At 41.0% G+C, this 72089-nt stretch overlaps 2 pseudogenes; both read right to left on the bottom strand.

Moving 5' to 3' along the window:
* Positions 1-36124: 36124 nt before the first annotated feature.
* LOC109261386 (putative vomeronasal receptor-like protein 4) lies at positions 36125-37032 on the bottom strand (annotated as a pseudogene).
* Positions 37033-48256: 11224 nt separating this feature from the next.
* Positions 48257-59679, bottom strand: LOC128778891 (vomeronasal type-1 receptor 90-like; annotated as a pseudogene).
* Between the last annotated feature and the right edge of the window lie 12410 nt (positions 59680-72089).

Below are 72089 nucleotides of genomic sequence, written 5' to 3'. Positions count from 1 at the left end.
TTAGGCTGTCTTTGCTGTTCTGCTTCTATTTCCTTTAGGTGTGCTGTTAGATTTTGTATTTGGGATTTTTCTTGTTTCTAGAGATAGGCCTGGATTGCAATGTATTTTCCTCTCAGGACTGCCTTCGCTGCATCCCAAAGCGTTTGGATTGTTGTATTTTCATTTCCGTTTGTTTCCATATATGTTTTAATTTCTTCTCTAATTGCCTGGTTGACCCACTCATTCGTTAGTAGGGTGTTCTTTAACCTCCATGCTTTTGGAGGTTTTCCAGACTTTTTCCTGTGGTTGATTTCAAGCTTCATAGCATTGTGGTCTGAAAGTATGCATGGTATAATTTCAATTCTTGTGAACTTATGAAGGGCTGTTTTGTGACCCAGTATATGATCTATCTTGGAGAATGTTCCATGTGCACTCAAGAAGAAAGTATATTCTGTTGCTTTGGGATGCAGAGTTCTAAATATATCTGTCAAGTCCATCGGATGCAATGTATCATTCAGGGCCCTTGTTTCTTTATTGACCGTGTGTCTAGATGATCTATCCATTTCTGTAAGTGGAGTGTTAAAGTCCCCTGCAGTTACCACATTTTTATCAATAAGGTTGCTTATGTTTGTGAGTAATTGTTTTATATATTTGGGGGCTCTGGTTTTCGGCACGTAGATATTTATAATTGTTAGCTCTTCCTGATGGATAGACCCTGTAATTATTATATAATGCCCTTCTTCATCTCTTGTTACAGCCTTTAATTTAAAGTCTAGTTTGTCTGATATAAGTATGGCTACTCCAGCTTTCTTTTGGCTTCCAGTAGCATGATAAATAGTTCTCCATCCCCTCACTCTCAATCTAAAGGTGTCCTCGGGTCTAAAATGACTCTCTTGTAGACAGCAAATCGATGAGTCTTGTTTTTCTTATCCATCCTGATACCCTATGTCTTTTGGTTGGCACATTTAATCCATTTACATTCAGTGTTATTATAGAAAGATACGGGTTTTGAGTCATTGTGATGTCTGTATGTTTTATGTTTGCAGCAATGTCTCTGGTACTTTGTCTCACAGGATCCCCCTTAGGATCTTTTGTAGGGTTGGTTTAGTGGTGACGAATTCCTTCAGTTTTTGTTTGTTTGGGAAGACCTTTATATCTCCTTCTATTCTAAATGACAGGCTTGCTGGATAAAGGATTCTCGGCTGCATAGTTTTTTCTGTTCAACACATTGAAGATCTCGTGCCAATCCTTTCTGGCCTGCCAAGTTTCAAAAGAGAGATCAGTCACGAGTCTTATGGGTCTCCCTTTTTATGTTAGAGCATGTTTATCCCTAGCTGCTTTCTTAATTTTCTCTTTATCCTTGTATTTTGCCAGTTTCACTATGATATGTCATGCAGAAGATCGATTCAAGTTACGTCTGAAGGGAGTTCTCTGTGCCTCTTGGATTTCAATGCCTTTTTCCTTCCACAGTTCAGGGAAGTTCTCAGCTATTATTTCTTCAAGTACACCTTCAGCACTTTCCCTCTCTCTTCCTCCTCTGGGATACCAATTATGCGTATATTATTTCTTTTTAGTGTATCACTTAGTTCTCTAATTTTCCCCTCATACTCCTGGATTTTTTCTCTCCTTTTCTCAGCTTCCTCTTTTTCCATAATTTTATCTTCTAGTTCACCTATTATCTCCTCTGCTTCTACAATCCGAGCCTTGGTTGTTTCCATTTTATTTTGCATGTCGTTTAAAGCGTTTTTCAGCTCCTCCGGACTGTTCCTTAATCCCTTGATCTCTGTATCAAGAGATTCTCTGCTGTCCTCTATACTGTTTTCAAGTGCAGAGATTAATTTTATGACTATTATACTAAATTCACTTTCTGTTATATTATCTAAATCCTTTTTGATCGTTCATTAGCTGTTGTTATTTCCCGAAGATTCTTTTTAGGGGAATTCTCCCGTTTGGTCATTTTGGATAGTCCCTGGAGTGGTGCGGACCTGCAAGGCACTTCCCCTGTGTTGTTTGAATAACTGGAGTTGGTGGGCGGGCCACAGTCAGACCTGATGTCTGTCCCCAGCCCACCACTGGGGCCACAGTCAGCCAGGTGTGTGCCTTCTCTTCCCCCCTCCTAGGGGCGGGATTCACTGTGGGGTGGCGTGGCCCACCTGGGCTACTTGCACACTGCTAGGCTTGTGGTGCTGCGGATCTGGAGTATTAGTTGGGGTGGGTAGGCAAGGTGCACGGGGGCAGAAGGGGCAGGCTTAACTCACTTCTCCTTAGGTGATCCACTTCAGGAGGGGCCCTGTGGCAGTGGGAGGGAGTCAGACCCACTGCCAGAGGGGTGGCTCCGCAGAAGCACAGCATTGGGTGTTTGCACAGAGTGAGCAAGTTCCCTGGCAGGAACTGGTTCCCTTTGGGATTTTGGCTTGGGGATGGGCGAGGGAGATGGCGCTGGCGAGCGCCTTTGTTCCCCGTCAAACTGAGCTCTGTCCTCCTGGGGCTCAGCAACTCTCCCTCCCTTTGTCCTCCAGCCTCCCCGCTTTCTGAGCAGAGCTGTTAACTTATGACCTCCCAGATGCTAAGTCCCGCTTGCTGTCAGAACACACTCCTTCTGGCCTCTCCGCTTTTGCAAGCTAGACTCGGGGGCTCTGCTTGGCCGGCGGGCCGCCCCTCCGCCCCGGCTCCCTCCCACCAGTCTGTGGAGTGCGCACCACCTCACCGCCCTTCCTACCCTCTTCCGTGGGCCTCTGGTCTGTGCTTGGCTATGGAGACTCCAGTCTGCTAGTCTTCTGGCGGTTTTCTGGGTTATTTAGGCAGGTGTAGGTGGAATCTAGGTGATCAGCAGGATGCGCAGTGAGCCCAGCATCCTCCTACGCTGCCATCTTCTTAAAACATTTTTTTTCAGAATTTTTAAAATTTTAATTGGGCTTATCACACCCTCACAGGTTCAAGACACATGATGGTGAATGATTTTTAGGATTTATGTTACAATGAAAAAGAAATAATCTTAGCTGGATGATAGGAAGGTATTCTCATGTGAAAATAAATATAAATATACAATTTCAGTCACTGTAAATCTGTGCTCTCTGAGAATAAACTTTTGTCATCCATTTCTTGCTGTTTCTAGAGGTTTTTTTCCTGTATGCAATTAGAAGTAAGGGAATATACATTTTATTTTTACATTTTCAACATTAATCACAAAATATTTCAAATGCCAAAAATGTTCAAGATATGTATATATATATTTATCATCCCCATCACCCATTTCACTCAATCTCCCACTCACCTATTCTCTGGTGTCCAACAGTTTGTTTCTGAGTTTGTTGGATTGCTTCTCCTTTCCTCTAATATTGATTTGCTTAGGTTCCAAATTGTGCATATGAGTGAAATAAAATGGAATTTTCAATTTATGAGTTATTTTGCTTAGCATTATACTGTTTAAAGAAGAAGGAAATCTTGCCATTTGCAATAACAGGATGGATGTGGAGAATATACTGCATATATCCCATCCGAGGACAATGCTTCTACTCCCTCAAGGTCATGAACAGAGGAAAACCTGGGACTTGGAGGACTGAGGACCTTTGTTTGTGGAACGCAGCAGAGCAATGGATGCCATTGTGGGGACCAAGGTCAAGAGCTTCCTTGCTGGAGTCTCAGGTCCTCCCTAGGAAGTGGTTCCAGAGGCAGTCCTGGATGCGGGAGGATGCCTCAGGAGGGATATGAATACCAAGACATGTGTGGGAAACAGGGCACCAGGGAGGATTCTGAGGATTCTCATCTGGAATCTGAATTCCACCCGCTCTGGTCATGTGGAGACACAGAGACAGACAGTGTGAGGCAGAAACAGAATGGTCAAAGGAGAGAGGAAACCAGGAGAAACCACAGACTTGCACAAAGCAGCTTGGAAATGACACACCATCATTCTCTTCTATCCCTTAGAACAAAGTCAGATGGGCCACCCACCCGGGAGTGGAGGGATGTGTGACCAGGATTCAGAAACACTGGGAGACATTATGGGGCCTGCTCAGCACTTTGGCCCAGAGGAGACACTGGGACCTGAGCCCAAATATCATGGGAGCCCCTGTAAGTGTGTGTCAGGTGGGACAAGATCTGAATGAGTTCATTTAAAATTTCCCACTGGGCCTGGGAACCAGGCAGGAAGGGGTGGCTCTTTCTGGACCCCAGAGTCAACTCAGGCCCTTTAGAGTGTGTTATATGCCATGGTCACCTTTTTATCACCCTTCCCTGGCCTTGTGTATTCATAAGCCTCATGTGATAGCAAGTACGGGCGTTTCTATAGGCCACTCCCTTGATGGTGTGCCTAGAAGTAGATGCCAGAATGACCACACAGTGCAGATGGGGAGACTTGGGAGGCCCTGAGCAGGCCAGGATTTGTGCAGGGTCACACTTATGGTCAGGGGTAGGAGTCTGGCTTCAACCCAGCTCTATGTCCTCAACACTGGGGCTCTGGATGCACCCAGGACTCCTGGGGTCTTTGGGTGAGGTGTGTTGGTGTCACTGTATGGACAGGGCATGGGGTGGAGTGGAGCCCGTCTCAACTGAGGCCTGATGGACTGGCTCTTGGATGAGGAAGAAGCCTGGCAAGGAGCCACCAGGCAGTGACCTCACTTCCTTGACAACAGAGCACAACAGAATTCAGAACTCGGGTAACCAGGCACCCACATTCTGGAAACAGCGTCCTGCTGGGCTTATTTGTTTGGAAACCTGCACATAAGCAACATGCTCTCCTGCTGTGTGCCCATGTCACCAGGCTTTCGGCTCAGGAGAGCCAAAAGTGACACTGCTTCACGATCCTGGAGACAGTGCTATGTCTCACACTGGCACCTCTGGATTCTAGCTTGGAAAGAACCAAAGGTAACATAGAGAGTCCCATATCTGGCCAGTCAAGCCCAATACCTCTCTTACTGACCTGTGTGGCCCCACTTACCCACCCTCCCCCATGTGTATGTGTCTATGTGTGGAAGGAAGGGTCATGTGGAGAGCCTGCTGAGAAGGTGCAGTCTGATGAGCATTCAGAGGCCTGGTGGGAGGTCATGCTCACAACCCTGGTAAAGGCTGTCGGAGAGGGACTGGGTGTTCTGAGGCTTTCCTCTTGTCCCCAAAGTTCATCCTGAGCACTGAAGTTGTATGTCATTGTGTCATTGGTGCAGGGTTGTACACAAGTCAGTGTCCAATCTAGAAACATCAGTGGGAGAAGGCAGAAGGACCCTGAGGATGTTTGGGCATGGTTGTGATACCTCTGGGATGGCTCCTATTCAATGTCTTTACAGAAAACTACATATGGGATCAGGAAGCGGCTGGCAGACCCATGCTTTGTCTACCTTGTTGAGATGCCCATGTGTCCAACGACCCAGATGGGCCAGCCTGGACACAGGGAGAAAGTGACCAGTGGGAAGTCTCCAGAAACAGGGAGTGGAGATTGCTTGGAGGGGTCACAGTCCAGAACAATGTACAGGACAATGGTCAGCCAGTCACTGGTCCAGGAGCTATAGCCTGCGGAGGTAGATCCAGAGGGTGAGAAGGCTAAGGATGGGTGATGTGGGTGTATGGGGCCAATCAGTAATTTTCACCCAGGGAGGAGCCCCAGGTCATGGTGGGGGACAGGAGCAAACTCTGGCCTCAGAGTACCCAGCTGTGGTTTGCAGAAGGGAACAGGTCCTGGTGTGGGTTCCTGGCTGTGGCTTGTCTGGGATGCTCAGGGGTGTGTTCTCTCTATGCCAAGGCACCTGGAGAGGCAGGCATGGGGGTGATCTTTCTCATCTCACAGCTTAGGACTTAGACTTGCTCCAAATATCACTCTGTATTATTCTTAAGAGTCAGGTGCAGGAGCAGAAGCCACTGTGTCTCCAGGCCACATGATCACTGGCATCAACCGCTCTGCAGGGAAGGTGCTGTCTGGAGGGACTCCTGCAGGAGTCCAGGAGCCAGAAGGTGATCTGGCACATGTGCAGGACAGCCAGCACCTGTGCAGAGTGAACCAGCTCCTGCTCCAATTCTTGCCCCTGCTCCTGCCTCAGCTCCTGACACTATTCCTGCTTCTATTCCAGCTCCTTCTCCTGACACGTTTCCTGCTCCTGCCTCTGTGGCTTCCACTGTTCCTACTCCTGCCCCTGCCACTGCCTCTGCCCCTGTCCCTATTCCTACCTCTGCCATTGTTCTGCCCCTGCCCCTGCCCCTGCCCCTGGCCCTGTTCCTGCTCCTGCCCCCGGCCCTGTTCCTGCTCCTGCCCCCAGCCCTCCCGCAGTTCCTGCCCCTGGCCTTACTCCTGCCCATGTTGGTGCCCCTGCCCCTGCCCTTGGTCTTGTTCTTGCCTTGTATCTGCCCCTGCTCCTTCCCCTGTCCCTGTTCTTGCTCCTGCTCTGCCCCTGTCACTGTCACTGCCCGCACCAGGATCCCAGAGACATTGAGAGCCCACACAGCCCCGTGGGGACACCTAGTTGTAGGATGACCCTAATTTCAATCACCCAACCCCAACACCCCAGCAGAATACTTCTTCCTCTCCCCATTTGTGCTCTCTTCCTGCTATAGTTCAACTATTATTTTATAATTTTGTGTTTTGTATAGTATTTATTATTAATTTTTTAAGAAATGTGTATATGATTGAAATTGTACGATTCCTGGGCATTCAGTACACTCACAATGCTCTGAAAACACGCCACAGAATATTGTTGCAGAATATCTCAGTCCCCAAGGGACACCATGTACCTGAAGCCCTCACTTCCCATTTGTCCCCTCACCCAGCCTCTGTGAACCATGAGTCTGCTTTCTCCCTGCTCTTAACCTACTATGGATGTTTCCTATAACTGGAACCTTGCAATAGATGCTTTTGTGTCTGCCCACGTTTTCTAAGATGGTACAGATTACTTTTTGTATTTTGTGTTTATTTGAAATAGAATTTTTCTCATTTGATACTGAAATTCACAATGGGTTAAAAATTGGATGTGAAAAAATAAGACCACTTTGGTAAGAAAGGGCACGTCTTGGGGTTGAGACCCCTGTTCCTCCTGTGACACCACAGCCTGACTCACAAAAAGACATGGATGTTCATCCTGTGGCCAAAACAGAAAGAGGCAAATGCAGGAAGCTGGACGATGACACCACAAAGGGGGAAAAGTGTTCCTCACGACCTAAGTCCAGAGAAGGGTTTCCAGGCCTCTGTTCCCAAAATACTCCAAAGCCAATGTATTCCTGGGATGAAGAGCAAACACATGGAAGTCCAAGGAGAGGTGAACTCCATGGGGAGCAGGTGTCAGAGATGTGGGATGTTTCTGGAAGGAATTCAGGCAAATGAAACCCTATGGGGGCAGTGCTGATCACCCTAAGATGGTGGTTTATGGTCTGGGGACCAGCAGGCGAGTTGACAGCATAAGGAAACCAAGCCCCAGGATATCCACTGTGAGAAGTCCTGACCTGAAGGGGAGTGGCTGTCCAGTACCAGAAGAGTCCATGGAGCCCAGCTGGTCTGTTACTGGGAGAGACAACAGAGCCCAGATGGTCCAGTACTGGGAGAACCTATAGAGCCCAGGGTCTTCCTTCCCCAGCCACCATGTCTGGTCCCAAGCAGATGGGTCAGCTCAGCTCCCTTGAGTTCAGAGGGACCTCATGGCAGGAGGGTGGGGTGCTCCGGAGGCAGGACCTGATTTCCAGAATGCTGAGATGCAGGTCTGAGGTTAGGACAATCAAAAGTCAAAGGGACTGCGATCCTTACCTAGCTTGTCTTACTAGTGACCCAAGGCTGTGCTATTAGCCTCAGTTTCCACATCTGTGACTGGGGGACATAACTGGGCCATCATGATGGGTTGTTTGTTGGATTCTCTAAGAGATGAGGTGGAATCATTGCCTGGTGCCTACAAGACATAAAGGGCCACCTGGCAGGTTGCCACATGATCCTCTAGGGCAGCGCACTCCTGGAAGACCCTGCTCAGGCCTCTTCTTGGTGCCCAGCTCCTGGGAACATTCATATATTCTGAGGAGATGGAGATGATCTCGGATGTCAGCAGGTGCCACACGAAGGAAGGTCAGCCATGGGAGGAGAGCAGGACGCATCCTGTGCCACCTTCCAGGGCCCAGGCTATTACACCCTCTGATCTCAGCCCAAACAAATTCCCTTGCTGTGTGGTCTTGACCCTCCCTCATTCACTTCCTGAATCCCTCTCTCATTCACTCCCTCATTCACTCACTCCTTCCTTATTCAGCAGGTGATCTCTGGTCCCTGATATGTGCCCAGCACACTGACTCCATCCGTGAACATGACCCCAAGGGGTCACCACATGAGGTATCTTCCTTTGCAGAGTCTGCACCTTCCTGTGCTGTGTCCCCTTTGATGAGGCTCAGGTCTGCTGTGTGACCGTGTCCCCCTGACCCGCTCTGTCCCAAGGGCTTGAGGTCCTTGGGATATCTGTGCTCCCAGACTGCGAGAAGAGGATGTGACTGTGACTGTGGGGAAGGACCGAGTCCTCTGGCAGAGTGCAGGGTCACATTTGCGACTCTCATATAGGGGCAGGTGGATTCTGGGGGCATGAGGTGTCATCAGGACTGCAGTGCATTGCCAGCTTCAGTTTCCCACATCCAAGACCAAGATCCTAACAGCACCTGCCACACACACTTGTGCTGTCAAAGTGACAGTCCCCATACTGTGTCCCTGCTTGCAGTCTGCTCTGTTTGCATTTGATCATGTTCTGTCCTGAGTTGGGGAGGTGGGGGCCACATTCTGTGTGACAAAATTATAAACAAGGAACAGGGAGGGTCTTGCTCTTGTGCAGACTTGGATTCTTGGGGTTTCTCTTGTCCAGAAATAGAGTGGATTCAGAACTGAATACAAGAGTGGCTACTGTCAGGGAGGAGAAAAGAGTCCTGAATAAAGGCCCTTGCTCTGTATTTTTAGCATCAGAAGGCTTACAAACAAGATGGACATGTAGAAAGAGAGAATAAAAGGGTGATTATTAACTCGTGTGTGAGAGAAAGAGGGTTTTGATGTTATGTGGTGTTGGGGGTTTGGGTCAATATTAAAAAGAAAAAAAGAAAAGAAAATCCTGGCACCTAGCAGATGGCTGTTTATAGCAGCATGTGACACATTGTCTGTTTATCTTAACTTGTCTAGCAGATAAGACAGAGAATCCTACCTCAGGGATAAGAAGGCAGGTTTCTGTTGCTAGTTAGCTCTGCTCCAGGTGATTTCACCCTGTTGAGGCTGTCTTTAGCCCTTTTTACCTGTATAACTATTCTGGACCTTCTATCCTGTGAAAGCAGCTTTCTGCTTTTGTACTATGCTAGGGGTGCTTTCACCCTGTTTACTTAATCTTAGATGCTTTCATCTGTGGCTTCCTATTCCTGTGTCTTTGTTCTATGCTGGGGGTGCTTTCACCCTCTTTACCTCTTCTGGATACTTTCATCCTGCGGCTTCCTATTCCTCTATTTCCATGCTCAGGGCGGTTTTGCCCTGCTTACCTAATCATGGATGCTTTCGTCCTTAGCCTTGTTAACCCATTGGTACAAGCTCAGGGATTCCTATACTCAATTCCCACAATCCCACCTTTTTTTTTTCTTGTTTTTTTTTCTAGTTTTTTTTTGTTCACAGACCGTCATGACAAGCTCCTGGTCCTTCTTTTGTTTTTGTGTGGCTTGGCGGGTGACTCTGCAAAGTTATAAAAAGAGACACGGTATAAGTATTCTGCTTCCCAGAGTTATCCAGAATTTGATATGTGTGCTGGCTATAAGTGAGAAAAGATTTAAGTCATGCCACACTGCCCAGGAATCAGGCCATTCATTTCTAATTTTGTCGTTTGTAATATTGTAGCTGTTAGCTCAATATCACATCCAAATTTCCTATATTCTTAGAGACAGAAAGAAAAACAAAACACTGCAAAGGTGTGTCTGGAAAGCATCTCAGGCTTGGGAGTGACTATAAGGAATAGCAGTTATGGAAATATGCTGGTATTTAGGGTCACAGGGCAGTTTAGAGTGGAGGAACAAGGTTTCCTGTCTTTTTCCAATAAATTCCACTGCAGCACAAAAGCTTCAAGGCAGGCCAAAACTTGTATATCAATAGAAATTTGGTTTATTAATTCTTTGGTACTGTTGACCATAAATTTATTGAGGACATGGGCTGTTTGGTGCAGGCTGATTCCAGTGACGGTGGCAGAGGTGATAATGTTTACTGCTGCTAAGGCACCCATGATTAACAGGCCAACAAATCATTTTTGCCTTACAGCTGAATACGAGTGTTGAACAAGCTTGGAAAGTGAGCCTCGTCCTGATGGATGCATATAGGGCTCAGAGCTATTAACAGAAACCCAGGCTGAGACACACTAAGTACTAACAAAGAGGAGAGATTTAATTGGTTGATGTTATATTTATTTACTCAGGACATAAACCAGTCCATGATGGTAGAAATGTTATACTTATTTCTATTTGTTGGGTTTGTAAAGTGGAGGTAATAAAGAGAATGTAGGGAGAAGGAATGCAAATAGTGGCCCATGTAAATTGGTCAGGGAGACCCATGTTTTGTTAATATGTGTATTTATATAAATTTCATCATGGCTAACACTATGAGTCAAGAAGGGAAGGCCTAGGTCTCAAAGATTAACAACCATTTTACATTTTCCTTTATGAGTAGAAATATAGGGCCAGACCAACCTCTGTCTTTCCAAAAAAATATTATTCTTACTAGATTGGTCGAAGGATATGGTCTTATTCAAATATTTTGTTTCAAGGTGGCCTCTGGGACCCCAGTCAATTAAAGTCCAAGTGACCTAGCGAATATTATGCTCAGTTTCTCCATACCAGTTTGTCTAAGGAATATTATTCCAGCGGTGGTATTAATACTTGAGGCTAGAGCAAGCTAGAACATTAGGAGTGTGAGATAAGTTTGTTTTTGAGGTATATCAAAATTTGTGGCTGAGAAAAATTTTAAATTGTCTGGCCTTGTAGAGGTTTTGAGCTGTACATGTAAATGCCAGTTATTCTTCATTTGAGACAAGCACATAAGTTACTAAGTTTAGTAACACACCAAAGGAGGTTCTGAAGTAAGCCACCATTGTGGTCTGGTCATATAAAGCCAATGCTCTTGTTCAGCTTGGAAGGGTGAGTTAAGATTGGCTCCTCCCATGATCTCCTAGTGATTATTGCTTATAGGTATATCCCCATCTAGGAGTGTTGAGCTTGTCACATATAAGTGTGTTATGTAGATGAGCATAACCTAAATATTGAGCTTGGCCTGGACAAATGAGGGCAAGGATAAGAATCAGGGTTACCTGTATCGAATTCCTGTCAGTGATTGAGATCATGGCTATCAGATGCATTTCAGAAGTATATGCAATACCATTGTGTTGTAAGAGGATGCTTGCCTGGTTAGACAGACATTTGAGGCTTCCCAATGTTATATCAGGGACAAAAACTTGCATTTGTGGAGTGGCTTCAGGGTGAAGGGTCAATGAAGAGGGATCTTCCAAAAAGGGGAGGGTGGTTGCCCATTGAGTCATTATCTGTAAGTCCTGGTCATTTGGAAGATATCATGGTGGTCTCCACCATGCCATGGTACAGCTTTATCAACTGAGAGGGGACCACAGAAGTCCAGAATATGAAAACACAAACATATCCTCAACCCAGGTGGAAGTTTAGTGGGCGGAGTCTGTGTGGGCCCCATATCAGGGGTTTTGTATAGCACCATAGGATGAGAGGGTTTATCTGATTTTGAAGAATGTGGCTTAGCTCTGGTCAGTCCTTGAGGATTAAGACATTAAAAGTTAAGAATAATCATAGCAGGATCAAGAAGGAGCTGAGGTTGTTATGCAGACAGTCAGGGTATCCCCCATTTTTTAACATATATTTGAGCGTATTATGTGCTCATTTTACAATTGCTTCACTTTGTAGATTAAACGGAATGCATAATTCCAACCAAGGCTTAAGTAAACAATTCAAAAGGGCAGGCTACTCTTTTTTTACCCTATTTGTTAAGATCATGTTTGTTTTTTTGTTTATTACCTTTAAAAATATATTTTTACTTTCATACATTTTTTACATGTCTCTTATTCTTTTAAACACAGAATTATTTTCCTGATTTACATTAGCCTAATTACATTTAACAGATTTTTAACTCTTAGAAACCTTAGTCTATAGTGAAAACTAAGTAGTAACATTTGTGAACTCTGCTATATCAGAAATTTTGTAGGTGGCAGACTTATGAATCCATTATGCACAAAGCATTTTTTAACAGATATAAATATCCTTTTTTTCCCCATAGAAACCCGTAGTACAAAATCTATGTTTACTAAGCCATAGTTCAGCATTCTATTTGATATGGAAGAGGCCACAATGTATAATGGATTTCACTTTATTTATCATTTACATAAAAACTTAAATTGTAAGGGTACCAAAGTCCCTGAAGGGTATTTAAACAATTACCTATGAAAAGTATGAGATAGACAAAGTTAACCATTACCTTAAATTATCTTTTTGCTAACAAATTGCAACACAGATAACATGAGCTACTTTGACCTTCAGTAAACCTTAGTATAATGAATATTTATTATTCAATTATGATAATTTAAAAGACATGAGTACTGGGCGTTGAATGGAAGTCAATTTGTCAATAAGTTATATTAAAAATAAATGAAATGCATATCTATCTTAATTCTATTTCATTTGTGTCATGCCCAGAATTCGTGATCCACAAAGACCACCAGGGAGCTGAGTCTGATGCAAATGCAAAAGAGCCTTTACTCGAGCATCTCTAGCTCAATCCCCTACCTGCACCAACGTAGAGGTGAGATACCAGGCGGAGAGAGAGAACGAGTTACAAAAGCACAAAGGTTTCATTGGGGTCTAGGGGCAGTTGGTGAGGTATTGGCTGTGGCCTCAGCCTATTGCCTGGGGAAGGGTCAGAGTCCTGTTACACAGGTCGCCGGGTGTGTTATGATCAGGAAATTTGAAGGGGTGAGTGAGAGTTTACTCAAGGGGAGGAGGCGTGGTCAAGGTGAAGGACACAGAACAAGATGGAGTCAGCCGGCGTAGGCCTTTCAATTTGTATCCTCTTGAAAGTTTACCTTTGTCATTTTTCTCCTGTGGAACCAGTGAGGAAATCTGAAGTGGGTGGTGAAAGTCAAAGGGTGGGGGGGGGGTATTTACTGCTCTGGTACAATGTGGGGTGTAGGAGGTGATGCTGCTTGAGGCACTGAAGAGCTAGATATGCAGACCTCACCTCAGATGGTGCAGAAACTGGAGGAGAGGGAAAGGAAGGCAGAAAAAGTGAGGTGTCACCACACAGCCTGGAGGCAGACAAAGGCACAGAGGGTAGAGAAAGAGTTCCTGTGGTCCCAAAGCATGTCAGCTCAGATAGATGAGCAGATACAGATTTTTGTTTTGTTTTGTTTATTTGGTTTTCCGCTTGTGGATTGGGCAGTCCATGTCAGACCAGAGAAGACAGGGACTTTCGCCAAAACAAAAAAAGTTTCAGCGGCTGCTTGGGAATATACCTTAAAGTCTCCATCCCGAGGTAGCCTAATCAGAGACAATTGGCTCTAATCATCATAGTCATTGGCCCAGGAAATGAATGAGAGAGAAGCTTCCACATAAGTTAGAGTAAACAGAGTGTATTGGCAGAAACAGAGAGAGAGTTAGAGTGTAGGGATAGTCTGTGTAAAATGTTAGTGCATTGTGGTTTGAGAATTATTGGAAGATGGGCTAACTGCCTTAGTTGGGAATAGTGTTCTGGGCCAGATGATTGTTCAAAAGACACCAGGATAGCAACATCAAAGTTATGCATGGCATGAGTCACATTAGCATTATAAAACTCTTGAGCATACACAGCATAGATGCTTGGGGTCAAAATTATTTTCGTAAGAGTGCCCCCATCCCAGCCGACATAGAATAAGTGCCACAAATAGGTTCTAAACTGTGTAATGCCCCCGATTTCGAATCCGAGAGACCACCAAGGAGCAGATACCGATGCAAACGCATGAGGGTTTATTTGCAAGCTCGAGCTTGGGCCCAAGTATACCCGATACAGCGGAGCAGGGACTTGGACCCCTAAGTTAAGAGGTGTAGCAGTTTTATAGGGGCCTGTGGCCAATGAGATTGTAACACACACAGAAAGTTGCATAGTCATGTCAGTCCACACGCAGGTGGCCAATTGAATTACAATTTACCTATAGTAACTGTTTGAACTAGCCTATCACTCTGGTCAGAATTGGCGTGCAAGTTTGGCGGGCAAAAGGCGGGGTTTACATTCTTTGGCGGTTAGGGGTTCCACTTTCCTATATGAGCCAGTTTCCAGTAAGGATGCGCTCAGCAGCTTGACTAGGGTGGGGGAGTGTCTTAAGCAATAAGTAGGTCATGTGGGGGTTATACATGAGATGGTGGGTGTAGCACAAAATGGAGTTAGTCTTGATCTGCTTGTCCAGGGGTAGGGGATTTTTGTTAAATTCCTTGGGTCCCATAAACTGCTGGTTTTAAAAGGGTTATGGAGACCATTCAACTGAACTGATTTCTGCAATTCTTTTACTATTTTGCAGAGCAGGACTTCATGGACATATTGCCCACTTTGCCTGACAGTGTGAAATGGCTGGAAGTCACCGGCCTTATGGGCTTCCTTAATGTACTTTTGCATTAGGGTGAGGATTATATCAGAACTAGTCAGTGAGGTTTGTAGAGGCTCAATATTGTCCAACCCTTTGAATGGGATGAGGGAAGTATCTTTTGGCTATAAAGGTACCAAAGGCACAGGCTAACTATAAAAAGCTTAGTTTTTTTTCTTCTATTTTGGTAATTCTAGCTCTTCATATACATTGTCTGAACTGAATGGGAGAAGGGCAGAATGGACAAGAGACTGAGTGAGGATTACCTCGTGGGGGAGGGGGCATTAGCCCCCTCAGAATGTTGAGCTTTTAATGTTTTCTGTACTCGTTCCCAAATATCCAGATCATAAGTTCCTTGTTTTGGGAACCAAGTGCATTGTTGCTTGTTAATCATTTTAACTTAAGGAGTGCTTTCTGATTGAGTACAGTGGTGAACCTATCCAAATGATTGTAAAATATGGATGTATTATTTCTGCTCTGAGGATAGGGAATTTCCCATAAAAATTCTCTTAGAAGTCCCATGGCAGCAAATCTTAATATCGTTTCACTTTTCTCTGACCTCGTCAGGAAGAAATTGAGGTCTGAAGCATTTTTTTTTTGTAGAGCTCTTTAGTCATTCTGCAGAGTTCTGCTGTCCTTGAGTCGCAACAGCTTCTGGCCATGTTCACTTCTAGTCACGTTGACTTCTAGACACATCAGGGTCACCATCTGTCACTGGCTTTGAGTCTGGAGTTCTCTCTTGCCCTAAATTTTCCCTCTTAATTTTTTTTCTTTCTTTCTTTCTTTTTTTACTTTCTTTATTTATTATGGAGAGAGAGAGTCAGAGAGTGAGAGAGAGAGAGAGAGAACCAGTGGGGGTGGGGCAGAGAGAGAGGCAGATAGAGGGCCGTAGGTGGGCTCTGTGCTGAGCCCCCCAGGCAACCCTAAATTTTCTCTCACTAAATAATCAGCATCACTTTAGGATACAATTACTTCTTTTTTCCTCAGGAAAAAAGTGTATCTTCTTTTAGTGAAAGCATGAATCCTACTTTTTTGCATGGAGGTTTTCCCCTTATTTATTCTAGTAGCTTCAACCACTACATGAATTAGAATTCTTAACCCTAACTTTTAGTGAAAACTAATTGTAAGGAGTTGCAGACAATCTGCTGTACCACCATCCATTACACCGGCATATTTCAGAAAAAAATTTCTTAAGTCCCAGCAATGTGGGCATCTGCACAGTACAATCTTTCAATAAAGCACAAAATGAGTTTATTAAGAGACCTAAATTTACCTTCCAGTTTTGTATGTTGAGGGAGCCAAAAATGGGTAAACTCATGTTGACTAAGAACATTTCATTATTTCATCATATTTGGAAATGGTCATGATATGCAGTAGAGAATTTAACTTTACTCAACCCTTAACTTTACCCTCATGAAGATTTCAGGATACAAAAAAGATGTGGGGAAACTATGTGAAAAGTACTCCTAAAAGTCCTGGTGTGATACCAGAGTGAAGTGGACATAGCAGGCCTAGAGGTGAGTGAAGTTGTGACCCCTGCTGAGGGATGTGCTGGCCCTGGGTCAGCATGGTGGTCCCGGGAAGCAACAGGCTGGAAATGCAGGTGCCCATGCTCCATCCTGTCACAGGGGATGACCCACTCTGGAGGTGGGTGATGTGTTTCATGTGGTGCTGATGGGAGCCCACGGCTGAGACATGCTGGCAAGGACCTAGTGGGTGGATAGGCCACAGCAGTGAGTGAGGCAAAGTCCCACCAGGCTTCTGCACTTATCTGTGGGGTGCCTTATGGACACCCATATCCTGCCTCTGTTCCTCCAGGTGCAGATGGACACTGATGTGAAGACCCCCGTGCAGGAGGAAGTGAAGTGTCAGGTGGGCACTCTCGCACCTCCAGAATGGGAGGTCCCCTGAAGCTCATAAATCCTTTGCCTGCCCCTCCCTGGTGAGGCCAGGCCCACCCACAGCCTGCCTGTCTCCCTGCTGTCACACCTTAGTGGAAGGTGAATTTGTGTGTCCTCAGGACAGAGTCTGATGATGCAGTCTCCCAGATATGCCTGAGAACATGATTACATTTGTTTGCTGTGTGTTAAGGTAGAGGTCAGCAGGGAGGGAGGCATGTCAGGCTTTCCTCTTCAGTTTGACTGTGAGTTTCAACAATCAATCTGTGAGTGAAAGGCCACCAATATGCCAGCATCACAGATGCTTTCCCATCATCCTGGAGAACACAAATTCTGTGTGATCTTAGTGTAGCATGTCACCTAGACAGTACACAGGGGGTTCTTGGGATCCAGGACATGGGGTAATCAGACCTCCTGGGCCCTTTCTCAGACAGTTGGGCCTTGGCCATAAAATGACAATTCAACACTTCAGGATGTTTTGCTGCTGCTGCCAAGATTGTTTACCTGAATGACTCCTTTGTTCTGGAAAACTCGATGGAAGCCACAAGCACAAAATCAGTAATTTGCAGAGACAAAAATGGGGAAGGAAAGCAGGAACAAAAAAATCAAGCTAATTCTGACTCAGCAGCTAGCCACCTGCTCCCTCTGCCCACTGAGCTTGCAAGATAACCACAGGTGACATGTTTGCTCTTCAAGGTGTCAGGAGAAAAGGACTGGGTTTTCATTTAGCAGTTCGTTCTGGGGACTTAAGTCCAAGGACATCTTGTGCCTTATGCCAGCAGTGCATGGTTGAGTGTGAGGAAGAGACAATGCCTAAAGCTAAGGCCCTAAATTCATGGGGCTCCTCCATTCTCCTTTCCTCATGCATGCTTGGCCGTGGTGGGGTTACAGTTCTGAAAGCACAGATCTGTTAGAGCCCTGAGGGAGCCATGGTTTCCCTGGAATCCTGATCATGGCCAAATATTTTTCATCCTGAGGATGGAGTCTCCATGTTGGTGGACAGGTCAAGAGCTGTCACCACACCCCATCTCCAAATCCTATTTCCTGAGATTTCCTTTGGCCCCTCACTGAGTGCACTGAGAGCAAGGAGTCCAGGTCCTGGTGCTGATGCTGACTGTGTTGTTAGTTCCACAAGGTCTGTTCTTGGTCTTTTAGGTTGTGCTGTAGGTGGAGGAGTGATGAGGGGCAAAGAACAAACCTGGTTCTGGGCATGTGAGCCTCTGGTTTTGGCTCAGTGCTGCCAAGATCCCTTTCTTCTAGAAGAGGAAAACAGGAGCCAGAGGCCACAGTGCAGCCCTTAGTGTGTGAGCAGGCTGCCCCACCCCAGAAACCCCTCACTCACAGCTGCACAGTTGCCTGGTCTCAGCCCCACTGAGGCTGCAGAGCCACAAGGCATCCAAGACATTTCTTAAATGATCACTTGGTTGAAGAAATGTAGGAGCAGATACGGTGACAGGGAGGGGAAATTCAACTTGTATAAAAAAGGGCAGTGGAGTAGTTAAAATAGGTACCTGTTTATTTCAAAAGGTGAGAAGCCAGTTAACCTACCGTTCCACCCACCTTTGTCCCAAGCTCTTGTTATGCTCAGTGGCTTGAGTTGAAGGAACCTGAATGCCTGTGAGTTGAGAACATGCCTGCTCCTGGGCTGTCCTATCTGGAACAGAGATTTCTCCAACCTCATGCTGTGTCTGAAGTGTTCTCACAGCCATCCTGGCTGGAAGAACTTCCCCAATGGACTTCACATCCACCTTCAAAGCAAGCCAGAGGCTGTGTCCGGTATGGTAACCATATGCTCCTGCAGAATTTTGGGCAGAAGTAATTCCTGCATCCCCCAAGGCCAACCAAACAGAGGCTCAGAGTGCCCTGGGGGTGACCTACCAGGCAAGCACTTCTGCCCCTGAGCCAGTAGCCAAAGTGAGCCATTATGCAGAGTAGTCCATACAGAAGGCTGAAGTCACCCAGGATGCAGAAAATGGAGGTGAGGCACAGAACTCAAACTGGGACACGAGGGCACCAGTGACCACCACACCTCAACTTTTGCCCTCAGGAGCACGGACTGATAGGTGCACATGGGCAGTGCATACTTGATATCTGTGTGAGGCACACAGAGTCTGAAATGTGCCCAGCATATGTGGTCCTGGGCCTTTCAGAGCTGTAGTTTACTCCCCACTCCCTACAATGGTCCTGTCCTGAGGCTCCATCTGCCCTGAGTCTCATATCCATTTGAATTTAATGCATCCTTACCCAACAACAAATCAAGCCCACTCTGGGTTCAGGGTAGTTCTCTGTCCTGTTCACAAGGACAATGCATTAAGGCATTTAATAAAGATTGTGGGGTCAGTGGAGCCCTTGGATGAAGAGCTACTGTTCAGATGTTACTCCATATTGCATAGACCTAGATTTAGTTAGACTGTATATTTCAATGTGGCTTGATCTAAAAAAATGTGATAATTAGTGAAAAAGATACCTGCTGGACACTGACCAGACTAAGGGGTTAAGTCTCTGTGCTCATGGAGATAATGTTCTGGGAGAACTAAGACAGTGAAATGAGGTAATCGTAAGGAATCCTGGGGCCAGTGTGTTAGATCCGGGGCTGGATGTAGAGTGCTGGGTGATGGATTAGTTTGTGGAGAGAGATCTTTGGGAGTTTCTTAAGGAATGTGCATGCCCCAAGCACATGGCGGTGGTGAGGAGCAATCCAGGGGAAATAGATAGTGATAGAGTGGGTGAATGCAGGACTGGGGGACCCTGTTGGGTGGGGTCAAACAAGGAACATGTGTCCTGGCATCCACATGAGGACTGTTCAGGGCTATGGTGGGATACAGGGGATTTGCTCAGCTTTATTCAGGCTGCCACAGGGAGAACAGTTGCTCAGGCAGAGAGAAACAAAGCCAGGGAGATGTGTGTGTGCAGGAAGGTTGTCTATGGAGACACTTTGGTCGTGGGCATGAGCAGGTAGATTGTGGCCATTTGATGAATGGGAGTTGGGGTGACCATCACCATGGATTTGTATAGCAATACCCCACAGTGCTTTCTTCATTTACACAGCAGAAAGCAGGTGTCTACAAAGGCTTATACAAGGTGAGGTTCAGGCATGTTCCACCTTCAGATTCACTGTCCTGTAGTATCCTAACAACCCTGTTGCTGGTGAGTCTACCTGGAGCATCGTTATACCAGTTCCCAGAGAGTCTCTCCATCCCTCCACCCTGCAGTCCAGTCTTCCCACTGCTGCCACACTCAGGAGCATAGCACTAACAAGATGAACTCACCTTCAGTTTTCCGGTGTGGAATTAAAGTGTCTGACTTTGAAAAGTGACTAAGGACATCACTTCCATTTTCAGGAAAACCACTCCTTGCAGGAAATGGTAATGGTAAATTTGGCAAAAAATTTTCCCCCAAAGATATGTTTTATTTTGCCCAGAATGAATGGACTCCCCCATCTGTGGAGCCAGACTGATGGACTGTAGGGGCAGTTCTCATAAAGGCAGACTTGGGTTGAAATGAATGATACACACATTGGGAGTCACAAGGATAGTCTCATCCTGTCTAATTGGGATGATCTGAAAAGTCAACTTATTCCAGCTGCTCCATGTCACGTGGGTTCTCCAATTCAAGTGGGGATGCTTGATTTGGTTAAACAGAGGAAGATTTAATCATCAGGAAATAAATACCTGTGGCTGGCAGAGGAGAGATATCTGGATCAGAACTGGGAATGGTCCTCGGTGTATGTCTGAAGCGATAACCCTCCTTTAGATCTCTGGTCCTTTAGTCAGTTTTGAGAGATCCACACTCTCTAGGTGGTGTCAAGGTATATGTCAGAGTACCCCACACTTGCCCCAGGTTCATCCGCAAAGGAGGAGAGACTGGCCTTTAGGCTTCCAGGTGAGCTGACCACCAGGTTCTTCTCCCTCTGTGATTCTACTGTGCTGGTGGTGATGTGGGCAAAAGTCATTCCCAAGCAGGCATATGAGGAGAGTGGGTATAGAGGAGTGTATCCCGTGTCACACAAGTAACCACAACAGCTCAGGGCTCATCCCCACCAGTGAACTTATCTGTGTTGGCAGACCCTGGGATATGCTATCTAAGCTGAAGACACTAATAAGAGAGGCCACCTTGCTTTAAGGTTTTAGCAAGCCCAACATCAATGCCAAATGTCCCAGTAAAGTGTATGCTTACCTACTTCCTGTGGTGTAAACTAAAATTCTCCAATATCCTCAACACACAGAACACACTTTTCCTGAAACATTCCCACTCCCAACCAGACTTTTGGTCTTTATAAAGTCTCATCATTCCATCTTAGAAATAGTCAGTAGACAAAATATTTTTAGCTGCATTGTACATTCACTGTTGCCTGCAGGAAAGAATGCCAGGATGATGATGTGTCTTTCTACACAGTAGTCCTATAACTTTCTTCTGGTTTGGGAACATTAATGGGGCTTCACTTGCTAGCCACAGCCTTGTAGACCCACCACCTGCTGACACACCAGATTTAAGAAGATATAGAGTCTTATGACACACCTCAAATACGAAAAATGTATAATTAAGAACACTCTCGAAAGCAAAGCCCAGAAAATGTCATCTTGAACATGTCACACAATCCATAGATCTCCAAATCAAATTCTGACCTAGATGTGGGATTGCCAATTGATTTGAAGGGAACCATCAGAAAAATGCTTCAAGAAGCAACTTCAAACGTGTTTGAAGTTAATAAGAGCAAGTCTCTGAAAAGAAATATGTAAAGAAGAAATTAATATAACTGAACAATATAATAAGTAAAACTTTTAAAACAGTCAATTGGCTCAGAAGGACAAAGGATATGACACCAGAAAGAGTCAGTTAACATGAAGGTAGAACAACAGAAAGTACCGCATGTGAACAATGGAGAAAAAATAGACTGGAAAAAAAAATGAACAGAGCCCCCCGTGCATGAGAAACTACAAGAAATAACCAACCAATGAACAAACAAAAACCCAGAAACCGAAACCTAATATTCATGTTACAGGAATCTCAGAATAAAAAAAAAATAGGGATTAAAATATTTCAAAAAATGGCTAATAATAGCACAAATTTGACCAAAAACATGAACCTAATGATCTATGAAAATGATTAAAAACAAAAGACTTGAAACCCCAAGATATCCCCTAAGACACATGGTATGGACTATATTATGCACCCATCCCATTCACATCTTTCAAGTTCTATTCCCATGAGCTTGCTTGTGGGGCTTCAGGAGACTCTGAGTGTGACTTGGGGCACAAGGTTAGGACCTTCATGATGGGGTTAGGATACTTAGAGATGAGTAACCAGAGAGTTGGCACTCTCAGTGCACACATACATAGAGAGGTCATGTGAACACACAGCCAGAAAGTGGATATCTGAAAGCCAGGAATATGGGCCTTGCTGGAACATGACCACACTGGTGTCCTATGTTGGACTTCTACCCTACAGAACTGTGAGAAAGTACAATACGGATGTTTAGTCATTGGCCTAAAATTAGTGCATTTTACATATTATATGAAAACATGACTTATAAGCTAAAACACATGGTGATTAGGACTTTAACAAGATTAAAACCTTTTGCTCTAGTAAAGCTCCTATTAGGTGGATGAAAATACAAGCTACAGGGTCATCCAGGTGACTCGGTCAAACTTCCTTCAGTTCTGTTCATGATATTGCGGTCCATGAGTTCAAGCCCCAGTTTGGGCTATGTCTTTACAACTTAGAACCTGGACCCTGCTTCAGATTCTGTGTGTGTGTCTCTCTCTGCACCTCCACTGCTCACTTTCTGTCTCTGTCCCTGTCTCTGTCTCTGTCTCTCTCTCTCAAAAATATATAAACAAAAAAGAAATCATGGGACGCCTGGGATGGCTCAGTTGGATAAGCGTCTGACTCTTGGTTTGGGCTGAGGTCATGTTCTCATGATTCGTGGGTTTGAGCGCTGCATCAGGCTCTATGCAGTCAGTGTGGAGCCTGCCTTGGATTTTCTATCTCTCTCCCTCTCTCTCTGGCCCTCCCCTGGTTGTACTCTCTCAAAATATATAACTATACTTTTAAAAAAGATGTAAAATAAAGAAAATATGACTATGGATTAGGCAAACATATTTCAAACCACATAAATGACGAAGGACTTGTATCTACACAGTATTAAAACACTGAAAAAGCAACAGAAAAAAAAAACTGTCCAAGTAGGAAATGGGTAAAAGACATGAACAGACATATCATTATAAAATACATACAGATCACATAAGCACATAAGAAAACGTTCTACATCACTAGCCATGAGGTAAATGAAATGGAATGGAATGGAATAATGAAATGAAATGAAATGAAATGATGAAACCCTGACTGCATAATTACTTCCAAAATGTTAGAACAGCTGGTTAAAATGAAATAGTTAAAAGATCAAATATTGTAAAGAGGTGGCTCTTTCATACATTGCTGATGGTAATGTAAATGACACAGCCACTCTGGAAAGTCATTTTGAGAGCTAAACATAAACCATACAACCCAGTGGTCAGGCTCCTGGACATTTATCCCAGAGAATGTAAACTTAAGATCCCACAAAACATTGTGTACAAATGTTCACGGCAGGGTAATGTGTAATAGCCGAACCACTTGAAACATACAAAATGTCCCTCAAATGGATGAATTAAATGTTACATCCACACTAGGGATCCCTACTCAATGATAAAGTATTTTTAAAAAATTCATGCACAAGATTTGGGTGGATCTGAGGATCTTTATGCTGAGTGAAACCAAAACAAACAAGCAATAAACAAAACCTACATCAAATATCACAACTGCAGGATTCTCCTCCTTAACAAAATGCCCAAACTCCCAAAATGTAAAACACATTGGTTATTGCCATGGCCAGGGATGCTGGGGCAGGAGTCAATAGCATTAGGGAAATCTTTATGCTGATAGAGCAGTTCCACACATAGATTGTGCTGTTGGATACATAAATGTAGATGACAAACTGACAGACCCAGACACACCAATCATGCCACTGTTGGTTTCCTGATGTTACTATTCTTTAGCAGATGTTACATTGTGGTAGAGAGAGTGAAAGGTGCCTTTGTGAAGGGACCTTTCTGTAAAACCTCAAGCTTCCTATAAGTCTACAAAAATACCTACCTACCTATATACCTATCTACCTTCACTAATGTCATACATGTCATTACATCTCAGAAAAGCTAACAGTCTCATATTGGCTTCTTGGAGTTCCAAGCTTCCCCAGGACCATAAGCTGTGGGCATCAAGCAGCATGGAAGGAGCAAGAGGGGTCTGATTCTGGGCTGTGATTGGGCAAGTGCTGCCCTGTGACAAACTGTAATCCTGAGGGTCAGTGTAGGCCAGGTGTGGGATAGAAGCAGAACCCAGGCTTCTATCCTCCCAGACCTGAAATTTTCCCTTTAGGAAGAAAGGACCAGGATCAAAGCGGACCTTCCATTTTTTTCCATCTATTAGAAAACATCTCTCTTGTACCCTGTGGATCCCCTTCCCAAACCTGCCATCTTTTGCCTCTTATTCACATAAACACCTCCCACCCAAGTTGTCTACATTCTACACATGACAAAATGGGGACTTGGGGATGAGCAGCTCTGGGGTCTCAGCTCAACCAGCAGTCTGATGTTTCTGGAAACCCAGGGTGTGATGAACAGGGTGTGAGCAGCCACACATAGGATGTTCCAATGGTGGGATCACATAAGCGACATACATCTCCCTTACATCTAAGTGACCCAGACTCCACCAGCCTCCCCACAGGCTCCTAAAAGCAGCAGCTCTAATATAAGCTCAGACACCATCCATCTTAAAGACAGAATCCTACACTTCCTATGTCCTCATGAACTTCATATTCCACCTCCACAGCTAGTTTCCTCATGGTTCCCATCAGTTTATGCCCAGTGGCTGGGAGCACACTGCCTTGAGGTGAGCTCAGGAGCCACTGGACTAGACAATTCCCTCGCATCTCAGGTGGAACTATAGGTGGGCCCCACCTCACTGGTTCTGCACCACACTTGAGCTTCCACCCCACATCCCTGGAGCTAAGAGGGACCATTTCCCAGGAGGGGTTGAGCCTGAAAATTTAACCTCCAAGTATCTTCTAACCCCAGTGCCCAATTCACGAAGGAATCTTAGCTCTGCCTCTTGAGAGTGACCACTTTCCGTCATGCCTATGCACACCCTACAATTGTCAAGATGCAACTGTTTCCACCTCTTTCACACTATGCCTTCCTCTGTCCCCGACCTCTGCATCTAAAACACCCAATTTGAATCCCACATGTGTGTCCCAAGTCCTTCAATGTTTCCTTTGTCAGAACAGAACCCACCATCATGGCCCCTCACACCACTCTCTGCTTACTGCACCTCCTCAAGCAGAGACAGGGAATTATCCAATGCCCCTGGCCTCCCTCCTCTCTGGTTATCTGGTATTCGTGTGATATTTGTTCTTCAAAGGCCTGGATCAGAAAAGAAACCTAAGTGTAGAAACATCCGCTTCCACGGCTTGTGTTTGAAGCCATGGCATCAGGGTCCATACTCAAGTTTAGCAACAACGTGTCTGGGACGTCTCAGGACAGAAATGCTTTATGCAGAAATACCTGAGTACAGACATACTGCTTCTCTTATCCTTTCTATCAGAATAGAGCTGACTTGATCAACTGACCTTGGGTTTGAGAAGTCACTGTGTGTGAATGTGCTCATGGGGACAGGCATGTTGTGATCAAGGCCATCTCCCTGTAGTTCACTTACACTTTCTCAGAGCCGTGGAGACACTGTCCACCATTAGGATGATGTTATGTGGCATAAAGCAGTGTTGACTGAGCCAATCTGCACATCACAATCACCCAGGGATTGTTCCTCGTCATTATTCTTATAATATCATTCTCAGTTATTCATTTAAAACTCATGTAAATTATAAACTTATGACATGACCCCACTTCTGGAGATGACCACACTTTTTGATGCTCTCCTTTTATGTCATCTTGTGTGGACGGAGGGCAGCACTCCTTGGACATTGCTTGGAAGTAAAAAGCATCCAGTAAGACCGCCACGTGCACAAAGAATCTCTCTAATTCATGGAGCTGAGCCTGTCTCCCTCCTCACTACTTGGCCTGTTCTTCTAAGGCCCCATTTCTCCAGGTGGGAACACCATTCCTTTATCTGGAGGATTTCATTCAATGACTACTCTGTGTTAAGGGCCTAGGTTTCCTCTACAACTTCCTCCCAGCTCCCCTGCTCATGTTCTGCCATGAGTTTCAGTACAAAGTCTTCAAAAAAATGGTCTGTCTCTTCTTTTATTGGATGGTGTTTGTTTCTTCTGAAGAGGGGGACTCCCAAAAGAGGAAGGCTTCACAGGTTACAGACCACAAGGACTTATGTTTGAAGTCAGTCCTGGGTGCAAAGGGACTCAGTTTTCCTGTGCTTTATTGGGATGTGGAGATTTTGGTCGAAAGTCCCAGTTAGCACAGTGTCCATGGTAACCATTGGTCCAGTGTCAAGCTAGAATAGAGGGCTTGGGGGTCACAGGGCTACCAGTGAAACTGATGTCCTGATAACTCAATTGCTCACTTTTGTGCTGGGTTGGAGGGCTCCTAGAGAGACACGATTGGGTCAGGCCAGTGTTTGAGTGACTTTTTTTGCCCAGTGCTAAGCAGAGTTGGAGGGCTTATGGTTTTAAGGCTCCCATTTGGCCAAAGGTCCAGTGGACACGTGGGTGCAGTGCTGAGCTGGGCTTGGAGGTTTCATAGACTAAAGCCAATTGGAAATCTCTGTGTTCAGTTGCCCTGAACTCTGCTTGATTAGAGTCGTGTTGTTCTCTTGTACAGCCCCGTGTCCAAGGACACATAGTGAGCTCATTCTCCCGGTGACTACATGATGTTGTGTAGAGCTGTGGTGGATGGCTCCAGTTACAAGGTCACATAGTGAGCCTCCTTTTCACCTGATTCCTTGGCCTAGGGAAGAACTGGTTTGGATGGCATGTAGTCTGAAGTTCTTGGCAAACCCAGTGTTCTTGAGACTTGATTGCCTTGTGCTTTGCTCTGTTGGAGTGCTCCAGATCCAAGGGCACGTGATAAGCCAACTAAACGGGACACTCTTTGGCCTAGTTCTGAGCCATTTGGAGGCCTCCAACTCCACAGGCAGGTGGTGATCCCAATGTCCACATCACTTCTTGGCCTAGTACAGAGCTGGGTTGAATGCCTGATGGTCTGAAGTCTCCTGGTAAGCCCAGTGTTTTGACGACTTGATCGCCCTGGCAGTCTGTTTGGAAGGCTCCAGGTCCAAGGGTACACCGTGATCTCACCGACCAGATGACTCCATGGAATAGTGCAGAAGTAGGTTTTCAGGCTGCATGTTCCAGGGCATGTGTTGAGCATGTTGTCCAGGTGACACCTTGGCCTAGTTCAGAGCTGGGTTGTAGGAATCATGGTCTGATGGCTCTTGGAAAGCCTGGGGTTCTGGAGAATTTATCTCCCAGTGCTGTGCTCTATTGTGGGGCTCCAGATCCAAGGGCATGTGGTGACCCCACTCTCTAAGATACTCCTTGGCCTAGTACTGAGCTGTTTTGGAGTCCTCCAGGTCCAAGGAAAAATAGTGAGTCCACTGTCCAGGTCACATCTTGGCTTCATGGAGAGCTGAATTGAATGGTTCATAATCTGAAGGCTCATGGGAAACCTGGTATTCTGGAGGCTTGATTGTCCAGCGCTCTGCTCTTTTGGAGGACTCCAGGCCTAAGGGCACATGGTGAGCTCACTGACCAGGTGAGAACATAGCCTAGTGCAGACATGGCTTTTTGGGCTACAGGTACAATGACATGTGGTGAGTTCAGTGTCCAAGTGACTCCTTGGTCTAGTATATAGCTGGGTTGGAGAAATCATGGTCTGATGGGTCTTGGAAAGACCAGTATTCTGGAGACTTGATTGATGTCTCCTCTTCTCAATTGGAATGCTTGTTTTCTGAAAGCACCTTGCAAATCTAGTGTCCCGAGCACTCAATTGTCCTCTATCCTGAGTTGAAGGTCCCATAGTTCAAGGGCCTCTAGTCAGCTTGGTTTCCAGGTGACTCTTTTGCCCAATACTGAGCTGGTATGCAGGACTCATGGTAGAGTGGCTCCTAACAAACCCGGTATTCTGGGGATTCGATTGTACTGTGATATTCTGGGTTGGAATGGTAGTGCTCTAATGGCTTCTGGTCACCCAAGTGTCTTGGGAATTTGTTTTCCCACCACTGAGCTGGATAAGACAGCTCATTGTTCTGTGTTACAAAGACCTCCACTGTGTCCAGTGTTGTGGTGACTCCTCCCAGTACTTTCTTGTGTCAAAAAAATCTCCTCTTTTCCAGGTGTCTGTGAGCATTGTCCACATTGTGAACATCTGGGTCAACCTGATGTGCCAAGCATTTATATGCCCTGTGCTGAGTTGCAGGACTCCAAGGGGAGTAAGGTGTTCTGGGTTCTCTCAGGACATGGCCTTGGCTTTCCTGTGCTGACCCTTGTTTTGATCACAGAAGTTTGGGAGGGGCTCTCCCACCTGGCTGAAAATCCACTGTACTCTCTTTACTAGTGCCCCGACCCACTTGCCAAGTTGGAATGCATAGGTGAGTGGCCCAGCCAAACTTACAGTGGGAAATAGGTCCTGGAAACATGAGGTGTGGTTACACAGACCCTCAGAACTACATAAGGGTGTAAAGGTAAGAACAAACATGCATGTGGAGTGCAGAGTGTCAGCAAGAGGCCTCACATTGGGGAGTAAGCACACATCTTGCCATCATCAGGGGCAGGGAACAGGACAGATAATTTGAGGAACAGCAGGAAGAGCTGTGGTGGCCTTGCCATCTCTTTCCTCAGTATGGCCTGAGCTGTTGCCTGCCTTTATTAAAGCGCTGGTTCATCATATTGCTCTCTTGTGACATCAAAACCATATCTGGCCAATCACCAGGATTCTCTTAGGTTGGCCTTGATCATGCAGCCAATCACCTGGCAGCTCAGCTAGCCAATAACAGATGGCTTTCTCATTAGCCCTCCTGACATCATTGCTTGGACACCATGTTTTAAAGGAAAACATGTTAACATTTCTTCATGGTGAAAATTAATATTTTGGATATATTTATAGTACATTCATGGTGATGTTGAAAGAGTCAACTGGAACAAAGCCAAACGTGTCACTCAGAATCACCATTCACTATAACACACCAATGTGAATCAATACATGGGTCATGAAACCCCATCAAAGGACACACATCAGTGGTTATGTGAACCCCAAGCAAAAGACACACACACAAAAGCAAACAGTGGACTGAAATAATGAGATTGTGGCAATCAGTGAGAAAGGGAAAATCTGAAAACAGGCAGAAAACACACATGATACACATGGGAAAAAGGGGTAAATGAACTGCGAAAACTTTTTTAGAAGAAAATGCAAACTAATAATATTGAATGACATCTTCAAAATCTTAAAGAATAAAAATGACCCTGCCAACACAGAATTCCACGTCTAGCAGAATTTTCTTTAATAAATGAAGACAAATAAATAAATTTCAGGCATATCAACACTAAGAGTGTCCGAGAATAGACTCACACTACAAGAAAAGTCAATGGGAGTTCTTTAGGCCAACATACAATGGTACCAGATGAGCACTTGTATCTAGGAAAGAATGAGGTGGGTAGAAACAGTAATAGGAAATATGTCAGGCTTTCATCATCTCATTTAAAATTTTCCGCTATAAGATACTAGAAAGTTTAAGTAACTATAAAAGCAATATACTGTTGATCGTGTAGCAAATGTCAAGTAAAACATAGGACAAGAATGGAAGAGTGCTCAAAAACGGGAATGAATTTATTATTGTGTTGTGTATTGTTTGTATAGGGCAGATGGTAGCAGATTTAAGTATCAAGTTATAAGTCCTCAAGCACATACATTCTAATATTTATAGCAACACTATCAATAATAGATAATCTATGGAAAGAGCCCAAATGTCCATCAACTGATGAATGGATAAAGAAGATGTAGTGTAGGGGTGCCTGGGTGGCTCAGTCAGTTGAGTGTCCAACTTCGGCTCAGATCATGATCTCGCAGCTCGTGAGATCGAGCCCCATGTCAGGCTCTGTGCTGACAGCTTTCAGCCTGGATCCTGCTTCGGATTCTGTGTCTCCCTCTCTGTGTGCCCCTGACCCACTCGCATTCTGTCTCTGTATCTCTGAAAAATAAATAAACATTAAAAAAATTTAAAAATGAAGATGTGGTGTGTATACAATGGAATACTACTCAGCCATAAAAAAGAATTAAATCTTGTCATTGTCAATGACATGTATGGAACTAGAGTGTATTATGCTAAGTGAAATTAGTCAGAGAAAGACATATGTCATATGATTTCAATCATATGTGGAATTTAAGAAACACACCAGATGAACAAGGGGAAAAGAAGGAAAAATAACATAAAAACAGAGATGGAGCAAACCATAAGAGATCTTAAATACAGAGAACAAAACTGAGGGTTGCTGGAAGGGGAGGGAGTGGTTGGAGGAGTTAAATGGGTGATGGGCATTAAGAAGGGCACTTTAGAGAATGAGCATTGGGTGTCATATATAAGAGATGAATCACTAGCTTCTAGTCCCCAAACCAAGAATATACTGTAACTAACCTGAATTTAAAAAGAAAAAGAAAAGAAAAAGAAGACATGGAAAAAAAAGGGAAGTATGCCTAGGATGGAGTCTTTGCCTCAACAGTCAGGAAAAATAAGTGCTGGTCTTCATTTGCACGAACCAAGGGTTTGTATTTTAGCAAGTAATTTTTCCTCCTAGCTTCAGTTTGTCCATCCATACAATGAGGAGATGGTCTACAAGGTTCCGTCCCACAATAAGAATACATGATCACAAGAAAGTTGTCCCACCAACAGTCATTTGCAAGCAACTACAAGGACAAAACCAGAGGCCTCAATGGGCAGTATCCCATTGATACACATTGAAAAGGTGGCAAGCATCTGCCATGACACACTGGAGGGAGTAGAATAGAGGCCCAAACAGACCACAGGGAGAGAGACAGGAAATGAGAATGTGGCTATGCAGCTGCATCTTGAGAGAAGACAGGGTGGGTGATTACCCACCAGCAGAGGGAGCTTATAGGTAACACCTCTCCCTTCCCTTTCCCCTGGTTGTGTCCAAATTTCCTTTTGAGTTTCCTCTTCTCTGGGAAGGTTTCTTTGACAACCAGGTCCACGTGTGTTCTCAGAGTGCCCTGGGTTTTCTTCTGCCAGAGCGTGGAGACCACAGCACGGCAACTGCCTGCCAGCTACTTGTTTCTTCTACTGCACTTTCAGGAGTTCCTTGAAGACAGGGATGATTTTCTCTTTATTGCTAGCACCAGAGACAGGACCTGCCACACCACTGACTCCTTCCTTGTTTTGCATACACTCATCAAGCACTTGCTATCTCCTACCACTGTATTAACAATATAGACACAAGAGGGGCGAGAGGAGCACAGCTGGTCTTTGACTTCATGGAGCATGATTTACTGGTACATGTTATAAAGGGGAACAGGGACAGGTCCACAGAGGAAGTGATGCATGGTTGGGGAAGGGTACTTGGAAGACCAAAGAGAAAAAGTCTCTTTGGCTAGAGGAAAAGAGAATGCATCTGGAAGAGAGAGGGGAACATACTGAGACTGGAAGACCAAAGTCAACTTTTTGGCCTTATCTCAGGACAACACGTAGATACTAAAGAGTTTTATGCATTAGGGCCCTGGTGGTCACCATTCGCCAAGACGTCAACAGGGCCAGTCTTTTCAAACAATCATGACTAACAGCCACCTCACCTCACAGCTAGATGCTGCTTTAAATCTCTCCCACCCCTTTTCTTTGTGACTTAACACACCCCATATGTGCCCCATCATCATTCCAGACAACAGGTTCCTCTGTGCTTTAATTCAGTTATCTCAAACTTTTGAATGTACACTTATTAGAAAAACACTATTGGCCACACATCCTGAATCACACAACCATTGTAAGCTATATTCATGTTCAACTGTGTTTTTATACACAGCATAATACTCACATGACCACGATTTAAGATGTGGGGAAAGTGGCTGCAGTTAGAAGTTACTTTATCTGCACAGAGGAATGACTCTCCTTCTCTGAGCCTAACTCCCATTTGTGAGCTGGCATGGGCATCGCTAAGGAGACAACCTGCAGCTGTGCCACTTACTAAAATCCATTTTCTACTCATAAAATAACTCATATCAAAATAATAAAAAATAAACTCCAATTACAAAGAGTACACAAAATATCATGGTACTGGTATAAAAATAAGTCCATGGAACAATGGAGGAGAATGGAGAGAATAGAAATGAACCCATATACACATAGTTAATGAATTTACAACAAAGGAGCCAAGGACACACGATGAGGAAAGGACAGTCTCTTCAATTAATGGTTCTGGAAGAACAAACAGGCACATGAAAAAAATTAACCTGTGACCCTTTCTTCAACCACATGAAAAAGTCACTTTAATATGTGTTAAGGAGTGAAACATAAGACTTGAAACCATAAAACTGCCACAATAAAACATAGGTGAAAAGCATCTTGACATCAGTCTTTGTGGTGAATTTTTTGGGGGGTCAGGATTTGACCCCAAAAGTAAAGGAAATAAATGTAAAAATAATCAAGTGGTACTACATCTAACTACAAAGTTCTGCACACCAAAATAAACCATCAATTAAAATGAAAAGAAACCTATTGAAAGAGAGAAAATACTTTCAAATCATAATATGAAAAAGGGACTAGCATATAAAATATAAAAATAAAACAACTTACACAACTCAATAGCAAAACAATAATCCATCCAATGAAAACATGGAAAGTGCTGAAACACTAATTATCAGGAAAATAACAATCTGCCCCACAAAGAGCTATCACCTCCCACCTGTCACAACGGCTTTCACCACAAAAGACAAGAAATAACAAGTGTTGGCAAGACTGTTGAGAAACAGTATTAATAGGATTCAAAATCAAAGAAAGCTGGATTAAAATCCAAATAGATTAAATTTAAAACATCTATTCTTCAGTCTGTTTAGGAAACAGAAATATCATTATAACATATTTACTAAATATGTTTGGCTTACATTTAAGAAAACGAAAACAAAACAAACACAAACAAATAAGCAAAAACAAATAAACCACGATTTCCTGGGCTAGGTTTAAATAAGGGAAGGGTTGTAATAATAAATCAGGTGACCTGGGTGGAAAACCTCATCATCGTTTACTTAAATGACGATCCATGGGTGCCTAGCATTGACAACAACATAGGATTATATGCAAAGAAACTGACCTCTCTTTTACATGAAACTGTTATTTGAATTATATGGAAATGTAGGCATTCGAATCCTTATAACAAAATTTTTGAAGTGTTTGTAAATCCCTTTTATTTGAATGGTTGCAAATTGAAATGAAATAGCCACATTGTTGAGTATCGTAACGTTACCAATGGTCCATTGTGAACAATTGGCTTCAGAACGCTGGTGGGTACTAAGCATTTTGTATTTATAATTCAGTTGAGTCTGACATGCTCTAAGTAGGGAATTTGATGTTGACCAGATATATAAGGAACCACTGGTGGCACGGAAGGCACAGAAGAACCCCTTTCTGAAGGTCATCAAAACCTAACAGAATCATGACAGTTCTATAATGTGTCTGTCTATGGTGGGTAGACATGAAATCCTACAAAACCTATCTAAGTTAGTGTTAGGCTTTATTCAAGGAACACTCCATTTTATAACATGCTAAATTTATTTGCTTTTTTATGGTTTTGTGTTTTCTTTTTCATGTTTATGTGTCATGTATGTGTTGGTGTGTTACTAGTGTTACTGCATGTGTTGATGTTTTACTAGTAGAATTAAAATATATTGCTTTATCAATTGATCAATAGCAAGATTGGTCATTGATACATATCTTTTTAAAACCCATAACTGTTTCAAAGAACATAGCAAGGACCTTTTTTGACAGTTCACTGCAAAGTGAATTCTGTTACATACTTCAGTGACATTAAAGGGAAGTTACCTTAACAGCATTCTGTGCTTGTGGCCGAAATTGTCCACTACAGCTAAAATTGTTTCATTAATCACCATGTAACTTATTTTAATATTTTATTTTAATTCCAGTTAATTAACTTACAGTGTACTATAATTTCAGGTGTAAGTATGCTGATTCCACAACTACATATATAACCTACAGCTAATGACAAGTGCACTCTGATCCCCATCATCTATTTAACCCATCCTCCCCACCTCCCCTCTGATAACTATCTGTGAGTTCTCTTGTAGGTAAGAATCTGTTTCTTGGTTCTCCTCTCTCTTTTTCTTTCTTTGTTCATTTGGTTTGTTTCTTAAATTCCCCATATGAGTGAAATCATGTGGTATATGTCTTTCTATGAGTTATTTTGCTAAGCATAATAAACTCTTACTCCATCTATGGCTTACAAATGGCAAGATTTTGTTGATTTTATGCCTGAGTAATATTCCAGTGGGTGTGTGGGGGGTATTTTTTTGTGTGTGTATGTTTATAATCATTCAATGGAAATATTGGCTGATTTCATAATTCAGGTATTTGTAGATGACTGTGTTAAAATTGGGGGTACTTATAAATATTGAGGTATATGCACCCCTTTGTATCAGCATTTGTTTACCCTTTGGGTAAATACCCAGTAGTTCAATTGCTGGGTATAGGGCAGTTTTATATATTTACTTTTTGAGAAACCTCTGTACTATTTTCAAATGTGCTACACCAATTTCTATTCCCACCAATAGGGCAAAAACGGTTCTTCATCCTTCATATCCTCACCAACATATGATGTTTCTTGTGTTGTTGATTTTAGTCATTCTGACAACTGTGACATGGGAATTCTTATGGTTTTGTTCATATTCCCTTGGTTATCAGTGATGTTGAGCATCTTTTCATGTGTCTGTCTATAGACAAAGTCATCTATACGTCAAAAGTATTAATCAAAATAAAAAGACAACTCCTCATCCAGATCCTGGCTGACCACAAGGAGTTCAAACCTGTTTGGTACTCCAACTTGCCCTCAGGATGATTGGTACAAAAAGGAAACAAAGTGACTGGATACCCACTTTGATATGTCCCAAATTTTATAAGGGAATTAGAAAGGGTGAAAGACACCATTGAATAAGGTATTGAGTAAAAGGGAGAAGAAATTACATGTCACACAATAAAGATATTGGCAATATGTTTAAAATAGTTAAGTAAAGGCAGGAAAAATAGGAAATCAAAGTAATGTGGAAAGAGTAAGAAACTATACAATAGTCAAATATATTAAAAAGGAGCCTAATATAATTACATCTTGAAAAATAAAATGACACAATTTAGAACACAATATTTTTGTTAAATATTACATTAGTCTGAGGTGATTTGAAAAATAATAAACTAGAATATTGAGCAAAAATATTGCAGCCAAGGACATTAAAGTAAGATCATTTATAGAGAATAGAATTGTTGGGGTGCCTGGGTGGCTCAGTTGGTTGAACATCTAACTTCAGCTCAGGTCATGATCTCGGGCTCATAGGTTTGAGCCCCACGTCAGGCTTTGTGCTGACAGTGCGAAGCCTGCTTCAGATTCTCTGTCTCTGTCTCTTTTTCTCTCTTGCCCCTCCGCTGCTTGTGCTCACTCTCTCTCCCTCGCTCTCAATAATAAATAAACAGTAAAAAAAAAATTAAAAAAAAGAGAGAGAATACAATTGTCACAACAGATAAATGAAGATCAGAATGGGAATAATTAACAAACATTTAATAGTTTCACTAGAGTATACAAAATAATCAAGTAAAATTAAAGAAATGATGATTAATACAGTTCTAATTTCAGGGGCGCCTGGATGGCTCAGTTGGTTAAGTGTCTGACTCTTGATTTCAACTCAGATCAGAATCTCACAATTCAAGGGTTCCAGCCCTGCATCATGATCTGCGTTGACAATACGGAGCCTGCTTGGGATGCTCTCTCCCCACTCTCTGCCGGCCCCACCCTGCCCCGTGTTCTCTCTCACTCAAAAATTAAATTGAGTTAAAAAGTAAAAATAAATAAATTTCTAATTTTAAACCTAGGCATGATGTTACAAAACAGAAATGCCGTGTAATAAAATGAGAGAAATAAAATAGAAAAAACTACAGAGGTGAGAGTACAATCTCTGCCGCCTTAACAGAAGCCAGAACTCAGAAAACACAGAGAAATAAGTAGAAAGTGCAGAGAGAAACTGTTGCTCAATTAAAATTAGTTGTGTAGCTAAATGTCTTGAAGTAAGAAGTGTAATTGAATTTAAGAATATTGCATTATCAATAGGGAACACTAACATTGAACTAAAGTATAATAGTAGTGCTTAGGGGACAATTTCCTGTATAAAGAGAAAATTTTCCTTAAGGGAGTTTGAGAAATAAAATGAAATATAAAGGAACTTGTAAACACATGGGAATATCGAATCTTTCTTGATACTAAACTAGCAACTGGACTGTCCTTGCCATCACAGGTTTCAAAAATATTTAGAAAAAGTAAAATATACTTTTAAATTACATTTAAATTAAAATTAAATTTTAAATGTTATATAAATAAATACTCTATCATTTGAATAAAATAAAAACAATCATTTTTTCAATAACTATTTCATGAATAAGCAGTTATAACTTGATTATAATTTTCCAACACTTTTGAAACACATTTTTTTACTTTTTTATCAGAACCTGTTATTACCAATGCACTGACAGCGGCATATACATTGGGCACAAGCTTCTGGAAATCCAGGGTGACAGGGTCATATATCCATAACAGACTTGAGGAGGAGATGATGACATCCACCCAGTAAATGACACAGCAACTCACCAACAACAGGATGGTCTTGGTAGCCCTTGTCTCTGAGGAGACTCTTGAAGACAGGCTGGTGCTGTGAAAGTTCTGACACTGCCTCTGAGGCCTGGACAAGAGAATGACCATGTATGCACTTGAGAGCAGCATGACTCCTATAAAGGAAACATCTCTGGATAATAAAAAAAAAGTGAAAAACTCTTTCCTGATGATGGCGTTTATGTGAGAAAATGAGCAGTATTTACTGATCTACATGCTGTAGATTGCTCTGGGTCACATTAGAAGCAGCAGTAAACAAGAGGCAGTTACTATTTAGAGACAAACTAAGAAACCATAAGATGATAAAAGCACAGAAGATGTACTTTGTGCACTTATGTTTAAACCTGGCCAACCAGAAGGTGCTGGGGCTGATGATGATGGCCTGGAGGATGGTAAGGAGGCAGGTGTTGCTCACGGAGATTCTTTGTGACACTGTGATCATGAAGAATAAAGCCTTACTTTTGAAATCATTCAGAAAGTTCAGAACTTCAAACAGGTCTGTAGACAACAGAAACCGTTCAGTGAAGAGTTTCATTATGTGGACAAGGGCCAAGAGACAGATGATCATGTCAGAAGATTTAGGCCTGTAATCCAGAAGGAGTGTGAAGATTTGGAAAAGAAGGAAGAAGGTGGTGACAAATATTACAATACCAACTTGTAAAAATAGTCCTATCTTAATAGTCATATAAATGGAAGATGTCATCATCACAGTGGCCAAGAAAATATATACTTTTTTTGTATCTTAAAGAATTAGACCTTACATCATCAATGCCATTCACCATCAACCCAACACAATTTTTATTTCACCCAATCAATCATTAAACCTATGTCATAAAAGTCTTAGAAATACAGTATCAAAAGTTTTTGTATACCAATTCTAAGTGTAGGCATATATTATACACATTCATATCTATGTAGTATCTATCTATCTATGTATCTGTCATCTATAATATATGTATTATCTAAATAGGGAGAAAGAGAGAAGGAAATATAGGAAGGAGAGAGAGATATCTCATATAGATATTCATGCAAGGATAATGTACACATTCCCTATACTCTTCATGCCAGGATAATGTACCATTCCCTATACTCTTTTTTAGAAAGTTTGCTTTCCTGTTCTGCCTTATACTGTCTCATATCTAGCATTAAGAATGCCAATATCTATATAAAGTATGCATAGGTGTTTGTATAGTTGAAGTGATATACATTTTATACTAACAGGGAAAGAATTACCAAACAAATAATTGCAAAAATGTAATGCCCAGGTGAGTTTTCCTTCACATACCATGAAACTTTCACAATTTCTCTTCTTCGTACTTCCACATTTAGATACCATTGTGACTACATTTGGCTTATTCTGATAACTCAGCATAATCTCAACTTAAAATCACATACTTATTAATCATCCTTCTATCTACGACATTAATTCTCATTGTCACATGGCCTTTTGTAGCAAAGTGGATGGAACTGGAGAGTGTGATGCTAAGTGAAATAAGCCATACAGAGAAAGACAGATACCATATGGTTTCACTCTTGTGTGGATCCTGAGAAACGTAACAGAAACCCATGGGGGAGGGGAAGGAAAAAAAAAAAAGAGGTTAGAGTGGGAGACAGCCAAAGCATAAGAGACTGTTAAAAACTGAGAACAAACTGAGGGTTGATGGGGGGTGGGAGGGAGGGGAGGGTGGGTGATGGGTATTGAGGAGGGCACCTTTGGGGATGAGCACTGGGTGTTGTATGGAAACCAATTTGACAGTAAATTTCATATATTAAAAAATAAAAATAAATAAATAAAAAATAAATAAAAAAAATTCTCATTGTCACACAACCTAATGTATTTATATCAGGGATATGAGGATTTGGATATAGGCATCCCAGGGGGTAGAAATATTCTTTTATTACAAATCATATTAACAAAATTTATTCAACATGAACATGGATCATTACTTTTTTTTCATTCACAATGATTCTTCTATAATTTCTTTTTATATCAGTAAAAAATTGCTGATTGCCAGCTCTAAATTTTCAAGAGGACAAGAAGACAACACACAATTTTCCAATTTATGACATCCACAAATTTGTGTCAAAATGCTTATATGGATATCTATTCTGGGAATTTTATTTAATAAAAGGATATACTCTCATTCCATTAAAAATTCTTCAATAGGGGAGCCTGGGTGTCTGAATCCGTTAAGGGTTTGACTATTGACTTCAGCTCAATTCATGATCTCATTGTCATAAAATTGATCCCTGTGTCAACCTCTGCACTGACAGCTCAGAAGCTACTTAGTATTTTCTCTGTACCTCTCTCTCTGCAGATCCCACACCCTCAAAATAAATAAACAATTTCAAAAATGGTCCCATAAAAATGCTTATATTCATACCTCATCAGAACTTTTCCAATATCAAAATCTTTATAAAATGCCAATGAACAGTTTTGCAATTATTTTCTCATGTTATTTGCCCTGTATGCAGTCATAATTATTTTACGCAATTAATGTGATCCAAGGCTTGAAATATTTAGCTGTAGTACTTATTCTATTTGTTCTTCTCTTGAAAGGAAAGAGTGCTACGTTTTGTCTTCAATGAAGAAATTTTTAGAGTAAGTTCTCTTGACTGGAACTCAGAATGTCTTTGCTGAAGTAAAACATTGCTCTTAATCACCTGATATATTTGTTTTTTATGAAGTGATTGTGCATTTGATTAAATGTCTGTAACTATTTTTCCAAAATTTTATTACCTTTTATTATCTAAAGAAAATTTACCTTCAATATCATAAAGAAAGAAACAAACAAAAAACTACAATAGTACAATAGTTGCTACAAACATATATCTGTACCCACAGAACACTTGGGGTCTGCTGTCACCCTAAGGACTAGGATGATATTTGCTTAAAGGCACAATTATATACAAATCTGGGGGATCACAGTCGAGTCTCACTAAAACATTAGCATGTTGGCCACTAACATAAAGGTGTAATTATTTAAGAAGTGTATATTTGAATCATTTAAAGATATACGACATATATCCCAAGCCATGTCCTAAAAAGATATAGTAAAATACATTCAATAAAATGACATGGAAAAATATTAATATTTTATTCTACCAGCTTATAGTATATATGTCTGGCCTCCTCTAATTCATGTCTGCTTTCTGTAAATGTCTATCACATACTGAAGGCATACTCCTGGTGAACAAATAAATAATGTTTTTTTTCTTCATCCGGTGACACTCTTTATAATTTTTGTATGAGCCTGGACAAGAAAGTACTATGTTCTTCATAGATCTGAGTCGGGGAATAAAGTGCTAGATATTAAGTTAAATTTCATTATCAATCAGTGATGAATAATTATTTTAGTAGATGTATATCCCAACTATTGCCTACACATATCACATGTAAATATACAAGTATTTCATAGTGGTCCATAAAAGTCATCGCCACTTTTCTGAGTTTCAATTTCTGCATCATGTGCTTATATTCAGCAAATCTGGCAACCCTACTAAGGAAAAATCATGGAATAGGGAAAATGTAGACTATATCTTGAGAAATGAGATATAAAAATGTAGATTTCATACAATGGTGAATAGGTAAAGGGGAACATGGACCTGGCTCAAATGTTGAAAACTTATAAACCTAAATACGCATCTCAGCACTCAGTCTAAGAGACAACAAGTTTGGTGCTGAAGGTGCAAAACCTGAATTGTGCCAGAAGACAGATGATGCATATGAAGTTCCTTCTAATTTGTATGCTGTCACTTGAGGGCACTTTCAATTTTTAAGGCCAAATTATGTATCATTATACCCATACATAATAGTGGATAAATGTCACCATTAAACAAACCTGGCACAAACACTCATCATAAGGTTTTTTTTTTTTTTTTGGAATGAAATAAAATGTCTGAAAACTTAAGGGGTAATGAAAAAGAATTCATTTATAAAAACACAAGTTATATTTCTCAGTAGATTTTATGTTATAAAGAGGAAATAAGTATGAAAAAATGTATTTCCTCAGTGGTATAGAAAATGCATTGAGAGTTGTATTCAATATATCTTATATTTACACAGTTCTTTCCATGACGAAGCACATCCTACCTTCTATTTTATTATTGTATTAGTCTATAACATCATATCCCCAACTAATTTTACTATATTCTATTAAAAATTGCAATACATATGACTAGTTATTGATAGCATAAAGTCATTATGAGAATTGCAAGTGAAAAGGTGCAAGTAAGTTGGTTGGTTCAGTGGTGATAGTGGCACCATGAGAAACGGAGTTGGCAATTTCAAAAAGAAAAAAAAAAACACTACAAAGATGAGTTCCATGAAAATGTTTTTGGAAAAATGTGTCAATACCAAAATATTATGTATTTTAGTCACCAGATACCTTTGAATAACTGAAAAGCATCTGAAATTAGTACAGAACTAAGAGGAAAACAATGATTGCTGACAAAGATATCATTCTTTTAAGGCATTTAATTTTCAGAAATACTGGGGAAAAGCATAGTGAGAAAAAGTGAAAAGTATTCAAATTTAAATGGAATATCAGGAAAACACAAATATTATTCTATATATGTATAAGTTTATACTCTAATAACATTACTTAAATTCACCTTTAATCTGGAAACATAAACTGATGGTACTTATAGTTCAATAAAAGACTGAAACTATGCGAAGAGAATTCTAATACTTTAACACACACACACACACACACACACACACACAATCCTGCCTCATCTCACCTCCCATCTGACTCTTGAACACTCACTATTAATGAAGCTTAGAAACAATCACCTACACGAATGAGACTTTAGAGTCAGATTGTGGGAAATGGGACTACAAAAAGAGGTTATAGGTAATGGTTGTCCTCAGCTCATCTCCCCAGTGCCCACGTGTGTCACGTCACCTGTCGAAGCAGGGCATGCCTAACTTTGGGGTTTTTAGGAAGTACGGACACAACAGGGAAAACTGAAATTGTCTAATTCCTGGGGAATAGTGAGAAACACCTGGGTTTCAAACTTTTCTACAACATAAGTTCATTTCTCTAGGTAGCCTTTCTAGGAGTTTTGTGGTCTCAATATCTGTCAAAAAACCCAAAGTCTTTGCATAACATGAACTTCAAATGAGCAGAATACCATGTCATATTGCCCAGTGTATCTCTGATGATTCAAGAGTGTTCAGAAGACTTCACACGTGTTCTAAATTAGTCTCAGGATCACAGCTAAGTGATATCATTTGGGAATGAATAGTGTCTCCTCCACTTCACTTGGGTGCAGTAATGATTTTTTAAAGTTTATTTGAGATATAGAGAGTGTTGAGGCGGTGGGCGAGAGGAAGATAGAGAATCCTAAGCAGTCTGCATTGTCAGCAGAGAGAACCTGGTGCAAGGCTCAATCTCACAAACAACGAGATCATGACCAAAGCTGAAATCAAGAGACTCTTAACAAATTGTGCCATCCCACCTCCCTCGAAGTTATCATTTGTAGAGGGAAGTCAGTAGTATTACAGAGCATCTGCATGGTGTGAAAATTGTAACCTGTCTTCTCACAATCTAATCCTCCACCAGCTTGGCCAGATGCACTTAGTAAACATAAAAAGTGAATCTACATTCAAGCATCACTTAAGGTTGAGATGTACACTCTCCTAGCCACAATGTCTCATTTGACTTAGAATTGTAGTCTCCTGCGGTGGTGTATTCTGTCACTCCCAATCCTTTTCCTCAGTTGTTTCTTTTTCTAAGTTTCTTTATTTCACACACGCTGCACCAAGGAAACAATTCTAGAGACTTATAGAATGTTTGCTTTAATAATACCCATCCACAGCAAATTTTTATTGTTAAATTTAACCTTAATCCTTACAATGATTGTTGTTTTTGTGGTCCATTTTCTTTATCAAGCAACTAATCCGGTATTTGATTAATGACTTCTTCTTTTATAAACCAATACCAATTATTCATCAGTATGATTCCAACTGTAAGACTTTCTGGAAAAAGTGAAAGCGCAGAGAAAATAATAACATGAATGGTTGCAAAAATAGAGAGGGAGGAGTATTTATAAAAGAGAGGACTTTTTGGACAATGAGAATACTCTGTGTCATTCTATAATGGTACGTACAACTCAACATACCATGTTTTCAAAGACAAAAGAAATGTGCAACCCCAAGAATGAACAATAATGCAAGCTATGGATTTTGGTTGATTGTTAATGTGTCAGTGTAGGTTTATCTATTGTAAATAATGTTCTACTCTGGTAGAGTATGTTGATTCTGGAGGAAGCCATGCATGTGTGGAAGTATAAAGTATATTGAAATTCTCCATACCTTATTCTCATTTTTCTTTGAATAAAAATCACTGTTGGCACATAGTCTTTAAAAATGTAAGATTTATTTCACCATGACAATGAAGAGTGGTCTCCATCTACAACCCTTGCTACCTAAGCAGGTACCAGGCAATAAATAACAGACTCAGCATTTCCTGTTTTTCAAATTTTAAAAAAATCAACCTTCTAAAACACTAAAATAAAATAATACAATTTAAATCAAGAGGTTGTTCTTTGAAAAAACAATCATAAATGAAAAACTACAGCCAGTCTCAAAACATTTAATTGAGAAGACTCAAATAAATAAAATCAGCAATAAAGAAACTAAACTGACAGAAGAAACACAGAAATGAGAAGAATTATAAAATAATATAGAAAGACATTACATGGTAACAACTCAACAAACAAGAAGGAACAGATAAATTCCTGGAAATAGACAGTTTGAACATTCTATTATAATGAAATTGAATCAGTAGCCAAAACACATGCACACAAATCAAATCAAAATCCACAATCTAATGGCTTCACAGGTGAATTCTATCAACTATTTAAAGACGCATTAACAACTATTCTCAAAGTAACCAAAACAAAATAGAAGATAAAGAAAAACTTTCAAATCGATTATAAAGGCCACTACTACACAGATATCAAAAACCAGACAAAGAAACTAAAATATAAAATAACAAAAACTATAGGCCAATGACTCTGATGAATATAGATGCAGAAATTCCTCAACAAATTTTACCAAACAATATTCAATATTAAATTTTAGAAATCATTATCCATCCTCCACTGTGATTTTTTTGTAGTGATGCATGGGTGGTTGAAAATTCACAATTAAAACTACTTGATAAATGTCATCAAAACAATGCAGGGTAAAACCCATAGGATCCTCCCTGTAGGTGCAGAGAAAGCATTTGACAAACTACAGCATTCATTCATTATAATAAGGCTCAGAAAGCGGTTTTTGAAAGAACATATCTCAATATTAAAGGTTCAAATATGGGGAAAACATGCTAAAATCATATTCAATAGTGAAAAAGTGAAAACCCTTCCTGTAAGATCAGGAGGGAAAAACAAATACCCACTTTCAACACCTTTGTTCAAGATAGTACTGAACGTGGTAAACACAGCAATAACAGAAGACAAAGATAGACAAGTATTTCAAATTGGTAAAGGAGAATGAAAACTTACAATGGGCAAAGGGCATGACATTTTATTTATTTTTTTATTTTTGTCAATATATTAAGTTTATTGTCAAATTGGTTTCCAAACAACACGCAGTGTTCATCCCAAAAGGTGCCCTCCTCAATACCCATCACCCACCCTCCCCTCCCTCCCACCCCCCATCAACCCTCAGTTTGTTCTCAGTTTTTAAGAGTCTCTTATGCTTTGGATCTCTCCCACTCTAACCTATTTCTTTTTTTTCCTTCCCCTCTCCCATAGGTTTCTGTTAAGTTTCTCAGGATCCACATGAGAGTGAAAACATATGGTATCTGTCTTTCTCTGTATGGCTTATTTCACTTAGCATAACACTCTCCAGTTCAATCCATGTTGCTACAAAGGGCCATATTTCATTCTTTCTCATTGCCACATAGAACTCCATTGTATATATAAACCACAATTTCTTTATCCATTCATCAGTTGATGGACATTTAGGTTCTTCCCATAATTTGGCTATTGTTGAGAGTGCTGCTATAAACATTGGGGTACAAGTGCCCCTATGCATCAGTACTCCTGTATCCCTTGGGTAAATTCTTAGCAGTGCTATTGCTGGGTCACAGGATAGGTCTACTTTTCATTTTTTGAGGAACCTCCACACTGTTTTCCGGAGTGGCTGCACCAGTTTGCATTCCCACCAACAGTGCAAGAGGGTTCCCGTTTCTCCACATCCTTCCCAGCATCTATAGTCTCCTGATTTGTTCATTTTGGCCCCTCTGACTGGCGTGAGGTGATATTTGAGTGTGGTTTTGATTTGTATTTCCCTGATGAGGAGCGACGTTGAGCATCTTTTCATGTGCCTGTTGGCCATCTGGATATCTTCTTTAGAGAAGTGTCTATTCATGTTTTCTGCCCATTTCTTCACTGGGTTATTTGTTTTCGGGGGTGGAGTTTGGTGAGCTCTTTATAGATTTTGGATACTAGCCCTTTGTCTGATATGTCATTTGCAAACATCTTTTCCCATTCTGTTGGTTGGCTTTTAGTTTTGTTGGTTGTTTCCTTTGCTGTGCAGAAGCTTTTTATCTTCATAAGGTCCCAGTAGTTCATTTTTGCTTTTAATTCCTTTGTCTTTGGGGATATGTCAAGTAAGAAATTGCTATGACTGAGGTCAGAGAGGTCTTTTCCTGCTTTCTCCTCTAGGGTTTTGATGGTTTCCTGTCTCACATTCAGGTCCTTTATCCATTTTGAGTTTATTTTTGTGAATGGTGTGAGAAAGTGGTCTAGTTTCAACCTTCTGCATGTTGCTGTCCAGTTCTCCCAGCACCATTTGTTAAAGAGACTGTCTCTTTTCCATTGGATGTTCTTTCCTGCTTTGTCAAAGATTAGTTGGCCATCCGTTTGTGGGTCTAGTTCTGGGGTTTCTATTCTATTCCATTGGTCTATGTGTCTGTTTTTGTGCCAATAACATGCTGTCTTGATGATGACAGCTTTGCAGTAGAGGTTAAAGTCTGGGATTGTGATGCCTCCTGCTTTGGTCTTCTTCTTCAAAATTACTTTGGCTATTCGGGGCCTTTTGTGGTTCCATATGAATTTTAGGATTGCTTGTTCTAGTTTCGAGAAGAATGCTGGTGCAATTTTGATTGGGATTGCACTGAATGTGCAAATGTAGTATTGACATTTTGACAATATTTATTCTTTCAATCCATGAGCAGGGAATGTCTTTCCATTTCTTTATATATTCTTCAATTTCCTTCATAAGCTTTCTATAGTTTTCAGCATACAGACCCTTTACATCTTTGGTTAGATTCATCCCTAGGTATTTTATGCTTCTTGGTGCAATTGTGAATGGGTTCAGTTTCTTTATTTGTCTTTCTGTTCCTTCATTATTAGTGTATAAGAATGCAACTGATTTCTGTACATTGATTTTGTATCCTGCAACTTTGCTTAATTCATGTATCAGTTCTAGCAGACTTCTGGTGGAGTCTATCGGATTTTCCATGTATAATATCATGTCATCTGCAAAAGTGAAAGCTTAACTTCATCTTTGCCAATTTTGATGCCTTTGATTTCCTTTTGTTGTCTGATTGCTGATGCTAGAACTTCCAAAACTATGTTAAACAACAGTGGTGAGAGGGGACATCCCTGCCGTGTTCCTGATCTCAGGGAAAAAGCTCTCAGTTTTTCCCCATTGAGGATGATGTTAGCTGTGGGCTTTTCATAAATGGCTTTTATGATGTTTAAGTATGTTCCTTCTTTCACGACTTTCTCAAGGGTTTTTATTAAGAAATGTTGCTGAATTTTGTCAAAGGCCTTTTCTGCATCGATTGACAGGATCATATGGTTCTTATCTTTTCTTTTATTAATGTGATGTATCACATTGGTTAATTTGCGAATGTTGAACCAGCCCTGCATCCCTTGAGTGAATCCCACTTGATCATGGTGAATAATTCTTTTTATATGCTGTTGAATTTGATTTGCTAGTATCTTATTGACAATTTTTGCATCCATATTCATCAGGGATATTGGCCTGTAGTTCTCTTTTTTTACTGGGTCTCTGTCTGGTTTAGGAATCAAAGTAATACTGGCTTCATGGAATGAGTCTGGAAGTTTTCCTTCCCTTTCTATTTTTTGGAATAGCTTGAGAAGGATAGGTATTATCTCTGCTTTAAACGTCTGGTAGAACTCCTCTGAGAAGCCAACTGGTCCTGGACTCTTATTTGTTGGGATATTTTTGATGACTGTTTAAATTTCTTCGCTGGTATGAGTCTGTTCAAGCTTTCTATTTCCTCCTTATTGAGTTTTGAAAGAGTGTGGGTGTTTAGGAATTAGGACATGACATTTTATATGCAAACCTTATTGAATCCACATAAACATATTAGAACTGAAAATTAATTCAGTAAAGTTGTAAAATTCACAACAAATATACAGGTATCTGTTGCATTTCATGCATTCATTATGATGTAGCAGAAAGAAAAAAATGTCATTTACAATTGCATGAGAAAGAAATTATAAATGAAGGTTTCTTTCATCTGAGACATCCAAATCCAAGAGGCACAAAGAAGTGCCATCAAAATCACAAAAGGAGGCAAACATCAAGGTATATTATCGTACAATTTGCAAAATATAGACATAATGAAAACTTTGTAAAAGCAGCAAGAGAAAAGAAGTCTGCATCTTACAAGGGAAGATGAATGAGGTTAGCACAAGACCTCTCCATAGAAACTGGGCTGACCAGAAGTAGTGGCATAATACATTCAACATGCTGAATGGGAAAAAATATGCAGCCAAGTATACTTTATCCACTAAGGCTGTTGATCATAATATCAGGAGAGATAATGACTTACCCAGACAAAAAAAAAAAAAAATGAAACGTGTTGGTGACCATTAAACCAAGCCTGTAGGAAATATTAAAGGGGGACTCAAGAAGAAAGACCCAATGAAATGAAGACTAGAATGAAACAGAGAAAGTCTCCAGAAGCAATGACAAAATAATAAAATGGCACTAAATTCATATGTATCAATAATCAATCTGAATGTAAAATGATTACATGCTCCAATCAAAAGTCACAGAGTGTCAGAATGGATAAGAAAAACAGCACTCATCAATATGTTGCCTACAAGACACTGCTTTTATACCTAAAGAGCCCTGTAGATTGAAAGTAAGGGGCTGGGGAGCATTTATCACGCAAATGGAAGTCAAGTCAAAGCCAGAGTAGCAATATTTCTATCAAAGAAACAAGATTTTAAGCAAAAGACTGTAACAAGAGATGAAGAACATCACTATATCATAATAAAGAGGTCTGACAAGATCTAACAAATGTAAATACTTATGCCCCAACTTGATACAAACAAAATCCATAAAACACTTGCTAACGAACATAAAGGAACCCTTTGATAATAATACAATACGAGTCTTTAACACCCCAATTACAACAATGGGCAGATGATTTAAGGAGAAAGTCAACAACGTGACAATGGCTTTGAAAGAGACAGAGGACCCGATGGATTTAACAGATACATTCAGAACATTTCATCCTATAACATCATAATACACATTCTTTTCAAGTGTTTATGGGACATTCTCCAGATTAGATCACATACTTAGAAACTACCTCAATAAGTACAAAATATTGCGATTGTACCATGCATATTTTCCAACCACAGCAGTGTATAACTTGAAGTCAACCACAAGTAAAACATTGGGAAGATCACAAATACATGAAAGCTAAACAACATCCTACTAAAGAATGGCTGAGCCAACCAGGAAATTAAAAAAAAAAAAGAAGAAGAAATACATGGAAACAAATGATAATGAATAGAATACATGACAGTCCACATTTGGGATGGAGCAAATAATCATAACAGTGAATGTTTTTGAAATATAGGGTTCCCTGAAGAAGTAGTAAAAGGGTCAAATACACAACCATAATTTACGCCTCATAGAGCTAGAAAAAGCACGAAAATTCATCTGAAAGCTAGCAGAAAAAATGGAAATAATAAAAATTATACTAAAATAAATGATATAGAAAAAAAGAAAAATAATCAGTAGAACAGATCAATGAAACAGGAGGTGTTTCTTTGAATAAATTAGTAAAATTCATAAACCCTCATCCAGACTTCTAAAACTAAAAGAGAAAGGAACCAAATAATTAGAATCACGAATGAGCAAGAAGAGATTACCATGAACACCACAGAAATGCAACAAATTGTAAAAGGATATTATGAAAAATTAGTGCCAGCCAGTTGGGCAATCTGGAATTATTGGATAATTCCTAGAAATATACAAATTACTAAAGCTGAAACGGGAAGAAATAGAAAGCTTGAATACACTTATAACCAACAAAGAAACTGAATTCGTAATCAACCCCACGCCCCAAACAAACAAGTCCTCAGCCAGATGGTTTTCCAGGGGAATTACACCAAACATTAAAAGAAGTGTTAATGCCCATTCTTCTCAAGCAGATCCCCCCCAAAAAAATAGAAATGAAGGAAATTTCCAAACTCATTCTACAAGGCAATCTTTACCTTTCAATGCAAGAATACAAAACCAGAAAATACTCCACTAGAAAAGATAATACAGGGCAATAACCCTAATGAAAATGGATGCAAGAATTCTCAACAAGACCCTGGCAAGTGACGTCCAACAGTACATTTAAAGAATCATTCAAGTGGTATTTATTCCTGGACTGAAATCGTGGTTCAATATTCACAAATTTCAACGTGATGTACAATATGAATTAAAAATGGATAAGAACTATATGGTCCTCTAAAACTACGTAGAAAAAATGTATACAAACTGCTGTCATTTCTTGAGAAAAGTCATCAGTAAAGTAGGAGTATGGGTAATATACCTCCACAGTAGAAAGATCATGTATGAAAGACTCACAACTAACTTGATCGTCAATGGGAAGGAAAAAACTGAGAGCTTTTCCTCCACAGTCAGAAATAAGACAGTGATGTCCACTCTCACCATTGGAATTTAACATAGTAATGGAAGTCCTAGCCTCAGTAATCAGACAGAAAAAGGAAATAAAAGACACCCAAATCGTCAAAAATTCAAACTTTCGCTACTTGCAGATGACATGATACTGTATGTATTAAAACTGGAAGATGGTAGGAAGGGCAAAGAGGAGGTGTTTGCTACATTGACTGGTAGGAGGGAGCCTGGGCTTTGGAGGGGCAGCCTGCTGGGCAAATGGAGCCCTTGAAGTCTAGTTGGCAAAAGAGAAGGAGCCAGATTGCATGAGTTCTGACAGCCAGTGGGACTTAACTTCTGAAATGTTAAAAGTCAACATTTCTGCTCTCGAAGAGCAAGGAGGGCCAGAGGATGCCAGGATGGAGAGTTGTTAAGGCCCAGAAGGACAGAACTCTGGGGGAACGAAGGTGCTGGAAAGCTCCATTTCCCTCTCCTATCCCCCATCCGAAATTCCAAAGGGAAACAGTTCCCATCACCGAACTTGCTTGCACCACACAAACACCCAACACTAGATTTCTGTGGATCCATCCTTCTGACAGGACTGCCCTCTCCCAGAGCTACACAGCCCCTTCCACAGGGCACCAGCTATGGGAAAGTTAGCTAAGCCTGCCCCTCCTGCCCCTGTGCAACTTGCTTATCCTCCCAGGCTAATATGCCCTGGGCCAGATTCCATAGAAGCAGTACCACAAGCCTGGCAGTGTGCAAGCAGCCCAGACAGAGGCCACACGACTCCACAGTGAGTCCTTCCCTTGGGACAAGGGAAGATAAAGTACACAACAGCCTGACTGTGGCCTCAGCAGTGGGCTGGTGGCAGATATCGGGTCTGACTGTGGCCCTGCCCACCAACACAAGTTTCTCTGGACAACAGGAAAATGCCCTGTACTTTGGAGCTACCACAAGGACTACCCAAAATTACAAAACGGAAAAATTCTCCTCACAAGAAATTCCAGGAAGTAGTGACAGATAACAAATTGATCAAAACCGATTTAAACAATACAACAGAACAAGAGTTTAGAATAATAGTCATAAAATTAATCACTGGGCTTGAAAAAAAGCATAGAGCACATCAGAGAATCTATAGCTACAGATATCAAAGGACTAAAAAATAGTCATGAGGAGTTACAAAATGCTATAAATGAGGTGCAAAATAAAATGGTGATGGCCATAACATGGATTGTAGAGGCAGAGGAGAGAATACATGAAATAGAACGTAGAATTATGGAAAAATGGAAGCTGAGAAAAAGAGAGATAAAAAAAAAATCCAGGATCAAGAGGGGAGAATTAGTGAAATAAGTGATGCAATCAAATGGAACAATACCCATACCAAAGAAATTCCAGAAGAAGAAGAGAGAGAAAAAGGGGCTGAAGGTGTACTTGAACAAATCACAGCTGAGATACTACCTGGCAATGAGAAAGAATGAAATTGGGCCTTTTATAACAACGTGGATGTAACTGGAAAGTGTTATGCTAAGTGAAATAAGTCATACAGAGAAAGACAGATACCATATGTTTTCACTCTTATGTGGATCCTGAGAAAATTAATACAAGACCATGGGAGAGGGGAAGAGGAAAATGTTAGATTTTTTTACCGGGTAGCATTCCATTGTGTGTGTGTGTGTGTGTGTGTGTGTGTGTGTGTGTGTGTATTATATATATCACATCTTTATCCATTCATCAGTTGATGGACATTTGAGCTATTTCCATAATTTGGCTATAGTTTATAGAACTGCTATAGACATTGGGCTGCATGGTCCCATTCAAATCAGCATTTTGTATCCTTTGGGTAAGTACCTAGTGGTGCAATTGCTGTGTCATAGAGGAGTTCTATTTTTAACTTTTTGAGGTAGCTCCATACTATTTTCCAGAGTGACTGCCCCAGTTTACATTCCCACCAAAAGTGCAAAGGAGTTCCCCTTTCTCTGCATCCTCAACAACAGCTGTGGTTTCCTGAGTTGTTCATATCTGCCACACAGCTAATATCATCCTCAATGGGGAAAAACTAAGAGCATTCTCCCCAAGATCTTAACATGGCAGGGATGTCCATTCTCACCATTGTTGTTCAATATTGTACTGGAAGTCTTAGCTCTGAATCAGACAACAAAAAGAAATCAAAAGGATCCAAATCAGCAAGGAAGAAGTCAAACTCTGTCTCTTCACAGATGACATGATACTCTATAGGGAAAACTCAAAAAAATCCACTGAAAATTGGCTAGAGCTGATACATAAATTCAGCAAAGTCACAGGATATAAAATCAATGTATAGCAATTGGTTGAATTTCTATACATCAATAAAGAAGCACCAGAAATTGAAATCAAGGAATAAATCCCATTTACAATTGCACCAAAAAAAAAAAAAAAAAAAAACATAAGATACCTGGGAATAAACCTAACTAAAGAGGTAAAAGCCCTGTATCATGAAAATTATAGAAACCTTATGAAAGAAATTGAAGAAGACACAAAGAAATGGAAAAACATTCCATGCTCATGGATTGATAGAACTAATATTGGTAAAATATCTATGTTACCCTAAACAATCTACACATTCAATGCAGTCCCTGGAGTTTGCTTTTTGGGAGATTTTTTTGTTTGATGATTCATTTTATTACAAATTATTGGTCTGTTCAAATGTTCTATATTTTTCCTGATTCAGTTTGGAAGATTACATGTTTCTCATAATGTATAAGTTTATTCCGTAGTGTTCAATTTGTTTGCATATAATTTTAATAATATAATCTTATAATTATTTCCATTTATGTGTTCTCGGTTCTTATTTCTCCCCATTCATTATGGTTTCACTTAGTTGTCTTCTCTTTTTTTGAGAAGTCTAGCTCAATTTCTGAGTTTTATCTATTTTCCAATTGCCTCATCATTTTTGAAAATCTTTTTAAAGAATCTGCTCTTGAATTCATTAATAGTTCTATTTTTTCTTAGTTTATATTCCTAGGTGGTGGATTTTTTTTTAATTTTGCAACCAGAAAGTTCTGGGACTGTCATTGATGACCTTGTTTATGATTGGGTGGAAAGTGGTGCAAATAGACTTTTGTTCACTTTGATTATGTAGTGACTCTTATGTTTTGTAAACATTTCAAATTTTCAAATTATTTTTTTGCAGAAAATTTGAGATAAAGCTACAGATATACTCTGTTTCCACACAAGCATAGCCTCCTCCATATACCCATCCTCTACTGGAGTAGCACAATTTGTTACAATTGCTTAACATACTTTGACACATCATAATCACCCAAATTCCAGAGTTTACATTATTGTGCCCTTCTGGTGTTGCACATTGTGTGGGTTTGGAGAAATGGATAGTTATTTCTAGGCACCATTTTGGAATCTTACACAGTGTCCCTGTTGTCCTAAAAGTCCCCTGTATTCCAAATATTCAACACTGTTTCTTCTTGTAAAGGTGGGCAATCATTGATATTTTCATTTCTCTGCAATTTTGATATTTACAGAATGTCTTAGAGTACAAGTCATGCATATGCAGCCTCTTTGGTTGTTTATAGGATAAAGTCACCAGTGAAGTAACCCATGGTGTTTGATACAGAAACATAAATGCAGTTATGACAAGGATAAAGTTTAAAGTTAATTATAACAAAGTTGTTATAGTTGTAAGGGTATACTATGAAAAAGTGTATGCCAAAAAACTGGGCAATGTGGAAGAAATGAACAAATTCCTAGACACTTACCAACTTGCAAACTGAAAGAGTAAAGATCGAAAATTTAAATAGACCCACAACCAGCAAGGAAATTGAATCAGTTTCAAAAAATTCTCAACAAATAAAAGTTCTGGGCCCGATCAATTCCCAGGGGAATACTGCCATATATATATATATATATATATATATATATATATATATATATATATATATATAAAGAAGAGTGCATCCTATCCTTCTCAAACTATTCCATAAAAATAGACACAGAACAGAAACTTCAAATTCATTCTATAAAGCCAATATGACCTTGATTCCAAAGGCAGGCAAAGACCCCCACTAAAAAGGAGAATTACAGGCCAATACCCCTGATAAACATGTATGGAAAAATTCTCAACAAGATACTAGAAAATTGAATTCAAGTGTACATTAAAATAATTATTCATCATGATCAGGGATTTATTCCTGGACTGAAGGGCTGGTTCAATATTTGCAGATCATTCAATGTGACAGAACCACATTCATAAAAGAAAGAATAAAAATGATATGATCTTGTCAATAGATGCACAAAAAGCATTTGACAAAGTACAGCATCCATTCCTGATTAAAAAAAAAAAACTCAACAAAGTAGGGGTTTATGTAACATACCTCAACATTACAAAGACAATGAATGAAAGACCGTCAGCTAATTTCACCTTCATTGGGGAAAAGCCAAGAGCCTTTCTCCTATGGTCAGGAACAAGATAAGGATGCCCACACTCACCATTACTAATTAATAAGTAGTAGAAGTCTTAACCTCAGCAATCAGACAACAAAAAGAAATAAGGGGCATACAAATTGGCAAGGAAAAATCAAAATTTCATTATGTGTAAATGACATGCTACTCTATATTCAAAACACAAAAGATCTCCACCAAAAAATTTCTAGAACTAATCCACAAATTCATCAAAGTTGCAAGATATAAAATCAATGTGCAGAAATATGTTGCAATTCTATACAACATAACAAAACAACAGAAAAATAAATCTAGGAATCAACCCCATTTACAACTGCAACAGAAAACATATGATTCTTAGGAATAAACCTAACTAAAGAGGTGTATACTCTGAACAATACTACCCAAATCAATCTGAAAACGACTACCCAAATCAACCTACACATTTCATGCTACCCTTAACAAAATACCACCAGCATTCTATGCAGAGTTAGATCACACAATCATACTTTGTATGGAACCACAAAAGACCCTGAATAGCGAAAGAAATCCTAAAAAATAAAACTGGAGGCATTACAATTCTGGATTTCAAGCTATATTCCAAAGCTGAAGTCATGAAAACAGTATGGTACTGGAACAAAAACAGATTGATTACTGAAACTGAATACAATACTCAGATATGGACCCTCAACTATATAGTAAGCTCATCGTCAAGAAGGCAGGAAAGATTATCCAATGGAAGAAAAAAACAGTCTTGGGTGCCTTGGTGAGTCAGTCGTTTATGAATCTAACACTGGCTCAGGTCATGATCTCGCCTTTCGTGAGTTCCAGCCCCACATCAGGGTCTCAGAGCCCAGCTCAGAGCCCAGAGCCTGCTTCAGATTCTGTCTCTATGTCTCTGTGCCCCTCCCCCAACTTGTGCACTGTCTCTCTCTCTGAAAAATAAATAAAGATTAAAAAAATCTCCTCAGCAAATGTTTTTGAGAAAACTGTACAGCGAATTGCAGCAAAATGAAACTGGATCACTTTCTTACACCATGCACAAAAATAAATTCAAAATGGATGAAAGAACAAAATTTGAGACGCGAAACCATCAAAATCCTAGAAGAGAACACATGCAACAATGTCTTTGACCTCAGCTACAGCAACTTCTTACTAGACATGTCACTGGAGGCAAGAAAAATAAAAGCAAAAATGAACTATTGGGACTTCATCAAGATAAAAAGCTTCTGCACAACAAAGGAAACAATCAGCAAAAATAAAGGGAGAGGAAGGTGGGTGATGGGTATTGAGGAGGGCACCTTTTGGGATGAGCACTGGGTGTTGTATGGAAACCAATTTGACAATAAATTTCATATGTTGAAAAAAAAGTATTTGGTATACATCTTCATGCTTTTTAATAGTTGCATACTATCCTACTATATGAATGTACCATAGTCAGTTTTGTGCGTGGACATCTGGTATCTGGGTTGTTTCCAATCTTTTGCTTTTACAAATATTGCTGAAATCAATGTAATTTCATGTGTGTGTGCTGATAGATCTTTATGGTAAAATTTTTAAAATGGAATTTCTAGGCCAGAGGGGACATTACATTTATCAATATTGCCAATTATCAATTGTTTTCCATAAGTATTAAACAAATTTACACTTCTGCTAAAAAAAAAAAGTAAACTGAATGGGACAAGATATTTGCAAATAACACATCTGATAAAGAGTTTGTATCCAAAATCTATAAAGAACTTAGCAGACACCCCCAGAAATTAAAAACAAAGAAACAAAAAAAATAAAAGCACAACAATCCATTGAATAAATGGGTAGAAGACATGGATAAACACTTTTCCAAAGAAGACATCCAGAGAGCTAATGCTCACATGAAAAGAAGCTCAACATCATTCATCATCAAGGAAATACAAATTGAAACCACAATGAGGTATCATGTCACACCTGAAAAAAAAATGTCTTAAATTAACAACTCAGGAAAAAACAGATGTTGTCAAGGTGGGAAAGAAAGGGGAATATTTTTGCACTGTTGGTGGGAAGGGAAACTGATGCAGCACTCTGATAAACAGTATTCAGTTTCCTTAGAAAATTAAAAATAGAAGTACCCTGGTGGTCCATCAATTGCACTACTAGGGATTTATTCAAATGATACCAAAAAGCTGTTATGATGGGGCATATGCTCACCAATGTTTATAGCAGTGCCATCAACAATATCCAAATTATGGAAAGAGTCCAAATCCATCAAATGGTGAATGGATAAAGAAAAGGTGATTTGTGGGTGTGTGTGTGTGTGTGTGAGAGAGAGAGAGAGAGAGACACAGAGAGAGAGAGCAGTGTGAAATACTGCTCATTGATGAAAAGGAGTGAAATCTTGCCATTTGCAACAATGTGGATGGAACTACAAGGTATTATGATACGCAAAATATGTCAGGCAAAGAATGACAAATACATGATTTCCCTCATATGTGGAATTTTAGAAACTAAACACATGAACATAGGGAAAGGGAAAAAATAAGAGAAAAACAGGGAGGGAGGCAAACCATAAGAGACAAACACAGAGAACAAACTGAGAGTTGCTGTAGGGGAGCTGTGTGAATGATGGGGCAGCAGGGTGATGGGCATTAAGGAGGACACTTGTTGGGATGAGCATTGGGTGTTGCATGTAAGTGGTTATTCACTGGGTTATGCATTTTAAACCAATATTATAGTGTATGTTAATGAACTTAAATTTAAATAATAAATTTTAAAAGTTTAAAATTCATCTAAGTTGATGAAAGATATAATAGCTAGAATCTTGAGAAGCAATATTGCAACCAAGCACATTAAAGACTGGAGTATTATGAGGAACTCACTTTTCACTACAGATGTAGGAAGATCAAAATGAGAAGAAAAAAGTTGGTTCACTAGAGTATATAAAAATAAGAAAATAAAATTAAAGAAAAGATTAATAAATTTATAAATTCAAAATTAGACAATAACGTTGCAAATCAGAAATTCATTGTAACAAAAATGTATTAAAATTACTCACGTAAAATATTAACCAAACTGAATAACAGGAAAGAAAATGAAATATCTAAAGGATAAAAAAATACTAATTCAAAGGGATACATGCACCCTGATGTTTATAGCAGCATATCTAACAATAGCCAAACTATGGAAAGAGCCCAAGTGTCCATCAGCTGATGAATGGATAAAAAAGAAGTGACATATATGTATGCAACGGAATATTATTCAGCCATCAAAAATATTTTAATCTCAATAACATGGATGGAGCTAGAGAGGATAATGCTAAGTGAAATAAGTCAGTCAGAGAAAGACAAATACCATATGACTTCACTGAAATGTGGAATTCAAGAAACAAAACAAACAAAGGGGGAAAAAAGAGAGAGAGAGGCAAACCAACAAACAGACTCATAAGTATAAAGAACACACTGATGGTTCCCAGGGGGGAGATGGGTGGATGCTGTGTTAAAAGGGTGATGAGGATTAAAAAGTGCACTTGTCTTGATGAGCAGGGGGTGATGTATGGAAGTGTTGAATCACTATTTTGTGTCTCTGAAACTAATATTACACTGTATGTTAACTAACAAGAATTTAAATTAAAAAAAGAAAAAAAAAAGAAAAGCAAAAAAAAAAATGTAAAAGCACTGAGAAAAGCGGGGAGAGGTCTAAAACCAATGAAAGATAAAATAGAGAAAAACTACAAAGGTGAGGGTAAAATCTCTGCAGCCTTAATAGAAGCCAGAACACAGAGAAGTAAGTATAAATAGGGCAGAGAGAAATTGTTGCTAAGTAAAATTGGATACATAGCTAAGTCTCTTGAATAAGAGTAAATTTAAGTTTAAAAATACTGCATAACCAATAGGTAATACTAACATTGTACTAATTCATAATAATAATTTAGAGTGTAATTTTCTTGTACAAGAGACAATTTTCCTAAAGGGAGTTTGAGAATTAAAGTGAAAGAGACAGGAATTGTAAATGCATAGGAATATCTAATCTTCCTGAATAGTAAACTAAACAAACTGGAGGCTCCTTCACATCACAGGTTTCAAAAATATTTAGATAAATTAAGATATTTTTTGTTTTATTTAATTTTTTAAGTTTATGTATTTATTTTAACTTTTTAGTGTTTATTTAGTTTTGAGAGAGAGAGAGAGAGAGAGCAGAATTAGGAGAGAAGGAGAGGGAGAGGGAGGGAGACACAGAATCCAAAGCAAGCCCTGTGCTGTCAGCAGAGAGCCTGATGTGGGGCTTGAACTCATAGAACATGAGATCATGACCTGAGCTCAAGTTGGCTTCTTAAGCCACTGAGTCACCCAGGAGCCCCTAATTTATGTATATTGAGAGAGAGAGAGAGCACCAGAGTGTGGGGAGGGGCAGATAGAGGGTAAAGAAAGAATTCTAAGCAGGCTCTGCACTGTCAGCACATAGCCCAATGGGAACACATGATCTATGAAATTATGACCTGAAAGGAAATCAAGAATCAGAAGCTAACACCCACTGAGCCACCCAGAACTCCTGATCTATTTTTATAAATATTTATTCATTTTGGGGAGAGCGCAAGTTGGGGAGGGGAAGACAGAGGGACACAATATCCAAACACTGCACCTTGCTAGCAGTCTGACAGGCTGACAGAAGCTGAGGCCAATATGAGGCTGTAACTCACAAAGTGTGAGATCATAACAAGAGCTGAAGCCAATGCTCAACTGACTGAGCCACCCAGGTACCCCCCAAAATATAATTTTAAATTACCTTTAAATTAAAACTACAGTTTAAATGTTACATAAACAAATAATCTGACATTTGATTAAAGGAAAAGAACCAATTTTCAAGTTAATTACTTCATGAATAAATAATTGTAAATTGACTGTCATTTTCCTACACTTTTGAAACACATTTTTTTTTCTTTTATCAGAACAAATTAACACCAATGCACTGATAGTGGCATAGACATTGGACACAAGCTTCTGAAAATCCAGGATGACTCTATCTTATGTCCATAACAGAGTTGCGGAGAAGGAAATGATGTCGTCCACCCAGTACATGGCCACAAAGAAACTCACAAACAACAGGACGGTATGGGTGACCCTTGTCTCTGGGGAGACTCTTGAGGAGAGGCTGGTGCTGTGAAGGTGTTGGCACTGCCTCTGATGCCTGGACAAGAAGGCCACCATGTATGCACTTGAGAGCAGCCTGACTCCTATGAAGAAAAAATCCCTGGATAATGTCAAAATGAAAAACAGCACCTGATGATGAAGCTTATGTGGTAAAATGGACAGTATTTACTGACATGCAGTAGATTCCTCTGGGTCACGTTAGAAGCAGAATTATGGAAGATACAGTTATTATTGAGAGACAAACAGAAGCCATTGGATGATAAAAGAATGAAAGATGTACTTTGTGAATTTCTGTTAAAGAGTTTTTAATCCTTATTTATTTTTGAGAGAGACAGATACAGAGCAATAGCAGGGGAGGGGAAGAGAGAGAGGGAGACACAGAAACTGGAGCAGGCTCCAGGCTCTGAGCTGTCAGCACAGAATCCGATGTGGAGCTTGAACTCATGGACCATGAGATCATGACCTGAGACGAAGCCAGACAGTTAACAGACAGAGCCACCCAGGCGCCCCTGTGAATTTCTGTTTAAATCTGACCAACCAGGGGGTGCTGGGGATGATGATGATGATGGCCTAGAGGATGCTCAGGAGGCAGGTGGTGCTCATAGACAGACCAAGTGTCTTTGCAGAATAAAGCCTTACACTTGAAATATTCCAAAAGTTTAATATTTCAATCAGATCTGTAGACATCATAAACAGTATAGTCAATTGTTTCGTTATGTGGACAAGGGCGAAGTGACCAATCATAAGGTCAGTGGGTTTAGGCCTGTGATGCAGGAGTATGAAGGTATGGAAGAGAAGGAGGACTGGGTTGGCTGATTCTAATGCCTATTTGTAAAAGTTGGCATAGTTTAATAGTAATGTAAATGGAAAATATGTTTATCATAGGCACCAAGAAAAAACATATTTTGTGTATCTGAAAAACAAGACCTCACAACATTAATGTGATTTACATTGTTGGCAAAGTCATCACCATATCACAGTTTTTATTTTACTCAAATGTATTTCATCCAATTTGTCAGAAAAGCTGTGTTGTCTTAGAAATACATTCTCAACATTATTTGTACATCCAATTTGAGTATGTGAGTATTTTACATATGTACATACGTATCTGAAATCTGTATGTTATCTATCAATCTATATCCATCACCTATTTATCACTAACTAGGGAGAGAGAGAGAAAGAGGGAAAGACAGAGAGAGGGAGAGATAGATTTCATGCAACATATTCAACTTCATGTCAAGATAATGTATCCATTTCTCACACTGCTATGGTACATGCATTTTTTTTTACTTTCTGTTCTGAATTATCCTGTCTCATATTCAGCACCAAGAATACTAATAGTCATAAAAAGAATGCACAAGTGTTTGTATAGTTGCACTGTTGTATATTTTATGTTAATGGTAAAGAATTGTCAATCAAATATTTGGGAAAAATAATGTCCAGGTGAGGTTCCCATTAGGAATTGTGACCCTTTCTTCTTCCTCCTTCCACACTTAGGGACCATCATATTTACATTGGGCTTATCCTAATAATTCAGAATGATCTCACTTTAAAATCAGATAATTGTTAATCTTTCTTCTACAATTGACACATAAACTATTGTACTCATATTAGAGATATGAAGATTTGGATGTGGACATCCTAGGGGAAGAAAGCACAAATAGGGAGAGGTGTTGGGCTTGGGTGATTGAACTAAGGGTCATCCTACAACTGGGTGTCCCCATGGGGCTGTGGGGGCTCACAATGTCTCTGGGATCCTGGTGGGGGCAGTGACAGGGAAAAGGTCAGGGGAAAGAGCAAGAACAGGGGCAGGAGCAGGGACTGGGGCAGAGGCAGGAGCAGGAGCAGGGGCAAGGCAAGAACAGGACCAAGGGCAGAGGCAGGGGCAGCGGCACCAAAGGGGCAGGAGCAAGGCCAGGGGCAGGAACTGTGGGAGGGCTGGGGGCAGGAGCAGGAACAGGGCTAGGGTCAGCCCTTGTTTCTGGAGACTCCCCATTGGTCACTTTCTCCCTGTGTCCAGAGTGGCCCTCCTGGGAGGTTGGACACATGGGCACCTCAACAGGGTAGACGGAGCACGGGTCTGCCAGCCAATCCCTGATCTTATCTGTAGTCTTCTGCAAAGGCACTGAATAGCTGCTGTCCCAGAGGTATCACAGACCTGCTCAGCCATCGTCAGGGTCCTTCTGCCTTCTCCCACGGATGCTCCCAGATAACTAACCTGTCTACAGCCCTGCACCCAGGATGCAGTGACATACAACTTCAGGTCTCAGGATGAACCTTGGGGACACGAGGGAAGCCCCATAGCACCCTGTCCCTCTCAGCCAGCCTTAACCTGGGTTGTGAGCATGACCATCCACTGGGCATCTGACCCTTTATCAGACTGTATCTCCTCAGGTGGGCCTGCCACACATGACCCTTCCTTCCACACATAGACACACACATGGGGAGGGGAAGTGGGGCCACACAGGTCAGTAAAAGAGGTATCAGGCTTGACTGGCCAGATCTGGGACTCTCTCTGTTACCTTTGGGTCTTTCCAAGCTAGAATCCAGAGGCGCCCAGTGTGAGACATGACACACTGTCTCCAAGATCTGGAAACAGTGTCACTGTTGGCTCTCCTGAGCTGATAGCCTTGTGACATGGGCACACAGCAGGAAAGCATGTTGCTTATGTGCAGGTTTCCAAACAAATAAGCCAAGCAAGACGCTGTCTCCAGAATGTGGTTGCCTGGTTACCGGGTTGTGAATTCTGTTGTGTTCTGTTGTCAAGGAAGTGTGGTCACTGCCTGGGTTCCCCTTACCAGGCTTCTTCCTCATGCGAGAACCATGCCCTCAGGCTGCAGAAGGGCTCCACTCCACCCCATACCCTGTCCATACAGTGACACCAACACACCTCATCAAAAGCCCCCAGGAGGCCTGGGCGCAGCCAGTGCCTCAGCGTTGAGGACACAGGGTTGGGTTGAGGCCAGGCTCCTGCCCCTGACCATGAGTGTGACCCTGCACAAATCCTGGCCTTCTCAGGGTCTCCCTAGTGCCCCACATTGACCTCCATGCTAGCATGAAGCATGCTTTTGTTTCTCCCTCTCTCTCTCTCTACCTCACACCCTCTCCCCATCTCAAGCTCTCCAAATAAATTAGGTAAATACACATGGAAATGAACAAAGAAATCAATAAACACATTTATAACTACATTGAGACAAAAATAGCCTTGATTATGCTTTTACTGAACACTTGGATGGGAATATTCTGAGTCTTACTTTATTAATTGCTCACTGTATATGTATTGCAACAGTGACAATATTCAAGGAGCTCAGAAGGGTTAACTAAGTGTAAAGATTTTGTTGTATACAGTGTAAACATATGTAATATAGGATGATGATAAGATATAACTTGATAGTTATGTTTTGAGAAAGTATTATAATTTTTTAAAATTGAATTCCTACTGATGCTCATTTTCTCTCTAGAACAAATGTGAATTGTTTTGTCTAAATTTGTCCCATCAATGAGGAATATCAGAAATGGGATGAGCTGGGATTTCTACTCAAGAAAGGAATATCTTTGTATTCTGAACATATTCCATTTATTCCTCCCCACACTGAAAATTTCACCATTAACTCCATTAGAAAGCAGGACTTTTTCTTTCTTTTTTTTCTTTTTTTTTCCTGTTATCCCTGTTTTCACAGAGAATAATATGGTGTGGGATAGGAATCATGTTTGAAAACAAAACATACCGTCTTAAATGGCCCACTTGCCCATGAGGACATACACTAGGCAAGACAGGAGCAAGCTGGAACCACAGAATGTAGAGGTGCCTTCACTCTGAAAGTTGTCTGATGACCCATCACCATGGAGATGTGATGATGCACCTTTGCTTCCATTCCAATTGTCACTGTGTGAGCTGAGCTGTTGCAGTTTGGTCACTGGTGAGAAGTTCCCCCATGATGGGAAATGTGAATTGTTGTTCTTTAGGTATGTTCCTACTCATTTTCTGAATTCTGTTCTTTCAAGTAGGCTATTTGCCACTGAAATTTTCTCTTGCTGTTCACCTCCACCCCTAATTTGTCAACTGAGTTCTATGAATGTACTATCTTATTTTGCTGTAAAACTTAAGTTCTACGTTTGATTTTTCCACGGAGCTGGCTTTCATAAAGATCTTCCTCAATACAGAAAACTATTTCTGAATTCCCATTGTGTACACAGTCTTACTGAGTACACACACAGAGAACACACCCACACTGCTCTCATTGGGTCAGGAGAATCTTGATTCCACCCCAGCAACAGACATGACAGGGAAGGGAATTGGAGCTCAACTCTTCTGAATGCAGATGTCAAATTCTGAACGTAAATATGAGTAGTCTAAATCGTGACATTTTTATATGGAAAGAAACTAGGATTTCTTGGGTATTGTCCTGGGCTGGTATGGAAGGGACCACGAGCTGTCTGGGTGATGCCTGAGGGCAAAGGAGAAGGGAACATGCCATTGGGTGGGTGGAATAAATGTTTGGCAATGTTTGGCAACTTAGTAACGGACTGCCTGATAACAGTCAAAGGGAGACCTCAGGTGGGGTCTCCAGGCTGGGCACAAGGAGGAGACGCTCTAAAAACAGACAGGAGTCTGAACTCTACACCTACAGTGTCCAGATAGGATAAAGAGACCTAAAAATAAAGACTAGATGTGGGAGAGGAAGGAAGGAGCAAGGAGGTGTTCACTGCAGCCACTGCATCCAAGCCAGTGGCTCTAGGCCAGACCTTATTCCAGGCCCCTTAGGATTTTCCTCAGATCAATAGTAACACTCTGAGCATCATAAACTTAAGTCATTCAATCAGCAAGCCCCAGCACAGATGGTAACTTTCCTGTTCATCCCCACAAACTTCTCATCAGGGTTGGTCAGTTGAAGGGAAGCAAAGTCTCGTCTGAGTCCTAGTGTGGCAGTTGGTCTGGAATGGCCCAAATATTGAATCATCTTTGGGGCCAAGCAGACCACTGGTCCATGTGAATGTTCAAATAGCTATTGGGAATGCCCTAGGTGAGTGAGCTGACTTTCTGAAAAGCTGGGGGGGGATGGCTAAAGGTACACTTCCCTGGTCTTCCATTGGATCTTCATTTGGAAAAACTGTACCATATTTTCTGTCATGGACTGAAACTGAAAGCAGGAGGCTGGGGTAGGATGCAGATTATTTCCGTAGCACAGGCCCCTCCCACCTGGCACCCACTGTCTCCCACAGAATCTTGGGACAGGAGGATGTCTGTAAGTGAGGACAGTTCCTGATTCAGAGGTACAAAGCACTTCCTCACAGACCCTGGGCAGGTCTCAGGTGGTCAGCGATCTCTGAACCAGAGACGTAACTAACTTGCTCTCCAGGATATGTCATACATCATGGTGGACTCTCCAATCAGGTCACTTCGTGTCCCTAAATTTCTTTGTCAACCTTGGTGAAATATTGGTGACAGCCTCTGCTTGCCCTCCCAACAGTACTGACACGGGGATGATAAGAGTAGATAATACATGTATTCTCTGAGCTGTAGAGAATCACTACCGTGGGAAGGCGAAACAGTGAGGTTCCACCCTCCAACATGGTGCATCCCTCCAAGTATCCTCTCTGGAGTCAACCATTATCATGTGCCTAACTCCTCCTGTAGACATGCAGTAACTGAACACTTAACAGAGAAATTGTAAAGCACCCAACATTTGTTGTTCTCGAGGTTTCACTTGTAGTACATCACTTTTAGCCCCATCAGAGCACATGAATGAGCACAGCATCTTAACACGTTCACATGTGAGAACAGGAAACTGAGGAACAGAGCCCTCTCTTACCTCTGTCAGGTATGTGTAGATTCTTATTGTGATGTCAACCCTGGCCATCAAGTGTGGTGACTGTGCTTTACTGCATTTCTATTAATGTCTCTGCTAAATAACAGGATTGGCCCTCCAAACTTGGCTGTGAACCGTTTGAGGTGCAAACCAAAGCTCAACATTTTTCTAAGTCCATTTTTGATGCATGAGATTTGTCAGGCAGCTGGTGAGCAGGGAGAGTGGAAGGATGAACTACGAGAAAAGCATGACAAATTGTTCTATGGTCTTCTTCCATCAAGATACCAACCTTACTATTTCTCTGCATTGCCCAGGAAATTGCTGTGGACATGAAGCACAAGATGTGCCACCCAGGACAACAATATCCATAAAGAAAAGAGACTGCTTCTGGTCGCACACCAGGGTGCACCATCTTCCTGTACCAGAGGAAGGTACCGTGGAAATTTACTCATTAAGTTAAGAATAATTCTTTTCATTCATTGTCCTGTACTTTCAGAACAGTATAAAATGTCGAGGCAGGCATTTCAGCAATTTCAAGGCTAAAAATTTAAACTCCTTGAGTCAATCATAGTACAATAACTATAGAAATTAAGAAACATTTCTATATCAATGAAGGATCCATGTTGAATGGTACACAAGTGTCTAGTACCTGAATGTATACACGTTAGCTACCTTTTGAACAGAGATCAATCTAGGTCTCCCCATGAAACAGTGTTTTCCGATTTTTTAAAAATAGTAGATATGATTAGCAACATGTTCACTTAACATAAACTTTTGGGGCACCTGGGTGGCTCAGTCAGTTAAGCGTCTGACTTTGGCTCAGGTCATGATCTCACACTCCGTGAGTTCAAGCCCCGCGTCGGGCTCTGTGCTGACAGCTCAGAGCCTGGAGCCTGTTTAGGATTCTGTGTCTCCCTCTCTCTCTGCCCCTCCCCCACTCACGCTCTGTCTTTGTCTCTGTCTCAAAAATAAATAAACATTAAAAAAAAAGAAAAAAATTAAAAAAATTTTTTTTAAAAAACATAAACTTTTAACACAATAATACAGCAAGTTCCAATATACCACCCCTCCACTTTCCCCCATTCACAACATCTTACATGAGGGTATTACATATATCACAATTCAGGAAAGAACACACATACTTCTTATGAAGTCAAAACACAGTTTATGTTGAAAGACCTTCTATGTGCTTCAGGGTTCTATGCGACTGACAAATGCAGAATTACAAGTATCCCCATTACAGTAACTGACAGAAATTGTGCACCAAATATTCATGGCAGCAGATTTTCCAGTTGACATAGAGACACCACCCAAAAGTCCATCAAGTGATGAGAGTGTAAATAACATATGATCCGTGCAGTCAATGGAAAATTATTCAAACATAAAATATCATAAATTTTACCATATGCTAAAAAATGCATGAACTTTGAATAAGTAATACGCTCTTTGAAAGAAGACACACCTGGAAAGACATACAACTCTATGAGGAAACTAGAGTAGACAAATTTGTAGACTCAGAAAGGAGAAGGTAGGATGGCTGCAGCAGTGGAAAGAGAGAGAGAAGTTATTTACAATAGAATGGAAAAGTCTTGGAAGTAGATGTTAGTGCTGAGTCCACAGCATTATTCTTGTAAAGAATGCCACCCAATGTGTACTTGTAGCATCATAGAAGGATCAAATTAATGTGTATTTCATTCTGTACAAACCTAATAACGCAGAAGGATAGAAGACAAATTCGCTAGCGGCATATATGCAGGCCAGGAAGCTGAAATGGCCCTTTCCAGTGGGCAGGACAAGTCAGCGGACTCCATCACTGAAACACAGTGTGCATTGAGCATTTTCCTATTTGAGACTGATGATTTCACATTGAGTAGAACCCTTTGGCTTGAAATCAAAGGCTCTCTATCTCATTTCCTTCCTGCTCCTCTTTGTCCACCAAGGACATTGGATCATCAGCAGGTCAGGCCTTGTTTGTTCAGGAATCACATGCATGCACTGTGGCTCCATGTCCACTCAAGCAAATCTCCCTGAGTCATTCCTGATCAGCACAACCAATGTCCTGACAGCTACTCTGTGTCCTCCTAGATGCCAGAGAGGAGCCATCTGAGGACCTTCCCGGAGACAGGGCAGAGGAAGTGGTCCCATCTCTTTCCAAGGTAAGCTCACTTCACTTTCTATGAGAAGTGTTACTTCCTTTATTACCTCTTCAATCCAATGGAGAGAAGTAAATCTGACAATGAACCTTAATGATGAGATATGCAGTTTCTTTGCTTGGGGGAATGCTGAGTGAAAGTCTATTACCCAGTGACAGCAAGTACAAAGGGGCAATAAAACGTGAGAGCACCTGTTTCAAACTATATGCAAGTGAACACTTTCCTCAGCAGGACATGTTCCTACTAAAAAGAATTTAGGATTTGATGATAAGAATGAACTTGACACATCTGGCATAACAAGCTCAAAATCTTTACATGTGTCTTCCTTAACTTGGGGGTGGGAAATAACTCAACCACTGTACATAGTGTTTTATCTCCTGATCTTCACCAAATGAAAGATCTATGCCAAAATGTATAGGATGGTGTGATCTTCATCGTGTTTTATTTTCTCAACTACAGATCGATGCTGGGGCAAAGGAAAAGTGTTCATATTTAGGAAAATCAGTCTTTGTGGAAAACTCTAAGGGATAAAGTAGGTTGCGTCCTGTGTCTGTGTTCCTCCTGGGAATGATGGTTAAGGTGTACTGAGAGGGATGTCCAGTAAAGCACTATGACCATGTTTGTTTTATGACCCTAAAACTTGCCCTATTACATGGAGAGCCCAGTTCTGAACCCAGGAGTCAGTCCTCAGTTGCTCTGGACTACTAATATACATCTAGCACTAAGCCATGGCACCATTAGTCACAGAGGAAAGGAATTTTAGCAATGTGTAGCTGACTGGAAGTGCTAGACTCTACAAGGCCCAATCACCTCCTAAACTTACACAGTGTCCTAAGTAGTCACATAAGCAGGGCAGAGAAGTACGCGCAGATGATTTGGGCATGTCGTTGTCTCAAATGCACATAAAAGGACCACATTCTTGTGGTCAGCCCAGAGATTCTGGAAAGTGTGATGCTGCATGGAGCACAGTGCAAGTCCACATCTCTCATAGCTGGGGTCATTGCTTACACATAGCCAATAGCAGAAAAGGAAGAGAGACAATTTAGTGTATTTGATAACATTACCATAAGCATTAAAAGTGCTCCAATTCTGTGGGCTCTTGTGTGGCACAGTTGGTTCAGCGTCTGACTATTTCGGTCCAGGTTATGTTGTCAAGTTTCTGGAGATCAAGTCCTACGTCAAACTCTATGCTGACAGCACGAAGCCTGCTTGGGATGCTGTCTCTCATTGTCTCTGATCTTCCCCATCTCATGCACTTTCTCAAACTAAAGAAATAACCATGAACACAAAAGGAAAGAAATACCACAAAACTGTAAGCACACACCCATAGGCCATTCTGAAACAGGAACTCAAAATAAAACTGGGTAGTAAGCTACGTGTCTAGCACTTTTATTTCAAACCTCCTGCATGGCAATGGTAGACGTTTTCAGTGCTCATTTCAGACCTCACCTCCACAAGGAACTTGTCATTTGTTGGATGGCATGGGCCATGAAGGACAGCACTGACACCCTGGACACACGTACATCTTACAGACCAAAGAAAATTGGGAGGAGTATAGCAAGAGGATCAATAGTGTTTCCTTTCACATGATGGGATGTCAGTATTTTCAAGGCTTCTAGATGTAATAATCTTTATGACAAAATGATTCATGAGGAAATCTAAGAGGATTCTTTTCCTAGGATGAAATACACCTTCACATTTAAAGTTGCATTTCGTCAAGGACAAATTCCAAAGTAGACATGATCAATACAAATTCCTAGCAAATACACGATGGGGATTCTGGCAGAAGAACAGATTTTCAAAGAGGCAGACAGTGATAAATGGGCTGACCTTCAAACAATCAAGAGAGGCCAGGAGACTCAATCTTGACATGCAAGGCACTTCAGGCTTTCCACGACTTTCATTAACTATCTCATCTCCCTCAGGATCGTCTCTGCTGGAAAGACAAACCCCCTGTAACCCATTTGTTCCCTGCTCCTTTTCTGTGCCATCCTTGGTCCCCCTAGAGAATGCCCAGCTGCAGCACAGTCCATAATTACTCTTCACCCACAAGCACACGCTTGCCTCATGTTCAATCAATAAAACCTCTGACTAGTTCCTGAGCTGCCCCACCAGTGTCTTGATGGTTGCTCTGATTCTTCCTAGCTGCCCCTGAAGACCTGATGCAAAAGTTTCCCAGCACAAAGGTGGAGGAAGCACCCATAACTCTTCCTGAGGTAAAGATATTTTCTGTACCTGAAAGAGCACGATTGCTTTACTTCGATTTCAAGGGAATTAAGATATGAACATCTGTGCTTGGCCATCTGTGAGGTTATATCCAATTTATTACTGCTGAAGGTTTTTCCTGTGATTCTATCACCAACTGATGTGATTTTCCTAAGGGAAAAAAGTAATAATTACACCACCAGTGAGAAACTGTATGGTAGTCAGCATTTGTCAGGAGATCATTTTCCTCTGTGGAAAAGAATTTTGTATGTGCTGATTAAACTGACTTGGGAGATGTGACCTTGAAAACGGAAGCCTTTTCACAGGTAACCTTTGTATGATTGTTTGAAGTCATTGACTCAAAACCTGCATCCCGACTAGCTGCTAACATCACCAAGAGAACAAAATCCATGTGTAAACCCTGTGCACAGTATGATGTGAACCTCATACTGTTGCCTATTCTGTAATTACAGGGTGAAGCCACAGTAAACGTTCATGGTATATATTCTGGAATTGGAAACTTCTTGAGAAAGACTCTCGATGACTCTGAGGGTGAGGCTTTCTCATCTGTTTTGGTCTGGAGAGAATCCCTGATTTCTGGGTTCCTGCTGGGAGTGGCAGATGGGGTTTTGTGAGGAAAACGGATTGTACGGTAAAATAAAACCCTTGTTCTACAGGTATGGACAGCACGTAGACCATTTAGCTGGTGTGTTTTTTGTTTATGAGGGTGGTGGATGTTTCTCTGTGATGTGTGTGTGTGTGTGTGTGTGTGTGTGTGTGTGTGGAGTGGGTGTTTCTTCAGAAGATATGTGCTACTCACACACAACAATTCAGGTGACCAATTTCCAGGACTCTAAGTCAGGGTCAGTGCACACTGCCTACAACAGTACATTCTTCCCTCAGGACAGCTACACCTGAAAGTTTGTTTGGTATTCCCTCTAGGGAGGTGGAGATAAAGAAGAAAAAAAAATGGCCCAACATCTTTCACACTTAACAGCATCTCTCATATGGGGTCTAGGCAGCAAAGAATCAGGAAGATTTCTACTCAATTTCATAACAGTATCATAAGCCTTAGGAAGTACTCAAACCTTGACGTGCACACTGAAAGGACCGTGGTAAACAGGAACCCAGAGCAAACTTTGGTAGTGAGGATTGTTCCCACCACCCTGGTTGCATATGTCCTGCACAGTCAGGGCAAACACATTGTCTTGAAAATGTCCGCAATGCAGGATCATTTCCTGATCTTGAAACAAGCATTAGGATCATTGGAATCCATCAGCAAAACATAGCATGCATCTCACTGTTTCCAATATTTCCCATTGATTATATTCCCTGCAGCGAAAATTCACAGGCCTTGTTTCCATTTGCTTCCCTGCTCCTTTCCTTTACCTTCCTTTATGTACCAAGGATGACCCAGCAGCAGGTCAGTTGATACTCAGGAACCACCGGTCTCCATATACTTGTGTCAATAACTCCACGAAGCAAAAACCAGGGAACACTCCTGAGCACTCCCACTGGTGTCCTGAAACTATCTGTGTATCTTCTTAGGTTCCATCAGTGACCTGAATGATGGAATTTCCATGGAGAACAGAGATGGAGATTCCACATCGACTTCGGAGGTAAGCTTCCCTTTCCTTATGTAAGAATGAAGATTATTTTCTTTCTCCTTCAATAGAATTAAGGTATATGACTCTAACCGTGTGCACACTGATTGTTATATACCACTTAGTCAAAAGTGACAATGTCCAGTGACAGTCCATTACCAACAGATACATGATTACAAAGGTGTTGAAAAATAGCAGAATCAGTTACTGTCTGCAGGATCCTGAGCTTTTCACGAGCATCCAAATTACATTCTTGGATATCATTTTTCCTAACCAACTTGTGGAGTGCATGGATGGCCCAGTCTGTTAAATGCCCGAACTTGGTTCACGTCATGATGTCACGGAGCAAGAAGACGATCCCTGCATAGGGGTTTGTCCTGAAGCTCAGAACCTGGAGCCTACTTTGGATTCTGTGTATCCCCGTCTCTAGGCCCCTATCCTGACCTCACTCTGTGTGTCTCTCCCTCTTAAAACCAAAACGCATTAAAAAACAAAATTTAAAAAGGACTTGAAACGCACATCCTGTAGGAATATATGATATCTTTGTCTGTGACTATATTTGCTCTGCTCTTACTTTGAGGTTCCCTGGCCTCTATCACTCTTTCCCATCTGGTTTGTTCCTGTCACTAACATAACAAAAGAGATGTGCAAAAAAACACAGCTTGATCTGTTCCTCATAGTGTTTTCTGTGCTGACATTGCAGAACACCCTGAGGGAATGTGAATGGGGAATGTATTCTGTAGCCCCTACCTATGTGAAGAGAAATCTGGAATATGAGAAAGGTGGGGCTGTTTTGCAGGCTTATTGTGCAGGGCCACTATGATTATACCTCCTTTTGGAAAGAGAATAAGGGACATGGCAGTCCATAGGGGTTTCCCAGGAAAAGAACGATGGTCACATTGGAGTTTTTCTCACTTGGGAGTGTCCCTGGCAGCACATTAGTGTCATTAGGTGGTGTGAGTTTGTGTGCAGGGAAGTAGGTGTGTCTACATGTGAATCCATGTGCTGTAACTCTCATTGTGTGTGTGTATGTGTGTTTCTGCCTGTGTATGTGGAGTTTGTGTTTCTTCCCAAAACATCTGCAGCCTCCAGAGCCATAAGAAATAAATTTCTTTGGTCTATTTTGTTAGAGCAGTCCAAATGAACGGAGACACCACCCAAACAGATGTTGACAAGTTTAACAAGATGAGATGAAGAATGTTAATGTAAAATAGAATTACAATAAACGCATTGACCTCAATTTCAGGTTTTTTTTAACGTTTTATTTTTGAGAGGGAGAGACAGACAGATGGACAGAGCATGAACACGGGAGGGGCAGAGAGAGAGGGAGACACAGAATCTGAAGCGTGCTCCAGGCCCCCCACAGAACCCAACTCGGTGATCACACAAACCGCGAGATCATCACCTGAGCCAAGGTCAGACGCTCAACTGACTGAACCACCCAGGCGCCCCATTTACAGTTTTCAAAAAATGTAAATTACAGTATACATCTCCACAACTGTTGTGAGGATTTGTGGGTTA

The sequence above is a fragment of the Panthera pardus genome, unplaced genomic scaffold (assembly GCF_024362965.1).
Source record: "Panthera pardus isolate Hobbes unplaced genomic scaffold, ASM2436296v1 HiC_scaffold_21, whole genome shotgun sequence".
NCBI lineage: Eukaryota > Metazoa > Chordata > Mammalia > Carnivora > Felidae > Panthera > Panthera pardus.
Note: the sequence above shows the minus strand (reverse complement) of the source record. Positions and strands in the feature narration are given on the sequence as shown.